At 44.5% G+C, this 67,468-nt stretch overlaps 1 protein-coding gene across 1 annotated transcript; it reads right to left on the bottom strand.

The window, feature by feature from the left end:
- Positions 1-14,728: 14,728 nt before the first annotated feature.
- LOC134944087 (polycystin-1-like protein 3) lies at positions 14,729-57,152 on the bottom strand. Its single transcript, XM_063932655.1, has 4 exons — positions 56,843-57,152; positions 16,603-16,671; positions 16,315-16,527; positions 14,729-15,400 (listed from the first exon to the last, which is right to left on the bottom strand). Exons 1-4 carry the CDS (start codon positions 57,150-57,152, stop codon positions 14,982-14,984), a joined length of 1,011 nt encoding a protein of 336 aa, XP_063788725.1. The 3' UTR covers positions 14,729-14,981.
- Positions 57,153-67,468: the final 10,316 nt, after the last annotated feature.

Genomic DNA, 67,468 nt, shown 5'->3' on the forward strand with positions numbered 1-67,468 from the left:
TTGTGTCGGCCACTTGGATCGCTTAGCTTAGCTATCCAGCGACCTTGGTGCACCTCTTTTTTTCTTTGCATCATGTGCTGTTTGGGGACTATTTTTTAAATCTGCCATCATGTCTGACACTGCAGTGCCACTCCTAGATGGGCCAAGTGTTTGTGTCGGCCACTTGGGTCATTTAGCTTAGTCACACAGCTACCTCATTGCACCTCTTTTTTACTTTGCATCATGTGCTGTTTGGGGACTATTTTTTAAATCTGCCATCCTGTCAGATACTGCAGTGCCACTCCTAGATGGGCCAGGTGTTTGTGTCGGCCACTTGGGTCGCTTAGCTTAGTCACACAGATACCTTGGTGCACCTCTTTTTTTCTTTGCATCATGTGCTGTTTGTGGACTATTTTTTAAAACTGCCATCCTGTCTGACACTGCAGTGCCGCTCCTAGATGGGCCAGGTGTTTGTGTCGGCCACTTGGGTCGCTTAGCTTAGCCATCCAGTGACCTTGGTGCACCTCTTTTTTTCTTTGCATCATGTGCTGTTTGGGGACTATTTTTTAAATCTGCCATCCTGTCTGACACTGCAGTGCCACTCCTAGATGGGCCAGGTGTTTGTGTCGGCCACTTGAGTCGCTTAGCTTAGCCATCCAGTGACCTTGGTGCACCTCTTTTTTCTTTGCATCATGTGCTGTTTGGGGACTATTTTTTAAATCTGCCATCCTGTCTGACACTGCAGTGCCACTCCTTGATGGGCCAGGTGTTTGTGTCGGCCACTTGGGTCGCTTAGCTTAGCCATCCAGTGACCTTGGTGCACCTCTTTTTTTCTTTGCATCATGTGCTGTTTGGGGACTATTTTTAAAATCGTCCATCCTGTCTGACACTGCAGTGCCACTCCTAGATGGGCCAGGTGTTTGTGTCGGCCACTTGGGTTGCTTAGCTTAGACACACAGCTACCTCACTGCACCTCTTTTTTTCTTTGCATCATGTGCTGTCTGGGGACTATATTTTAAATATGCCATCCTGTCTGACACTGCAGTGCCACTCCTAGATGGGCCAGGTGTTTGTGTCGGCCACTTGGGTTGCTTAGCTTAGACACACAGCTACCTCATTGCACCTCTTTTTTTCTTTGCATCATGTGCTGTCTGGGGACTATTTTTTAAATCTGCCATCCTGTCTGACACTGCAGTGCCACTCCTAGATGGGCCAGGTGTTTGTGTCGGCCACTTGGGTCGCTTAGCTTAGTCACACAGCTACCTAATTGCACCTCTTTTTTTCTTTGTATCATGTGCTGTTTGGGGACTATTTTTTAAATCTGCCATCCTGTCTGACACTGCAGTGCCACTCCTAGATGGGCCAAGTGTTTGTGTCGGCCACTTGGATCGCTTAGCTTAGCTATCCAGCGACCTTGGTGCACCTCTTTTTTTCTTTGCATCATGTGCTGTTTGGGGACTATTTTTTAAATCTGCCATCCTGTCTGACACTGCAGTGCCACTCCTAGATGGGCCAGGTGTTTGTGTCGGCCACTTGGGTCACTTAGCTTAGCCATCCAGTGACCTTGGTGCACCTCTTTTTTTCTTTGCATCATGTGCTGTTTGGGGACTATTTTTAAAATCTTCCATCCTGTCTGACACTGCAGTGCCACTCCTAGATGGGCCAGGTGTTTGTGTCGGCCACTTGGGTTGCTTAGCTTAGACACACAGCTACCTCATTGCACCTCTTTTTTTCTTTGCATCATGTGCTGTCTGGGGACTATTTTTTAAATCTGCCATCCTGTCTGACACTGCAGTGCCACTCCTAGATGGGCCAGGTGTTTGTGTCGGCCACTTGGGTCGCTTAGCTTAGTCACACAGCTACCTAATTGCACCTCTTTTTTTCTTTGTATCATGTGCTGTTTGGGGACTATTTTTTAAATCTGCCATCCTGTCTGACACTGCAGTGCCACTCCTAGATGGGCCAGGTGTTTGTGTCGGCCACTTGAGTCGCTTAGCTTAGCCATCCAGTGACCTTGGTGCACCTCTTTTTTTCTTTGCATCATGTGCTGTTTGGGGACTATTTTTTAAATCTGCCATCCTGTCTGACACTGCAGTGCCACTCCTAGATGGGCCAGGTGTTTGTTTCGGCCACTTGGGTCACTTAGCTTAGCCATCCAGTGACCTTGGTGCACCTCTTTTTTTCTTTGCATCATGTGCTGTTTGGGGACTATTTTTAAAATCTTCCATCCTGTCTGACACTGCAGTGCCACTCCTAGATGGGCCAGGTGTTTGTGTCGGCCACTTGGGTTGCTTAGCTTAGACTCACAGCTACCTCATTGCACCTCTTTTTTTCTTTGCATCATGTGCTGTCTGGGGACTATTTTTTAAATCTGCCATCCTGTCTGACACTGCAGTGCCACTTCTAGATGGGCCAGGTGTTTGTGTCGGCCACTTGGGTCGCTTAGCTTAGTCACACAGCTACCTAATTGCACCTCTTTTTTTCTTTGCATCATGTGCTGTTTGGGGACTATTTTTTAAATCTGCCATCCTGTCTGACACTGCAGTGCCACTCCTAGATGGGCCAAGTGTTTGTGTCGGCCACTTGGATCGCTTAGCTTAGCTATCCAGCGACCTTGGTGCACCTCTTTTTTTCTTTGCATCATGTGCTGTTTGGGGACTATTTTTTAAATCTGCCATCATGTCTGACACTGCAGTGCCACTCCTAGATGGGCCAAGTGTTTGTGTCGGCCACTTGGGTCATTTAGCTTAGTCACACAGCTACCTCATTGCACCTCTTTTTTACTTTGCATCATGTGCTGTTTGGGGACTATTTTTTAAATCTGCCATCCTGTCAGATACTGCAGTGCCACTCCTAGATGGGCCAGGTGTTTGTGTCGGCCACTTGGGTCGCTTAGCTTAGTCACACAGCTACCTTGGTGCACCTCTTTTTTTCTTTGCATCATGTGCTGTTTGTGGACTATTTTTTAAAACTGCCATCCTGTCTGACACTGCAGTGCCACTCCTAGAGGGGCCAGGTGTTTGTGTCGGACACTTGGGTTGCTTAGCTTAGTCACACAGCTACCTCATTGCACCTCTTTTTTTCTTTGCATCATGTGCTGTTTGGGGACTATTTTTTAAATCTGCCATCATGTCTGACACTGCAGTGCCACTTCTAGATGGGCCAGGTGTTTGTGTCGGCCACTTGGGTTGCTTAGCTTTGTCACACAGCTACCTCATTGCACCTCTTTTTTTCTTTGCATCATGTGCTGTTTGGGGACTATTTTTTAAATCTGCCATCCTGTCTGACACTGCAGTGCCATTCCTAGATGGGCCAGGTGTTTGTGTCGGCCACTTGGGTCGCTTAGCTTAGCCATCCAGTAACCTTGGTGCACCTCTTTTTTTCTTTGCATCATGTGCTGTTTGGGGACTATTTTTGAAATCTGCCATCCTGTCTGACACTGCAGTAACACTCCTAGATGGGCCAGGTGTTTGTGTCGGCCACTTGGGTCGCTTAGCTTAGCCATCCAGTGACCTTGGTGCACCTCTTTTTTTCTTTGCATCATGTGCTGTTTGGGGACTATTTAAAAATCTGCCATCCTGTCTGACACTGCAGTGCCACTCCTAGATGGGCCAGGTGTTTGTGTCGGCCACTTGGGTCGCTTAGCTTAGCCATCCAGCGACCTCAGTGCAAATTTTAGGACTAAAAATAATATTGAGAGGTGTGAGGTGTTCAGAATAGACTGGAAATTAGTGGAAATTATGATTATTGAGGTCAATAACTCTATGGGATCAAAATGACCCCCAAATTCTATGATTTAAGCTGTTTTTGAGGGTTTTTTGTAAAAAAAAACATCCGAATCCGACAAAAAAATTTCAGGGAGATTTTGCCAAAACACGTCCGAATCCAAAACACGGCAGCGGAACCGAATCCAAAACCAAAACACAAAACCCGAAAAATTTCCGGTGCACATCACTAATTCCAATATATTTAAAGGACGTAATGCATGGTGGCAACAAAAAACAGCCGTAATCAGTCAAATCCAGTTAGGATATGGTGCGCTCTGTACCTGTCTCCTTCTGTGTACCAGTCTATGGGTGCATCTCCTAGTGTTAGACTCCTAGTGCTAGGAGTCACTCGGAAGTGGAGTCCTATGATGTAAGTTACTGTTCCTCCATGTCAGAGAGTGAAGAGAGTGTGACACAGAGAGACTGAAAGACAGAGTCCCGGTGTACAAGTGTGCAGAGCTGAGACTGGGAGCAGATCTCAGCTACAGAGATTCACAGTGTTCCACTGCATGCATCGTCTTCTCTGCAGTGGAAGTCAGACTGCACGGCTGTGCAGTCCCCCATGCTTTACCACCACAAACATCTCCTGATAAGTACCACTATCTAATGCTGTTACTTGTGTGATATATAAACTCCTGATTACCGCTATCAGTGTTACTGTACATCTGAGTCACCTGTGAAAACTAAATAAACCTTACGTTACTGTTTAAGTTACTGAGTGTGTGGACTGATGACACTGCACCAGATAGACCAAGAACACTCTGCCAACAGGTTATGGGCCCAGTCCTGCACCCAGTCCCTCACCCAGTCCTGTGCCCAGACTTACGTGTATTTGAAGACTATCTCCCTGAGTGCTGTTGAATAATAACAGTGACTCAGTTTAAAGTGACAGTTTATACAAGTGCAGAAAGGATGTATAGTACAGGAAAGGTTCAGAGAACTATGCTACATGGAAGTTTGCCATGGAGATTAAGTTTAAGCGGGAAAAGTTGTGGAAGGTTACTATAGACCCAGGAACTGGTCCAAACCCAGATGATGTAGACAGAGCCATCGGGATGATAGGTTTAGCTGTGGAGCAGCATGTCTACTTAATAGTCAGTGTGAAAGTGTCAGGTGAGGACATGTGGACAGACCTGCAAAATGCATATGAAGATAGATGGCATCTGTGGGGGCACAGGTGGATGAGGAAGAAGTGGCAATGGCTATGTTACAGAATCTGTCACCAGAATTTGATTTTTTTGGTGTTTGTGTTAGAGTCAAACTAAACTAAACTGACAACGGAGATTGCAAGAGCCAAGTTGAAGCAGTTCCAAGAACGTATTCCTGTTGAGACCATAGCTGAGTGTTTTGCCTTGATCACAAAGGGCACAAAGTCCAGAAAGTACAAATTCAAGTGTTTTGTATGACACAAGATAGGACATAAAGCTTCAGATTGCAAGATGAGAAATTCCAGTGGTGCACAGAAGCATCGTGACAAGCCAAAAGAGTCAGCACTAAGTGTACCAGACAGTCACAGGAAGGATTGCTAGACATTTCAGTTGTCTGAGTGAGCAGGCAAACAGCACAATTGTTGAAAGAGCACAAACTATGTTAAGTGATGCTGGCCTAGAAAATAAGTTTTGGGCAGAAGCAGTATCTACTGCAGTATACTCTACCTAAAGAATCATGCACCTACAGTGGCCATCAAACGTAAAACATCACTGGAGACGTGGTCCAGGAAAAGGACAAGTATCAGTCATCTTCGTGGCTTTGGGAGCAAAGCTTTTGCACATATACCAAAGGAGAAAAGGAGAAAACTAGATCCAAAATCCATAGAATGTATAATGCTTGGATACTGTGATGAAAAGGATACAGACGTTCGGATGTTACAAGTAAACATCTTCTTAAATCCAGAGATGTGGTATTCTATGAGACAGTGCCGCTAACTGGAGCAGTGGAGCAACAACAAAATGTATTATTGGATGTACAGGCAGCAGAAAGCATGTCTGAATCTGAGTGTCAAAGCAGACAATAAGTAAGAGAACAGAATTTTTACGAGGAGCAACAAAGGTATTCCAACCAAGAAATACAGTGAGGAGTATGCAAACGTAGCTTACTGTGAACCTCAAACCATACAGGAAGCAAAGTCAAGCAGTGAGTCGACAAAGTTGAAGTCAGCAATTGATACAGAGCTGTCAGAGCTAGACTTTGATTCCACATTCCTGAATGGAGAATTGATTGAGGAAATTTATATGGAACCACCTGAACATTATGATATGGACATATTCCAAACTGGGAAAGTTTGTATCTTAAAAAAGTCGCTATATGGCCTCAAGCAAAGTGATCATTGCAGGTATGTAAAATTGGATGCAGCATTACTAGAAATGAACTTTGTTAGGTCAGAGACTGATCACTGCCTATACCATAAAACCATCAAAGAAAAGTTGTTCATCATAGCTGTCTATGTGGATGATTTACTTTTGGCAGGTCAAGAAGATCACATCACTAATGTCAGGTACCAGCGTAAACAAAGATTCAAGTTGAAAGATCTAGGCCCTGCAAATCATCTATTAGGTATGAAAATTGTACAAAACCTGCAAGAGGGAACTGTCACAATTGACCAACAAACATACATTGAGGCAATAATTTCCAAGTAAGGAATAACAGATGCAAAACTCCCATTGATAAAAGTACAAAGATGGTCAAGGCCATGTCACCAAGCAGCAAAAGGGAGATAGAGGAGATAGAGGATGTACAGTATGCAAGCATTGGGACACGTCCAGACATCACACATGCAGTGAGTCGGGCAAGCCAGTTCACAAATAATCCTGGGAGACAACACTGGATTGCAATAAAGGAAATACTAAGGTATCTTAAAGGTATAAGTTTACTAATGGTGAAATTTACAAGATCATCAGATACCAGTTCTTATACTGGATACCCGTTTGCACTAGCAGGCACAGCCATAAGCTGGACAAGTAGGAAACAACCCACAGTTACTCTTTCTACAACCGAGGCAGAGTACATGGCTCTCACAGAAAACTTAAAAAAAAGTGCTTTGGATAAGAAAGACTTTATGGGAATTAGGTCTTCCTTGCCACAGTGAGATCATCAACATAAAGGTGGAATTCAAATGTTTGAAAAGTCGGTTGGCTGTTTATTAGATAGGAAAAAACAGACACCCAACTGACTTTTCAAACAATTGAATACCCTCCAAAGTGTGATAACAAGGGAGCAACTGATTTTTCTTGAAGCACAAAGCATCATGGACGGTCTAAGCACATTGCTATAAGTCATCATTTAATTTGTGAGCTGGTGGAAAACAAATCCATCAATGTGGAATATGTTGCAAGTGAATAAAATATTGCTGACATGTTGACAAAAGGACTGTCATCACACTTGCTACTTGCATTTCTGATGGAATGTGTACTAGAATATGGTTAGTGTTGAAGTATTCTTACTATTTTTGCTTCATGTTATGTTTTCGGTTACAGGAGTGACTTTATTGATTTGTTTGATAAAATGTCATGTTCTTTAAACTTGTGACCGGAGACAGTCTTGAGCGAGGGGTGATGTTAGGATATGGTGCGCTCTGTGTCTCCTTCTGTGTACCAGTCTATGGGTGCACCCCTAGTGTTATACCTCTAGTGCCAGGAGTCACTTGGAGGCGGAGTCATATGATGTAAGCTCCTGTTCCTCCATCTCAGAGAGAGAGAGAGTGAGGACAGTGGGACACAGAAAGACTGAGAGATAGAGTCCTGGTGTACAAGTGTGCAGAGATGAAACTGGGAGCAGATCTCAGCTACAGAGACTCACAGTGTTCCAGTGCATGCATCATCTTTTCTACTGTGGGAGTCAGACTGCACGGCTGTGCAGTTCCCCATGCTTTACCACCACAGACACCTCCTGATAAGTACCACTATCTAATGCTGTTACCTTGTGTGATATATTGGCTCCTGATTACCGCTATCAGTGTTACATCTGAGTCACCTGTGTACACTAAATAAACTTACGTTACTGTTCAAGTCACTAAGTGTGTGGACTGACGTCACTGCACCAGATAGCCCAGAACCCTCTGCCAACAAATCCAACAATGCACTAAACAACTAACAACATGCATTGTAGGCAGACACCGCTAAAGTTGCACACGTGCCACAAGATTAACAGCTCTACCTTCCAACATGAATACCTAACCGGTGGGGTGATGATGTTGCCCCATCAGGACAACTAACCAGGATTAGCTCTCCTTAAAAATGTGTCTTCCCTCTCAAAATATAGAGTGACCAATTGAAGTAACTCTTGAAACTCTCCATGTGTAGGTAGTTCCGCAAATCATCAGGCTTGTTATCTCTAATTTCCTGTAATAGAGACATTTACGACGTGTGTTCTCTCATTAATAACCAGTCATTGGTCCTGCATCTTCTAATGTGAGTCCACCTTTCTCTTCTGGGACGGGGTGTACTAACAGGAAAATGTGGTAAAAAAAACAGCTTTCAGGTTTCTACCGCATTTCTTGTATGTACTAAGCCCTGGACGCTGTGTTTCCGGTGTGTTGGGTAACGCCAGTAAAGGCAGGCATTACTCCATAGAAGCCTATAGGCTTCTTTCTGCATCGGTGCTGTCTCAGGGATACGATCAGATCCCTCCAAGCATCTCCCGTGGCCACCACGTTACGCTGCACGTGCGCAGATGGACTCCCGGATCATAAACCTGAAAGTCCAGGGACCGGCCATTGCAAAGGCCAACTCTTATCGGGAGAGCCTCCCTTTGCGATTCTAATCGCATATGTTAGTACATATGCGATTAGTATTGGCGTGATAAATGGCGGAATGTACCGCAAGAAGATAAATTGTAGCATGCCGCTGATGCTTGTACAGGTACCAAGCTTCACACTACACAGTGCAGATCAAGGGTGAGGATGCTATTTCCTCTTCCTGTGTGCTCTTCCAGCCCAGCCTATTATTTACATTTCTGGTACATATGGTACTGTTCTTCACAATGTTCTGGCAGTTATACAAAGACACAATACTCTGAACAGACATAATATGATGTAAGAACTTACAGTGATAAGTGCAAGGTGATAACGCACCAGCCAATCATTACGGATTTGAAAAATGACAGGAGCTGACTGGCTGGTGCGTTATCACCTTGCACTTACTACTGCTTTATCACTTTATCCCTTCTCCAGGCTTAATAGATCTGCCCCAATGAGTGTTAGAGTGTACTGTATGTGTATATTATGTGTTCTCAATAGTTATGAAAAATGTCAGGTCAGCCGAGAGTGTAATCATACAAGTGTGTAACTCACATAAGTCAGTTGCAGCTCCGTATAATGATGCAAATAATCAGTTTTAGTAAACTGCGCATGTTTATGAGTTTCTCCAAATGATTCTGAGTTGGACGGTTGTTGGCTGTATACCCTCCTTGCATGATAAGGGTGGTAATGTTTTGCTGACACACAAGAGATCTATCTCATGTTTTCTGGGCATGTAGCTAGAGTTCTGTGCTATACTGTGCTGTCTTCTTTCTGACGGATCTCTTGCTCCCAGCATAGGTTTAGTTGCAAGTGCCCATACTAATGATGTTGGTGGCGGCTGTGACCTGGAAAACAATGGACGGTGCGGATACCTGCTTTAAGCTGTACAGATACTTGCAGTAGCATAACATAGCAATCTGGCTTCCACAGCTTACTGCAATTACAGCCACATAATTACATATATTTAACTTGCCGGACTCCTATTTAGCGTTTTGGGCCAGCATCTGGTCAACCAGATGCAGTGGCGTAAGTTCTTCCCAGGCGCCCAGAGGCAAGATAAATGTTGGTGCCCCCCCTCAGAAAGATAGAGACACACACACACACACACACACACACACACACACACACACACACACACACACAGTAACACCCAGCCTGTATTTTGGGGTCTGGGTGTCTGTGATAGGAGCAGTCAAGGTGTCTTCGATGGGCAGGGTGTGAGGAGGGACAGGCGGCAACAGAACACATAGTGGAGACTTAGGAGCCAGAAACCACCGGCAGAGATCCCCATCCTCCCTGCACAGCGGCAGCCACCGGACAGCAGTAGAGGACTGTAGTACTTGCCGGGGGAAAGGGAGCGGATGTGCACAGAAGAGTGAGACAGCTTGCACCACTAAGGTGTGTCAGTGGCACTATCTCTCCATGGCTACAAATGCCTGCTGGGACTCCAGTCCCCAACATCCCTGATAAGTGGTGCCCCCTTCAGGACAGGAGCATGGCGGCAGCTGACTACATCGCCTCCCAGAGTTACCCCTCTGACCAGATGTGTTTACATAAGTCAGTTGCAGCTCCGTATAATGATGCAAATAATCAGTTTTAGTAAACTGCACATGTTTATGAGTTTCTCCAGATGATTCTGAGTTGGACGGTTGTTGGCTGTATACCCTCCTTGCATGATAAGGGTGGTAATGTTTTGCTGACACACAAGAGATTTATCTCATGTTTTCTGGGCATGTAGCTAGAGTTCTGTGCTATACTGTGCTGTCTTCTTTCTGACGGATCTCTTGCTCCCAGCATAGGTTTAGTTGCAAGTAGTGATGTGCACCGGACATTTTTCAGGTTTTGTATTTTGGTTTTGGGTTCGGTTCCGCGGCCGTGTTTTGAATTCGGATGCGTTTTGGCAAAACCTCACCGAAATTTTTTTGTCGGATTCGGGTGTGTTTTGGATTCGGGTGTTTTTTTTAAAAAAACCCTAAAAAACAGCTTAAATCATAGAATTTGGGGGTCATTTTGATCCCATAGTATTATTAACCTCAATTACAATAATTTCCACTCATTTCCAGTCTATTCTGAACACCTCACACCTCACAATATTATTTTTAGTCCTACAATTTGCACCGAGGTCGCTGGATGGCTAAGCTAAGCGACACAAGTGGCCGACACAAACACCTGGCCCATCTAGGAGTGGCACTGCAGTGTCAGGCAGGATGGCACTTCAAACAAATTGTCCCCAAACAGCACATGATGCAAAGAAAAAAAGAGGCGCACCAAGGTCGCTGTGTGACTAAGCTAAGCGACACAAGTGGCCGACACAAACACCTGGCCCATCTAGGAGTGGCACTGAAGTGTCAGGCAGGATGGCACTTCAAAAAAATAGTCCCCAAACAGCACATGATGCAAAGAAAAAAAGAGGCACACCAAGGTCGCTGTGTGACTAAGCTAAGCGACACAAGTGGCCGACACAAACACCTGGCCCATCTAGGAGTGGCACTGCAGTGTCAGGCAGGATAGCACTTCAAAAAAATAGTCCCCAAACAGCACATGATGCAAAGAAAAAAAGAGGCGCACCAAGGTCGCTGTGTGACTAAGCTAAGCGACACAAGTGGCCGACACAAACACCTGCCCCATCTAGGAGTGGCACTGCAGTGTCAGGCAGGATGGCACTTCAAAAAAATTGTCCCCTTAACAGCACATGATGCAAAGAAAAAAAGAGGCGCACCAAGGTCGCTGTGTGACTAAGCTAAGCGACACAAGTGGCCGACACAAACACCTGGCCCATCTAGGAGTGGCACTGCAGTGTCAGGCAGGATGGCACTTCAAAAAAATTGTCCCCAAACAGCACATGATGCAAAGAAAAAAAGAGGCGCACCAAGGTCGCTGTATATATACTGGTGGTCACTGTGTCAGCAAACTGCAAAACTAAAATGCACCACAGGTATAGAATGTAGATGGATAGTATACTTAATGACGACACAGAGGTAGGCACAGCAGTGGCCTTCCGTATCGTACTGCTATATATAGTATACTGGTGGTCACTGTGTCAGCAAACTGCAAAACTAAAATGCACCACAGGTATAGAATGTAGATGGATAGTATACTTAATGACGACACAGAGGTAGGCACAGCAGTGGCCTTCTGTATCGTACTGCTATATATAGTATACTGGTGGTCACTGTGTCAGCAAACTGCAAAACTAAAATGCACCACAGGTATAGAATGTAGATGGATAGTATACTTAATGACGACACAGAGGTAGGCACAGCAGTGGCCTTCCATATCGTACTGCTATATATAGTATACTGGTGGTCACTGTGTCAGCAAACTGCAAAACTAAAATGCACCACAGGTAAAGAATGTAGATGGTTAGTATACTTAATGACGACACAGAGGTAGGCACAGCAGTGGCCTTCCGTATCGAACTGCTATATATAGTATACTGGTGGTCACTGTGTCAGCAAACTGCAAAACTAAAATGCACCACAGGTATAGAATGTAGATGGATAGTATACTTAATGACGACACAGAGGTAGGCACAGCAGAGGCCTTCCGTATCGTACTGCTATATATAGTATACTGGTGGTCACTGTGTCAGCAAACTGCAAAACTAAAATGCACCACAGGTATAGAATGTAGATGGATAGTATACTTAATGATGACACAGAGGTAGGCACAGCAGTGGCCTTCCGTATCGTACTGCTATATATAGTATACTGGTGGTCACTGTGTCAGCAAACTGCAAAACTAAAATGCACCACAGGTATAGAATGTAGATGGATAGTATACTTAATGACGACACAGAGGTAGGCACAGCAGTGGCCTTCCGTATCGTACTGCTATATATAGTATACTGGTGGTCACTGTGTCAGCAAACTGCAAAACTAAAATGCACCACGGGTATAGAATGTAGATGGATAGTATACTTAATGACGACACAGAGGTAGGCACAGCAGTGGCCTTCCGTATCGTACTGCTATATATAGTATACTGGTGGTCACTGTGTCAGCAAACTGCAAAACTAAAATGCACCACAAGTATAGAATGTAGATGGATAGTATACTTAATGATGACACAGAGGTAGGCATTGCAGTGGCCTTCCGTATCGTACTGCTATATATAGTATACTGGTGGTCACTGTGTCAGCAAACTGCAAAACTAAAATGCACCACAGGTATAGAATGTAGATGGATAGCATACTTAATGACGACACAGAGGTAGGCACAGCAGTGGCCTTCCGTATCGTACTGCTATATATAGTATACTGGTGGTCACTGGTCAGCAAAACTCTGCATTGTACTCCTCCTATATAATATTAATTATACTGGTGGTCCCCAGTCCCCACAATAAAGCAGCACACTGAGCACAGATATGGAGTGTTTTTCAGGCAGACAACGTATACTGGTGGTCACTGTCAGCAAAACTCTGCACTGTACTCCTGCTATATAATACAGCTGCTCCCCAGTCCCCACAATTAAGCAGTGTGAGCACAGATATATTATGCAGCACACTGAGCACAGATATGGAGCGTTTTTTTCAGGCAGAGAACGGATAAAACTGGTGGTCACTGATCAGCAAAACTCAGCACTGTACTCCTCCTAACAGCTGCTCCCCAGTCCTCCCCACAATTAAGCAATAAAGCAATCAAGTTCAACAATAAACGGAGAGGACGCCAGCCACGTCCTCTCCCTATCATCTCCAATGCACGAGTGAAAATGGTGGCGACGCGCGGCTGCTTATATAGAATCCGAATCTCGCGAGAATCCGACAGCGGGATGATGACGTTCGGGCGCGCTCGGGTTAGCCGAGCAAAGGCGGGAAGGTTCGAACCTGCCTCGGACCCGTGTAAAATGGGTGAAGTTCGGGGGGGTTCGGTTTCCGAGAAACTGAACCTGCTCATCACTAGTTGCAAGTGCCCATACTAATGATGTTGGTGGCGGCTGTGACCTGGAAAACAATGGACAGTTAAGGTTAAGGTTAAGGTTAAGTGCTTATCTCATACCTGTAAATCTATTCACATATTGTAAATCTGCCCCCTCTGGCGTGCAATATGGTTCGGAAAGGTACAAAATAATCAATAGGTAAATAACATAATACCAAAAATGGAATATCAACAACAATGTAAAGGTGGCCTTACTGTACATTAGAACGACTCACAAACGAGCGATGTCGCTAACAATTTCCCTTGAACTCCCCGGCAGCTCCCCTGCAGTCCTGGGGGTATATTTACTAAGCTCCCGATTTTGACCGAGATACTGTTTTTTCTTCAAAGTGTCATCTCGGGAATTTACTAAACTCAAATCTCGGCAGTGATGAGGGCATTCGTATTTTTTTACGGCTGTGTTTTAGGAATACGAATGAATACACCATCGGTCAAACGTGGCTGTTTAGGTATAGAACTCGGTCATTTACTATGCATTCGTATTTGAAATCTCTACCGTGAAAATGCATGTGCGGTCGTGAAAAAATGCAAATCGTAAAAACAGCCTAAAAATAAGTAGACCTGCTTTTGAGAAGCTTGTTTACATGTGTTTCCAATTCTACATTACTCACACCTGAATTTTTGGACCTTTAAAAGGGACCCAAGCACATTTGTAACATCTCTCACTCTGAAATAGCTGCTACCGTGTGTAGTACTGATTTCTTGTTTGCAGGGGGATACCTGAGACTGCTCCATGAGGCAACAATAAACCAAGGCCAGGAAACTGAACATGGTCAGCAGGTTGTACAGGTTCTGCGTAGGCTGGCCAGGCCTGGTTTTTTAGGGGGCGTTTAAACTTGAACAAATTGCCCGATGTCCAGGTTATACAGATGGTCCGGCTAAATAGATAAAACATTTTCCGTCTGTATGACCTTGTCACACTGAACCTAGACCCTGAGACAGCATGCTCTCGCTCTGTCTCAGGCCTGCACAAACTCCTGGCTGTGTTGCACTTTATGGCTACTGGCAGCTTCCAGCCTGTGACTGGCGATGTAATTAGTATCTCACAGGCCACCTTTTCTAAATATTTAATTCAGGTAGGTGCCATAGATTGCACACATGTTGAGCTGAGACCACCTAGGGGCAGGCAATATATTTATACCAATAGACATCTGGGCCAATTCAGTAATGTGCAGGTGGTTTGTGTTGCAAATTAAACAAAACACATATTCCGTGTGAATAAGTTATTACCTTAAACACAGGCATTTTTTGTGTAACAAATAAAAAAACATTATTTGTAACAAACTATTTGCTGCAGCCGTCATTATTTTTTATTTTTTGTGTGTGCTGGGTGCAGAGGCTTGCCCTGGTTCGTTGATCCGGGTTCTGCTGGAGCGTCTAACTGGGGAGGTAACTGGGGTCTGGCTTGGTGTAGTTGTTCCCGAGCTAGAGCTTAGATGGTGTGATGCCAACACATTAAGGCTTTGGCTCAGGTTATTTAGGCTTGCAGTGAGTTGGCTATTAGCGGCAGTGTTGCTTGCAATAATTCTGGACAGGTTTTTGTTAATCATTTGGTTGTGTTGAATCAGTTGAATGAGGGTTGTTGCTGCCGCTGTTCCATGATGCGTTGCAGATTGGCTTGCATTTGGGTGTTGTCTGCCCCCATCTGCTCCATTGAATTGGCAATTCTGCCAACCTGAACTATCAGTCTGCCTGAGTTACGACTGAGTCGCGGCAGATGATGGGGCAGACTGGCGTGGTATTGGGTGTGGGTGTTCAGGCACGCATAGTGTTGCGCCTGTTGTGTGGCCCAACTGCTCCAAAACTCGGGGGCCATTTGCTGGGGTGGTGTTGGGCTCAATTGGGGGCTGTGGGATGTTTGGGGTGGTTGGGGTATGTCCTGCGGCGTGGTTGTCTCGGTAGGATCTATGGCTTGCAGGTGTAGTGTGTAGGTATCCTGCTGGTCACTTTCCTGCTGGGAATCCTCGGCCATGAGGGGTGGTTCTGTATGGGGTTGAAGACAGCCAGTATTTAGTCATTATTTAGCATTGGTCTAATTATAGCTTTACGTCAACATGCATTACTTCTTAATATTCATGTTGGTATTGATAAATAGATTGTTGGCTAAACATCACAATTTAGCTCACCTTTTTGTATAAATATGTTGCTTTTAACGTTCACTACTCAGTTGAAAAATGTTTAAGGGAATTGTTGGACTCTGAGCCATAATTAATGTGCGAACACGAAGAACTCTAACAAATACAAATTACTACATTTAAATATTGTGTATGAAGCTTCCTTTTGAAGAACACACACAATACAATAAATGTGTTGAGCCATACACTCATACATTGTTCAAGGCAGTCAGTGGTCTGGCCAAAACTTAAACAAATATAGTGGTAAAAAATGTAAACATTAACAATGGTGGAAAAAGTCTTAAGGTGGCCTATGTTTCGAACTGGTGATGTTGGGCATGCAAAACAATTGGATGTGACTTAACATTTATGTAGCTGTTTCTAGCAAACATTAAAAAAAAAAAAATTGTTGCTATGCCCAACATCACCTCTGAAAATTATGCACAAGAAAAAACCCTAAACCCCCATGTGCTTGCTGTTGATGATTATTACAAGGATGAATGTTTATTTGTGACACATTTTTTGGCTGTGCACAAACAGTGGGGCAGATGAATTAACCTGGAGAAGACATAAGGAAGTGATAAACCAGTGATATGTGCAAGGTGATAAAGGCACAAGCCAATCAGCTCCAATATGTAAATTAACAGTTAGGATTTGTTTGGCTGCTGCCTTTATCACCTTGCACATAGCACTGGTTTATCAGTTCCTTATGCCTTCTCCAGGTTAATACATCTACCCCACTGTTTTTTAAATTCTTTACAAGTAATTGTTATGTTTACTCACCAGACAGCTGAGGGGATTGAGGATCCTCGCTTTGTGGGCTGGCCAAAATGCCTTGTGGTGGCAGGGCCGACACTATGGAGATGCGCCGTTGGGGTGGTGAGGATGCTGCTGGTGATTTAGCCTCAAGACGGCGTCTCTTGGTTTGCCTCCTATGTTGAGGATCCGAGCCCTGTGATGGGCACCTTAGTGGAGGGGGATTTGCCGAAGAAGAACCTATGTGATAAGATAAACATTAACATGTTGTGTTTCTATGTGTTTGCAGAATATGTGTTTACAGTAAAATCTTACCTGCATTGGCACCATCTGCATCTCTTGGCAGTGTGGGATGTGGCCTGGCTGTGCTGCTTCTCTTTCGTACTGTAAAAATATGAAGAATGTACTAATGAACATACTATTATGTTTATCTGTTTATGCAAATTCTTTATTGTGATGTAAACATATGTGTAAACTGATGAGAAGTAAACTCAACTATGCTTATGCTTTTCTGCCTGACTTCATTGGGTGTATATAGTTGAATTAAGAAACAATTTCACCAACCAATCCCATACACAAAGGTGCATAATGCACAATATTATACTACTTAAAACCCAAACTTGGGGGTAAATTTACTAAGATGGGAGTTCTATTTGAGATGGGATGTTGCCCATAGCAACCAATCAGATCCAGGTATTATCTTCTAGAAGGTGCTAGATAAATGTGAAGTAGAATCTGATTGGTTGCTATGGGCATCATCCCGTCTTAAATAGAACTCCCATCTTAGTAAATTTATCCCTTATTAGCTTGACACAACTAGAATATAGCACGATATGTTACTAAATTTTGCTACTAACAACAAACCACTACCCACAAATATCTACAACAAATTGTAAGCATCAAAAAAAAAATATGCTTGAAAAATCACATCAACCACACAAAAGAAAACCCAGATCAGAACACAATAACCATAAGTCCATTGAAATTTTTTTTTAAATAAAACTTTTCACAAAACACATGAATCACACTTCATTAAAATACACCTACAACAATTTACTTTTGAATTAAAACACCAGAAAAAGGCAAAGACAACCTGCTAAATTGACAATACAAAGGAAAAAAACAAAACTAATTGTGATTAAAACTACATCACCAACACATTATAAGAATGAACCAACTTACAATCACAATTAGCTAGAAGACATTTCAGACAACTAAGGACAAAGCACAGATGTTAAAATTATAAATAAAAAACAATAATAAACTCACCATCCTGCCTTGGCCGATCCGAATCCCGGACATGAGTCGCACCAACCACTTTTGGCGGAATCAGAGTACGCACAGGCTCCTCCCAATCCCGATAGGACGCTCGGAAGGGGTGGCCACCCCCTGTTTGGCGTGCAGATTTAGCCTCCTTCGACATCTTAGCCTTGACACGGCGCTTGATGTCGTAGAATCGCTTACGACACGTGTCCTCGGTCCGCCTCACCACACCCTCACTATTCACAGCCACAACAACCTTCCCCCACAGAACAGTCTTCCTGCGTGACGAAACCTTTGCAGCATCATGGCCAAACAGCTGTCGATGATGCCTCATCAGCTCCCGCACCAAAGCCATATTCTCAGCGTAGATTAATTTAACATTGCGGCACTCTTTGTAGTGGTGCGTGGCTGCGGAACCACAGCACCATCACTGTCACTATTACTGGAGGCTGCAGCAGCAACCTGCCCCTCCTCCTCACTAACCCCCCCCCCCCACCTCACCTCCTCCCTCTCACTCACCTCCTCCACCTCACTCACCTCCTCCCTCTCACTCACCTCCTCCACGACACTCACCTCTGACTGGGACATAATCAGGACAAACAACAAATAACACTGATAAAAAAAGCACTAAACACATTCCTCCACTACCACTACACACCACACACCAAACACACACACACACACACACACACACACACACACACACACACACACTCACTCACTCACAAACAATGACAATAGACGTTAAAAAAAAACAAAGACAAAAAACTAGACAGACTTTTAAATAACTACACAAGTATGACAAGACTACTTACACACACAGTACAGCACTCAACAATCGCAAATAACCTCCTCAAAACCGCCAAAAACTCCAAACAACTCACCAACTCCTAACACAACTTCCTCTCACCTCTCCACTAGCTAAACCTACGAGGTGCGGACGGTTTGGGGCGGTTTTATAGTAATAAGCACAGACACTCCTCCATCACGAATCAAACCAATCACGGAGGGTGACAAAAACTAAACTTTAAAAAAAACGCGGCCGGGAACGGATAAACACTGCTGTAAATGAAAAATGACGCAGTCGTGAATAAACCTCATAACACGGCCGCAAATCATCAAAATCGGCCGCATTCTACCTTTGAAAAACACGAATGACATCGACATCGGAAAACACGAATATGAAAAATACGACAGCTTAGTAAATGAGTCGTAAAAAATTCAAAAAGTTGCAACTTTACACATTCGATGTAATTCGTGTTGGAACTTTAATCTCATTCTGAAAAATACGAATTTTAGTAAATATACCCCCTGGACTCATAATAAAGTACATACACATAATGCACTCTACACACTGGGCGATGGCAGCAATTTGGACAATGATCGATCTCAATATCATCCAAATTGACTTGTATTGCAAAACGACGGAAAACCAACGATGAATGACCGCGGGGCCACGCATCGTTCATCGTTGGTGCATACACACTGAGCGATATGAACGAGAACATTCATATCGGCCTGCAACATCGCCCAGTGTGTAGGGCACATTAGACAGATCTTTAAAGGACCATACACACTAGAAGACTTCAAAGATGTGAAAGACTGGGCCTGGGACGATCACCTCCACACACTTGTTGTCACATACCAGCTTGTATTCATTCAACAGTATCCAGTGTGCTTGCAATACGGCTAACCACCAGCGGAGGGAGCCTGAACACTGTGAATGATTCCAGCTACAACATACGGAACTCCAGATAGTCTGCACTTTGGGTCAAGTACCAGCAGAGGGAGCCGGATCATGGGATCAATATAAGCAATATATTATTTGGAGGCGAAGCAATGGAAAACTTCGTATGGTAATTACCAGTTTATTTTATCAGATGTGTGCACACATTTTAAACAGGAACTAAACTAAGTTTGGGACTTGTGAAGAACGTTTTAAAACGGCACCCAGTTGTTCTTTATTATAGTCCAGTGGATAACACAAGTAACAGCCAATTGATTGGATCCAAATAAGGTCAGCCTCTAATTATTTGAGTATAATTAAATAAGTCTCTTATGGACTTTTTGATTGATGGCATATGTTGGCTATACATAAAGTCTAAACACGTGATATATGAATTATAAGTTTTTGTATGAATTAAAATCATGTTCATTATGTATTGATTGAATTTAGTATACTGTATGCTGCAGCATTATATGAATTTCTTTTTTAATAAAAACTTTTTTTAGTGTGTAAATATCTGAAGTTTCTTAAATTTTAATATTGAATTGTCTCCTTTAATTGGTGCAGGTAGCTCTCCGTTTTTTTGCAGGGGGTTATTCCCCTGCAATTAGAGTTTTTTGTCGATTCACACTCAGGCTGGGCTGGCTCACACTGCTTCCAGTACTTGCGGTTCATTGGAACGCAATCCGGAAGTTAGGCTGGCGGGCACTTCCAGGTCGGAGCCGGGTTCACTACACCCGTGCGACCCCAGCTCCCCTACTCTCACTGAACTGGCCAGAGCTGCAACTGAGCACTGAAGGGAACCCGGCAGAGAGGTTATTTTTTAATTACAGTATATGCATTATCATGATGGTGTAAGGGTTAGGGCGTCCCCAGTCACAGTGTATGGTTTGGGGACTGGACAAGAGCAGGATGTACCTTGTTCTCAGGATGCCAGCCCAGGGACAATCTCTAATGCAAAGTCCTTTAGCCCTATAGCTGCCCAATGTCTGTCCATGATGATGGGCCTATTTATGTAATGTGGTGGCTACGTATGTAATGTGGTGCTATTTGTGTAATGAGGTGCTATACATGTAATGTGTTGCTAGTCGTATCATGCGGTGTTATACGTGTAGTGCGGTGCTATACCTGTAATGTTGTGCTATTCGTGTTATGTGGTGCTATTTGTGTAGTGCAGTGCTATACATGTAATGCAGTGCTATACGTGTAATGTGGTGCTATTCATGTAATAATGTAGTGGCTATGTATGTAATCATGGGCGGATTGGCCACTGGGACAAATTCCGCTGCGCTGGTCCTGTGTCTGTGTTTCACTACTTGTATGTGCTCCTTCCCTGTACTGTGCTGTATGTAGTGTGTGCTCCCTCCCTGTACTGTGCTGTATGTATTGTGTGCTCCCTCCCTGTACTGTGCTGTATGTAGTGTGTGCTCCCTCCCTGTACTGTGCTGTATGTAGTGTGTGCTCTCTCCCTGTACTGTGCTGTATGTAGTGTGTGCTCCCTCCCTTTACTGTGCTGTATGTAGTGTGTGCTCCCCCTCACTGTACTGTGCTATATGTAGTGTGTGCTCCCTCCCTGTACTGTGCTGTATGTAGTGTGTGCTCCCCCTCACTGTACTGTGCTGTATGTAGTGTGTGCTCCCTCCCTGTACTGTGCTGTATGTAGTGTGTGCTCCCTCCCTGTACTGTGCTGTATGTAGTGTGTGCTCCCTCCCTGTACTGTGCTGTATGTAGTGTGTGCTCCCCCTCCCTGTACTGTGCTGTATGTAGTGTGTGCTCCCCCTCCCTGTACTGTGCTGTATGTAGTGTGTGCTCCCTCCCTGTACTGTGCTTTATGTAGTGTGTGCTCCCTCCCTGTACTGTATGTAGTGTGTGCTTCCTCCCTGTACTGTGCTGTATGTTGTGTGTGCTCCCTCCCTGTACTGTGCTGTATGTAGTGTGTGCTCCCTCCCTGTACTGTGCTGTATGTAGTGTGTGCTCCCCCTCCCTGTACTGTGCTGTATGTAGTGTGTGCTCCCTCCCTGTACTGTGCTGTATGTAGTGTGTGCTCTCTCCCTGTACTGTGCTGTATGCAGTGTGTGCTCCCTCCCTGTACTGTGCTGTATGTAGTGTGTGCTCCCTCCCTGTACTGTGCTGTATGTAGTGTGTGCTCCCTCCCTGTACTGTGCTGTATGTAGTGTGTGCTCTCTCCCTGTACTGTACTGTACTGTATGTAGTGTGTGCTATACCTCCCTGTACTGTGCTGTATGTAGTGTGTGCTCCCTCCCTGTACTGTGCTGTATGTAGTGTGTGCTCCCTCCCTGTACTGTGCTGTATGCAGTGTGTGCTCCCTCCCTGTACTGTGCTGTATGTAGTGTGTGCTCCCTCCCTGTACTGTGCTGTATGTAGTGTGTTCTCCCTCCCTGTACTATGCTGTATGTAGTGTGTGCTCTTCCTCCCTATACTGTGCTGTATGTAGTGTGTGCTCCCTCCCTGTACTGTGCTGTATGTAGTGTGTGCTCCCTCCCTGTACTGTGCTGTATGTAGTGTGTGCTTCCTCCCTGTACTGTGCTGTATGTAGTGTGTGCTCCCCCTCCCTGTACTGTGCTGTATGTAGTGTGTGCTCCCTCCCTGCACTGTGCTGTATGTATTGTGTGCTCCCTCCCTGTACTGTGCTGTATGTAGTGTGTGCTTCCTCCCTGTACTGTGCTGTATGTAGTGTGTGCTTCCTCCCTATACTGTGCTGTATGTAGTGTGTGCTCCCTCCCTGTACTGTGCTGTATGTAGTGTGTGCTCCCTCCCTGTACTGTGCTGTATGTAGTGTGTGCTCCCTCCTTGTACTGTGCTGTATGTAGTGTGTGCTCCCTCCCTGTACTGTGCTGTATGTAGTGTGTGCTCACTCCCTGTACTGTGCTGTATGTAGTGTGTGCTCCCTCCTTGTACTGTGCTGTATGTAGTGTGTGCTCCCTCCCTGTACTGTGCTGTATGTAGTGTGTGCTCCCCCTCCCTGTACTGTACTGTGCTGTATGGAGTGTGTGCTCCCTCCCTGTATTGTGCTGTATGTAGTGTGCGCTCCCTTCCTGTGCTGTATGTAGTGTGTGCTCCCTCCCTGTACTATGCTGTATGTAGTGTGTGCTCCCTCCTTGTACTGTGCTGTATGTAGTGTGTGCTCCATCCCTGTACTGTGCTGTATGCATACCTCCCAACTGTCCCGATTTTCACGGGACAGTCCCGTTTTTTTGGGACTGTCCCGCTGTCCCACCCGCGGGCAGCAGTGTCCCGCGGTGGGGGGGGCAGTTGGGAGGCTCCTGTCACTGTGGTGAATAGACGGTGTGTTCATGCGCACAGCGTCTATTTATAGGTGACAGAGGGAGAGGAGGCATGCCAGCAGCTCACAGAGCACTCAGGGCCGTCTTTTCGTATGGGCTCAATGGGCTCTTGCCCAAGGGCCCCAGGAGTATAAGGGCCCTAGGCTGATAGCTGAGGGTCCCCTCTTTCCAGGGGTACTAGATTTTTGAAAATCGGCCCTGGGGAACTGGAGATATCTGACTTGAAAGCAGAGGTCCCCATCCAAGCCTGTTAATTGCTCTTCCCAGTCAGATATCTCAGGTTCTGTCTGACTTAGAGTTTTTCTGAGAGTATAATCCAAAAGCTGTGACTCTCCCCTTTCAGTGGACACTGGCAGCTTGTCTCTACTATACCCAGAACCAGAGATATCAGCCTTCAAGCAACTGGTCCCTGCTCCAGCTCCACACGCCTAATATGCACTTTTAGATTTTCGTTGGCGAATTGCTCTGGCTCCTGAACTCTGATCCTCAAGTCCCCAGTACCTCCTGAAAGATGGAACTCACTAGTTTTTTTTATCCCATTCAAATCTAAGAAATATATTTTCAGGAACTTGAGATATCTGTAGTAAAGCAAGCTGCCTTCCTACCGGAAAACAATAAATATTAAGCCCACTCCACTATCCACCCCTCCCCTACGAATTAAACACCCCCTAACACCCTGGAAGTCATGTACCAGGGCTTCTTCATTGAGCCCAATGTCCCCCTTCTACAGATTAGCCCCATCTGTGCAGTAAAGGAGTAATTAGCAGAAATTACTGCTCCAGGTCCTACATGCTGATCTGAAGATAGAACACCCCCTACCGCCCGTAGGACATCAAAGCTGCTGCTGATAGCACCCCCCCACCCCTACCGCTGGAGGATAGGTAGGGGGCCCAGTGCATTGCTGTGCCCAGGGGCCTACACTGCTGTTAAGACGGCCCTGAGAGCACTGGGTATGCCCCCCTCAGTGATGAAAATGGGGGCGTGGCTCGCGATCGCAGGCCCTCCCGCGAAGCCATGCCCCTTTTCGGTAGGCTACACACCCTTTTTGGGTGCGCGCTCTGCGCGCGCGTAAAGATATCTCCCTCCCTGTACCGTGCTGTATGTAGTGTGTGCTCCCCCTCCCTGTACCGTGCTGTATGTAGTGTGTGCTCCCCCTCCCTGTACTGTGCTGTATGTAGTGTGTGCTCCTCCCTGTACTGTGCTGTATGTAGTGTGTGCTCCCCCTCCCTGTACCGTGCTGTATGTAGTGTGTGCTGCCACCAGGGACATATTGGGATCGAACACCAGCCCGGGAAATTTATGGATGCAGCCCTAATGGGGTCGGGGTCTGTTGAGGGGGAGGGGTCTGTGCAGAGGGTGGGGTCATTCCTCAGAGGTCCTCATCATGAGATAGACACAGTTGGGGCCTCCTTTGTTTTATGCTATGCTAATGTTTACCTGCGACTTTATGCATATGCTGCTACAATGCCCTTCCCTGATGTACATCTGTACGTCTGAATATACAAAGACTGACATGCCCACTTTCAGTGTCTACTGACACTGCTGTCATGTCTTTAATCTACTTCTGATTTTATTGATTTCTCGTACGTCCTAGAGGATGCTGGGGTCACATCAAGAACCATGGGGGGTATAGACGGGATCCACAGGAGACATGGGCACTTTAAGACTTTCAAAGGGGTGTGAACTGGCTCCTCCCTCTATGCCCCTCCTCCAGATTCCAGTTTAGAATCTGTGTCCAGGAAGACTGGATGCACTCTGAAGAGCTCTACTGAGTTTCTCTGAAAAGACTTTATGTTAGGTTTTTTTTCTTTTTCAGGGAGAACTGCTGGCAACGGTCTCCCTGCTTCGTGGGACTTAGGGGAGAGAAGTCAGACCTACTTCTGTGAGTTTCAAGGCCCTGCTTCTTTGACCACAGGACACCATTAGCTCCTGAGGGTTTGATCACTAGGTACGCCTAGGGGCTCATTCCCAGAGCCGGCCGTCACCCCCCTTGCAGAGCCAGAAGTCAGACGACAGGTGAGTAGAAGAAGAAAAGAAGACTTCAGTGACAGCTTATGAGGTACCGCACAGCGATCGCGCTACGCGCCATGCTCCCACACACAGCGGCACTGCAGGGTGCAGGTCACGGGGGGGGGGGCACCCTGGCCAGCATATATAACCTCTATAACTAGCTGGCAAGGGCAGACATAGTGCCAGGGCACTGTCCGGACCCCCACCAGTGTAAAATTTTATTTGAAAAGAGCGGGTCTGAAGCGCGCCATTACGGGGGCGGAGCTTAGCCCTCACAGCACACAGCCCAGCGCCATTTTCTCTACAGAAGGCTGCAGATACGCTGGTCCTTCCTCTCACTTCTGCTAAGTATCAGGGTGAAAAACAGTTATTTTGGTGCATTATATGTAAATTATAAAAGCGCTGCAGGTCTGGGGCATTATCTGTGGGGTTTCAGACCAGGATTGAGCGCTGGGGTGTGAGCTGGCAATAACTCCCTCTGTGTCTCTCTGACAGGCTTTACTGTGGGTCTGTCCCCTATAGGCCCAGTTTGTGCACGTGTGTCGGCATGTCTGAGGCGGAGTGCTCTTCCCAGGAGGAGACTATGTTAGGGACACAAATGGCTGTGGGAGTGACCCTGTTGGCATCGCCGACACCTGATTGGGTGAATGTTTTGAGTGCTTTGAATGTTAATGTGGCTCTGATAAATAAGAGATTGGATAAATCTGAGTCTCAGAACCAGGCATGGAAGAAATCAGTAGAGGATGTATTGTTTCAAGTCCAGACCCCCTCGGGTCACAAAAACGTTCATTTGCCCAACTGGCAGACACAGACACCGACACGGACACTGACTCAAGTGTCGACTATAGTGATGCCAGATTAGATACAAAACTGGCAAAGAGCATTCAGTACATGATTGTGGCAATAAAAGACGTATTACATATCGCTGAGGACCCTACTGTTCCTGATACTAGGGTCTGTATGTATAAAGGAAAGAAACCTGAGGTAACGTTTTCTCCCTCTCATGAACTGAACATGCTTTGTGAAAAGGTTTGGCAAAATCCTGGCAAAAAGTTTCAGATTCCCAAAAGGATTCCAGTGGCGTATCCGTTTCCCTCTGGGGATAGGGAAAAATGGGAGTCACCCCCCGTTGTGGACAAAGCTCTATCACAGCTGTCCAAAAAGGTAGCTCTTCTGTCCCCTGACATGGCAGCCCTAAAGGATCCTGCGGATCGTAGGCATGAAAATACATTGAAATCCATTTATGTCACCACGGGTACGCTACTCAGACCAGCCATTGCATCTGCGTGGGTGAGTAGTGCTATTGAAAAATGGGCAGATAACTTGTCATCTGAAATAGATACCCTGGATAGGGATTGCATTCTTTTGACACTAGGTTATATCAGTGACGCGGCAGTCTACCTAAAGAAAGCTGCGAGGGACATTGGCCTCTTGGGATCAAGGGCCAATGCCATGGCAGTCTCAGCTAGGAGAGCATTGTGGATTCATCAATGGAATGCTGATGCTGACTCTAAGAAAACTATGGAGTCTCTACCGTATAAAGGTGGTGTATTGTTTGGTGACAGCCTCGCTGATTTGGTATCTACAGCTACCGTGGGTAAGTCATCAATTTTACCTTATGTGCCTGCACCACAAAAGAAAACACACCACTATCAGATGCAGTCCTTTTGGCCCAATATGTACAGAAAAGGCCGAGGGTCTTCCTTCCTTGCTACTAGAGGAAAGGGAAAAGGTAAACGATCACCGGCCGTGGACGGTTCCCAGGAGCAGAAGTCCTCTCCGACTTCTGCCAAATCCACCGCATGACGCTGGGGCTCCTCTGCGGGAGTCCGCACCGGTGGGGGCACGTCTCAAGCTCTTCAGTCGTTCGGCCCTGGACCCATGGGTTTTAGAATAGTGTCCCAGTGGTAAAAACTGGAGTTTCAAGACGTTCCCCTTCACTGATTTTTCAAATTGGCCTTACCAGCTTCTCTTCCGGACAGGGAGGTGGTATGCGCCGCAATACAAAAATTGTGCCACAATCAAGTCATTGTCAGGGTTCCCCGTCGCAACTGGGAGAGGGCTTTTATTCGAGCCTGTTCGTGGCCCCGATGCCAGGCGGCTCAGTCAGACCAATCCTGAACCTCAAATCCTTCAAATTCTACCTAAAAAAATTCAAATTCAGGATGGAATCGCTCCGGCAGTGATCTCCAGTCTGGAGGAGGGGGATTTTATGGTGTCGGAAGACATAAAGGATGCCTACTTACATGTTCCCATTTATCCTCCACATCAGGCTTACCTGAGGTTTGCAGTTCAGGATTGTCATTACCAATTTCAGATGTTGCCGTTTGGCCTGTCCATGGCTCCGAGTGTTTTCACAAAAGTAATGGCCGAAATGATGGTTCTCCTGCGCAAGAAAGGAGTCACAATTATCCCGTACTTGGACGATCTCCTGATAAAGGCGAGATCCAGGGACCTATTAATGCAGAACGTTACGCTCTCCCTGACAATTCTGCAGCAACATGGTTGGCTCCTAAACTTGCCAAAATCACAGTTGGTTCCGACGAGACGGCTGTCGTTTTTGGGAATGATTCTGGACATAGAATTACAGAGAGTTTTTCTTCCGGTGGAAAAGGCTCTGGAAATTCAGAACCTGGTCAAACAAATTCTGAAACCAGCAAGTGTATCGATCCATTAATGCACTCGGTTGCTGGGGAAGATGGTGGCAGCGTACGAGGCCATTCAGTTTGGCAGATTCCATGCCAGAGTGTTTCAGTGGGACCTGTTGGACAAGTGGTCCGGGTCCCATCCGCACATGCACCGAAGGATAATCCTGTCTTCCAAGACCAGAATCTCACTCCTGTGGTGGCTGCACAGCTCTCACCTCCTCGAAGGACGCAGGTTCGGGATCCAGGACTGGATCTTAGTGACCACGGATGCGAGTCTCCGAGGCTGGGGAGCAGTCACACAGGGGGAAAACTTCCAGGGAAGATGGTCAAGCCAGGAAAGTTGTCTACACATAAACGTTCTGGAGTTAAGGGCCATTTACAACGGCTTTCTCCAAGCGGAACATCTTCTTCGCAATCGGCCCATCTTGATTCAGTCGGACAACATAACAGCAGTAGCGTACATAAACCGCCAGGGCGGAACAAAGAGCAGAGCGGCAATGGCCGAGGCCACAAAGGTTCTCCGCTGGGCGGAAAGGCATACAAGCGCTCTGTCAGCGATCTTCATTCCAGGAGTGGACAACTGGGAAGCAGACTTCCTCAGCAGACAGGATCTCCATCCAGGAGAGTGGGGTCTTCATCAAGAGGTCTTTGCAGAAGTGACAAGTCTTTGGGGAATTCCTCAAATAGACATGATGGCATCTCGCCTCAACAAGAAACTTCAGAAATATTGTTCCAGGTCGAGAGACCCTCAAGCAATAGCAGTGGACGCCCTACTGACACCATGGGTGTTTCAGTCGGTGTACGTGTTACCTCCGCTTCCACTCGTTCCAAAAGTGATAAAAATCATAAGATAAACAAAGGTTCAAGCGATCCTCATTGTTCCAGACTGGCCAATGAGGTCTTAGTATCCAGATCTTCAGGAATTACTCATAGGAGATCCCTGGCCTCTTCCTCTGAGGGAGGATCTGTTACAGCAGGGGCCGTGTGTGTTTCAAGACTTACCGCGACTTCGTTTGACGGCTTGGAGGTTGAACGCCAGATCCTAGCCCGAAAGGGTATTCCCAAGGAAGTCATCCACACTCTTATTCAGGACAGGAAAGGAGTAGCGTCTAAGCATTACCACCGTATCTGGAGAAAATACGTGTCTTGGTGTGAATCCAGGAAGGCTCCTACGGAATAATTTCAGTTAGGACGTTTTCTCAATTTTCTACAAGCCGGTGTGGATGCGGGCCTAAAGTTGGGCTCAATTAAAGTACAAATTTCAGCCTTATCGGTTTTCTTCCAAAAACAATTGGCCTCCCTTCCAGAAGTTCAGACTTTCGTGAAAGGCGTGTTGCACATCCAACCTCCCTTTGTGCCCCCAGTGGCACCGTGGGATCTTAACATGGTGTTGCAATTCCTTCAATCTCATTGGTTTGAACCTTTACAAAAGGTGGAGTTGAAATTCCTCACTTGGAAAGTGGTCATGCTGTTTGCCTTGGCATCCGCAAGGCACTTGTCTGAATTAGCGGCCTTGCCTCACAAGAGCCCTTATTTGATCTTCCATGAAGATAGAGCAGAGTTGAGGACTCGACAGCAATTTCTGCCGAAAGTGGTTTCGTCGTTCCACTTGAACTAACCTATTGTGGTGCCAGTGGCTACTGACGCCTTGCTGGAATCAAAGTTTCTCGATGTAGTCAGAGCTTTGAAAATTTATGTCGCCAGAACGGCTCAGTTTAGGAAAACGGAGGCTCTGTTTGTCCTGTATGCTCACAACAAGATTGGGGCTTCTGCTTCCAAGCAGACTATTGCGCGCTGGATCTGTCATACGATTCAGCATGCTCATTCTTCGGTTGGTTTGCCGTTACCGAAGTCGGTGAAGGCCCATTCTACCAGAAAGGTGGGCTCGTCCTGGGCGGCTGCCCGGGGAATCTCGGCATTACAACTTTGCCGAGTGGCTACTTGGTCGGGTTCAAACACCTTTGCGAAGTTCTACAAGTTTGATACCCTGGCTGATGAGGACCTCATGTTTGGTCAATAGGTGCTGCAGAGTCATCCGCACTCTCCTGCCCGTTCTAGAGCTTTGGTATAACCCCATGGTTCTTGATGTGACCCCAGCATCCTCTAGAACGTATGAGAAAATAGGATTTTAATACCTACCGGTAAATCCTTTTCTCTTAGTCCGTAGAGGATGCTGGGCGCCCGTCCCAGTGCGTACTGTATCTGCAGTTTTTTGTTACGTTTTCAACACAGGTTGTGTTACGTTTTAGTCAGCCTGTTGCTGATGTTGTTCATGCTGTTGACTTGCGTTATGTTGAATGCCATGTTGTACGGCGTGCTTGAGTTGGTAGCTGGTATGTATCTCACCTTAGTTTAACAATAAATCCTTTTCCCTCGAAATGTCCGTCTCCCTGGGGACAGTTCCTATAACTGGAGTCTGGAGGAGGGTCATAGAGGGAGGAGCCAGTTCACACCCCTTTGAAAGTCTTAAAGTGCCCATGTCTCCTGCGGATCCCGTCTATACCCCCCATCGTTCTTGATGTGACCCCAGCATCCTCTACGGACTAAGAGAAAAGGATATACCGGTAGGTATTAAAATCCTATTTTTTTCATTCTACAAACCCCTTTTTTTGTAGTATTTGTCAGGAAGTATTAAAAGTTCCATGCACCAGGGGGTTGGTGTCCCCGTCCTCCTCTAGGCTGGAGAATAGGCAGCTGGTAGAACACAATCATTATTGATCATTTCGATGCAGAGGAATGGCCCAGTCTTGGTAGCTTTGGATAACCAGTTTCAGTATACAGCAGGATTAGTTATTATTCATGCATATTAGCATTCCCCTATTTACTTTCAAAACAATTCATAAAAATAATAATGAGTTTTATGGTAAGAACTTACCTTTGTTAAAACTCTTTCTGCGAGGTACACTGGGCTCCACAAGGATAGACATTGGGGTGTAGAGTAGGATCTTGATCCGAGGCACCAACAGGCTCAAAAGCTTTGACTGTTCCCAAGATGCATAGCGCCGCCTCCTCTATAACCCCGCCTCCCTGCACAGGAGCTCAGTTTTTAGTTAACCAGCCCAATGCAGTAGCAGGAAAAGAGACGACAACAGTTAGTAGCCACAGACACCACATTCTCACGACAGGAGAAGTGTCAGCGGCTAATGCCATACCAACCTAAAGAAGCTAAGTGCGTCAGGGTGGGCGCCTTGTGGAGCCCAGTGTACCTCGCAGAAAGAGTTTTAACAAAGGTAAGTTCTTACCATAAAACTCGTTTTCTGCTGCGGGGTACACTGGGCTCCACAAGGATAGACATTGGGGATGTCCTAAAGCAGTTCCTTATGGGAGGGGACGCACTGTAGTGGAAACAAGAACCCGGCGTCCAAAGGAAGCATTCTGGGAAGCGGCAGTATCGAAGGCATAGAACCTTATGAACGTGTTCACTGAGGACCACGTAGCCGCCTTGCACAATTGTTCAAGGGTCGCACCACGGCGGACCTCCCAAGAAGGTCCAACAGACCGAGTAGAATGGGCCGTAATGTGAGCAGGAGCTGACAGACCAGCCTTCACATGTGTAATCACCATTCTAATCCATCTGGCCAAAGTCTGCTTGTGAGCAGGCAAGCCACGTTTGTGAAATCCAAACAGAACAAAGAGAGAATCAGATTTCCTAGTAGAAGCAGTTCCCTTCACATAGATACAGAGAGCCCGTACCACATCCAAAGACCGCTCTTTGGGAGACATATCAGGAGAAACAAGTGCCGGAACCACAATCTCCTGATTAAGGTGGAACGAAGAAACCACCTTAGGTAAATATCCGGGAGGAGTTCGAAGAACCGCCCGGTCACGGTGAAATATCAGATATGGGGAACTGCAAGACAAGGCACCCAAATCCGACACTCTTCTAGCTGATGCAATAGCTAGCAGAAACACCACCTTAATGGAAAGCCACTTAAGATCAGCTGAACCAAGAGGTTCAAACGGAGGCTCTTGTAACGCCTCCAGAACCACCGACAAGTCCCAAGGAGCCACAGGCGGGACATAGGGAGGTTGGATACGCAACACACCCTGAGTAAAGGTATGCACATCAGGTAAGGTCGCTATTTTTCTCTGAAACCACACCGACAAGGCAGAAATGTGAACCTTGTGGGAGGCCAGATGCAGGCCTAAGTCCAGGCCCTGCTGAAGAAAAGCCAACAACTTGGCTGTACTAAACTTGGAAGCGTCATAATTGTTAGATGCGCACCAAACAAAATAAGAATGCCAGACCCTATGGTAAATCCGAGCCGAAGCCGGTTTCCGGGCCCGCAACATAGTTTGAATGACCGCCTCAGAAAACCCTTAAGCCCTCAAGACAGAAGCTTCAAGAGCCACGCCATCAAAGACAGCCGGGCCAGGTACTGAACGAGGAGGTCTGGGCATTGTGGAAGTAGAATTGGACGCTCTGACGACAGGCCTTGCAGGTCTGAGAACCAGTGCCGTCTGGGCCACGCTGGAGCTATGAGAAGCAGGATTCCTATTTCCTGCTTGAACTTCCGAATTACCCTGGGCAGGAGTGACACCAGAGGGAACACGTACGGCAGCCGAAACCTCCACGGCACCGCCAGCGCATCTACGAATGCTGCTTGAGGATCCCTTATCCTTGCTCCGAAGACAGGAACCTTGTGGTTGTGTCGAGACGCCATCAGATCCACGTCTGGAAGGCCCCACCTTTCCACTAGGAGTTGAAACACTTCTGGATGGAGGCCCCACTCTCCGGCGTGTATGTCCTGACGACTGAGAAAGTCCGCTTCCCAATTCAGGACTCCCGGAATGAATATTGCCGATATGGCCGGTAGATGGCATTCCACCCATTGAAGAATCCGTGAGACGTCCTTCATTGCCAAGCGGTTTCGAGTGCCGCCATGATGATTTATGTAAGCCACTGTGGTGGCATTGTCCGACTGTACTTGAGCAGGATGGTTCTGAATTAAATGCTGGGCCAGGTTCAATGAGTTGAAGACCGCCCGCAATTTCAGAATGTTGATCGGGAGGAGAGACTCCTCCTTGGTCCACCAACCCTGAGTGTTGCTCCAGCACTGCGCCCCAACCCCTTAGACTGGCATCTGTCGTCAACAGGACCCAGTCGGATATCCAGAAGGGACGGCCCCTGAACAATCGTTGGTCCTGGAGCCACCAGTACAGCGACAGACGTACCTCCAGAGTCAATGAGATCATGTGAAACCTGATCTGGTGAGGCAGGCCATCCCACTTGGACAGAATCAGCCTCTGGAGGGGGCGAGAATGGAATTGAGCATACTCCACCATATCAAATGCTGACACCATGAGGCCTAGCACCTGTATTGCCGAATGTATCGACACTTGTGGACGAGAGGAAGCAACGAATCCTGTCCTGAAGCTTCAGGACTTTCTCCTGAGACAAGAACAACCGCTGGTTGTGTGTGTCCAATAGAGCTCCCAGGTGCACCATGCTCTGAGCAGGGACCAGGGAGGACTTCTTCCAGTTGATGATCCACCCGTGGGCTTGCAGAAACCGGACCGTCAGATTTAGGTGACGTAGGAGAAATTCTGGGGAATTTGCCAGGATCAACAAGTCGTCCAGATACGGTAGGACCCTGACCCCTTGACGGCGGAGTACCACCGTCATCACCGCCATAACTTTGGTGAAGACTCGCGGAGCCGTGGTTAAACCAAAAGGTAATGCCCGAAACTGGTAATGGAGGTTGCCAATCGCAAACCTCAGGTATTGCTGATGCGACACTGCTATAGGAATATGCAGGTAAGCATCCTGTATATCCAGGGAGACCATATAATCCCCAGGTTCCAAGGCCAGAACGATAGAGCGAAGAGTTTCCATATGGAACTTGGAGACTCTCACAAACTTGTTCAATGCCTTAAGGTTGAGAATGGGCCGGGTGGACCCATTCGGTTTTCGGGACTAGAAATAGCGGAGAATAGTACCCCTGGCCTATCTGAGCAAGAGGCACCTGTACTACCACTCCTGTGTCCAGGAGGGTCTGTACCACCGAATGTAGAGTTTTTGCCATTGTCTGGTCCAAAGGGACTGTCTGTCAGGCAAAATCGATGAGGGGGACGGTTTTTGAAGGCTATGGCATAACCTCGAGTGACGACTTCCCGTACCCAGGCATCTGAAGTGGACTTCAACCAATTCTGGGCATACCCTAGAAGCCGGCCCCCCCACCCTGTGATCCCCCAGGGGGAGGCCCGCCCCATCATGTGGCAGGCTTATCGGTCTTTGCAGCTGGCTGACGGGCAGCCCAGGCTCTTTTGGGCTTTGGCTTACCAGGTTTGGAAGTGCGGGCCTGCTTGTGGTACGCCTGACCTTTTGCTTTACCTGAAGGACGAAAGGGGCGAAAGGAAGTACCATTAGCCTTCACACAGAAGGAGCGGTACTTGGCAGACAGGCAGTTTTGGCAGTAGCCAAATCAGCCACTATCTTATTTAAGTCCTCCCCAAACAGAATATCTCCCTTGAAAGGGAGTACCTCCAGGGTTTTTTAAGAATCCAGATCCACGGACCAGGATCTCAGCCACAATATCCGGTGAGCCAGGACTGACGTAGTAGAGGCCTTGGCTGCTAGAATACCAGCCGCCTCTTTAAAACAGTGAGAAGCTGTGACAATATATGACAAGCACTGTCTAGCATGGTCAGATGATATTTCAGCTTCCAACTCTAGGGCCCACGCTTCAATAGCCTCTGCAGCCCATGTCGCTGCAATAGTGGGCCTTTGTGCAGCACCCGTGAGGGTGTAAATCGCTTTCAGACAACCCTTCACATGTTTATCCGTAGGCTCTTTCAGAGACGTGACGGTAGTGACAGGTAGAGCTGAGGAAACCACCATCCTAGCCACATGCGAGTCCACTGGAGGAGGCGTTTCCCAATTTTTAGACAGCTCTGGCACAAGGGGAGGTAAGAGCTTGCTTAGAGGACCCCTTGGTCTTAGGCGAGTGAGGGTCAGACTTTTTAGTAGTCAAAGACTGGTTCAATTTCTTCAATTGAGCAGACATGTTATCTGCCCATGGCGGGTTAGCCGCGGAGACCACATAGGAGGTCCCATAGGGGGCGTTAGTTTAGTAACTAGCGTATTCAGAAGTGTGGATAAAGTAGCCCACGGTGGGTCATTATGGACCCCCATTGCCACAGTCCCACTGGCGGGCAAGGAGACCCCAGAACCAGAGCCTGTAGCTGCTATATTCTCCTCGTAGGGATCTGTGATGTCAGCAACACCGGCAGTGTGTTCAGCCCCAGAACCGTTACCCTCAGAAGCAGACATGATATAACTTGCAATATCAGGTAACACAGTACAATTGTCAACAGCACAATACCTCTTGCCCAAACCCCTGCGCAGTGTAGTCAGCACAAGCAGGGATACAGGAGAGATATGGTGACTAAAATCACAGAGAAAAATACACTTAGAGTATGTCTTGTGAATATCCTATATTACAGTATTATAAACCTGACGTACCAAGCCCCTTCAGGTTATAGAAAATAGGGATAGCAGGTTGAGTGAGAGACACGAAATGAAAATCACCCAGCAAGCTAATGCACACACATATAGTCACAGTTGTACAATGCAGAGATTATTACCAACAATAATACTGCACTGGACAAGCTTATATATATAGCTATGTAGTCAATAGATATAACACTGCACAGTAAAGACTGAATGTATATCACAGGGTACTTGTACCAGAGAACCCTGTCTAAATGCACTTTTTCTTAACTATCACTGTCTAAATGACATGTAGATTACTTAAGTGTCTTGCAAAGTCACAGCGCTGACTACCAGGCGGCTTTACAAAGGAGGATTTGCCCAAGCAGTCCCAGGAACAGTGTAGCTGAGAGAAATGGCGCCCAAACACTGACTGGGAGTGAGGTAGATACAGATATGCAGCTCCAGGGCGGGAACATTTACTGTAAATGGCGCCCTGGGGCTGGGGGAGGGGCTCCAGGTCTAAGCCTTATCCCCTCTGCTGGCAAAACCACCGGGTACTGCAGGCTCTAATAAAATGGTTTATAGAGAAAACCTGACCTGTCCCATGCCCTGGTGATCTAGTGGGATCGCCTGTACGTCCACAGTGTCCACCGCCAGCGCGCGAGGCCCGCCTCCCACCGGCCGCGCCGGATCGCGATACAGCACGGGTCCCGCGAGCGTGACCCTCTCACCACCTCCCGAAGCACTGCCACGCGTTCCCGGAGAGCCCCAGTCGTGTGTGCCTGACAGGAAGAAACCTGGAGCCTCCCGCTGTAGTTACCCGGCAACCAGGGCGCGGGAGTGTACAGCGCCGCTAGGGAGAGATGGAGCTGCAGCAGTGAATGTCTCCTGACATCTAAACACTGCTGCAGCCCTTGAAGTCTTCACTTTTCTTCATAAAAAGCTCTTCTTAGCGCTGCCTGGAGCAGCCCCTCTGTTACGTGCCTGCTATCTGCGGCACCAACTACAAAACTGAGCTCCTGTGCAGGGAGGTGGGGTTATAGAGGAGGCGGCGCTATGCATCTTGGGAACAGTCTAAGCTTTTGAGCCTGTTGGTGCCTCGGATCAAGATCCTACTATACACCCCAATGTCTATCCTTGTGGAGCCCAGTGTACCCCGCAGCAGAAATACAATTAGGTGTAAAACATAGTTGCCTACCCTGCCTCATTCTGCAGGAGACTACCTGAAATAGTAGGATTGGGGTGGGGAAAAAGACAAGGAGAAGTCTGTACTGTTGACGCACTTGAGACAGAGATGATTATATACTAAAAAGTAACCTTTATTAGATATGTATTAAAATGAAATGTACATTTATATTTTTTATCCCAAACTCGCAGTGAAACATAAGGTTTAAAATCACAAAACAGACATATAAGTGAATAGAGAAAATAAAGAAATGTGAATGAAAGATTAAAAGGCGTGTCCACGTGTGATTCCTTATTATGCCACCTTCATGAAATTATCCTGTATATGACCAGGTTGTTGATGCAAACAATTCTGTAATGTGGTATTGTTAGTGACACAGTTATGAAACTGACCAATTACTGATGTAAATAATTCTATAATATGGTATTATTAGTGACACAGTTATGAAACTGACCAATCATCAGGGATCACTATATCTCTATGTCCCTTAAAGCTATATTCCCGATTATATTTCCACAGACGGATAGATTCAATATATATATAGTGTAAGGAATAGATCTCCAAAATTGGGATGTTTTATATTTATTGTTATCCCAAGATGGGAAAATTGCTCCAATTCAATTATAGGGTCTATTTATTTGATAGAGTACTTGCAAGTAAGATTACTGTAAAGAATATGGCAATTCCAATGGTCAAATATAGCCCTCTTCCTTTGTAATACTGGTCAGACCCTTTTCGGTCTGATTTCAATAGGATCGATGTTGCTTTCCCTAGAGATATAGCAATCTCAAGTCTATTGGGAAGCACATGTAATTACTGAGACAAATTGCTTTGTCTAATTTCGTGTCAGCTATTATTAACAGGTAGAGTTGCTTAAAGGAATGTAGCAATTCCAGTTATCTTATATAGCACTCTTCCTTTATATTAGTATAAACAGTACTGCTTTCTTAAGAGGTATGGCAACCTCTAATATCCTAGAAAGCAAACAGTATAATGCGTCCTACCTCATGTCAGTTAATACTGACGACTACTATATTGCATATGTTTGAGATTTTATAAACTTCTCACTGCACTGTTAAAGGAATATTCCTTATTATTTTACAGCGCAATTCTATCAGTGTGAACTATAGTAGTTCCGTTTGTTATATATATGATGGTCCTAATAGGTCCTCAGGATAGATATTGACCTGTTATATAGCAAGAAAAAAAGGGGCCCAAAGGGGGGCTCGTATCTTAATATATAATGAATAGACCCTGGCTGAATGGGAGCAAGTTTAACTATCTTTGATCAATTCATAATATTAATTTTACCATCTGTGGAAAAAAGTCTATCATTTATTCCTCCAGTGTTAGCATTTATTAATGTAAATTATATGCTTAAGTATAGTGTATATTCGGGAATATGGCAGTAATCAACTTCAAATAATTGTACCTTAACTATTTCCTAAATACAATTGATTCATTTCAACACTGTGTCAGAGAAAGTAGGCCAGTCAAATATACTGCTGCTACTTAATTCATTATCTATTGCTCATGAATTGTTACAAAATATAGACTATTATGTGCTGCTGGGACATCCAACTGCTTGATTCACTTGAAAAAATGTGTCTGTTTTTAACAGTCTTAAATAAGAATACTGTTGCAAATGCAGCTACTGATAAGGATACTGTTGCAAATGCAACTACTAGTGAGACATGCAGCTGCTTCTCAGCCTTTCAATGTTACCAGAAAATATTTTATTACACTGTGTTTTTTATATACATATCCTGCTGAGACATAGGGCTGCCTGGCTAACCCTTGAGGTGTATTAATAAGCCACAGATACTTCCTAACTATATTGTGGTTAGCACAGTGATACAACTAGTAGTGCATAAAAATAATGCAATCCATATAATGCTTAGTAGGTCTTTACAGCAGTTAAATTTGGCATTTATCTCTATTATATTTATCCTGAACTGAATCAGATTAACTTGCCACTAATCTATTCCTATCTATCTAACTCAATATCAGTTTTCTATTGGTGGAGATTACTAAATAACGTGTTGCAGTCATGTGTGATCATTTTCAACATTTCATAAAGTAAAGCACACGTGGACACGCCGTGCCCTACACGCGTGTTTCACTGCGTCTATGGCAGCTTCGTCAGGGAGCACTTTCATAGTGTAGGGGTGCTATATTATCATACTGCCACAGCAAAAGCCCAGTATTATTACTAAATGCAAATATTAAGGGAAATTTGATAGTCCCTTTACACTGTATATCCTTTGATAACAATTGTAAGAAAAGTTTACTATTTCCAGCTGGAGAACATGGATTTATCACAAGGGCATCGCTACCATAGATGCAGATAGTGCAGCTGCTATGGGCCCAGAGCTAAGAGGGGGCCACATTGGGTGATATGCAAGGACCCTTACAAACCTTTGCCTTCAGGCCTTCAATATATGTAGTTATGCTTCTTGACTTGCTCATTGTAATGTGGTATAAAATTAATTGGTGGGAATTATAATGTTTCATAATCTGAACTGGGAATCTGTAATGTGGCACAATATGAAGTGGAGGCACTATAGTGTGGCATAATATACACTGGGCACACTGCATATCATAATGTGATTTGAGGACACAGTGTTGGATAATGTGTACTGGTGGCCCTACAATGAACTAGGGCACTACTGTGGTTCATAAAATAGACTAAGGCACTACTATGGGGCATAACATTTACTATGGCACCAGTATGGTTCAGAATATATTATTACGGGGCTTAAAATTAACAAATGCTTTGAATAGGTGTCTCTACACGCATTAGGACAGGGCCCTTCAAAATTTTGCTATGGCTCCCACAAAGTTATGGCTACGCCCCTGATTTATCATCTATAAATTACAGTAGATGTAGATATACAAATAATCATGAATCAATAACTGTCAATTAATGTGCTATAAATAATATTAGCCATTCATATGTGCATATCCACGGGGAAACACATTAAACTCTATTTAACCACTATTGCAAATGACAGGAATCGTTACAGCAATGTTGTTTCTGATGACACTCAGTGGGATGCAGTATGAGCAGTGGCACCGAGAGCAGAGAATGGCGAGGGTACTAATTACCCGGGTCCACGTCTGTTGGTACTCAGTGGGACGAAGTGTGAGCACCTTTTTTCTTGGAGTAATTATTAATTCTTATAACTAGTTCTGGATACAGGACGAGATCCATGAAATAATTTAATAAATTAAGGAAATAAGCATTTTGAGCCTTGTCCAGAGCGGAAACAACTGTAAATTTAGCACCAACTTGTAGCCTTTGGTTATCAGAATACTCGGACCTTATTTCTAAGCACTGTATGCTGAAACTGGATATCCAAAGCTACCAAGACTGGGCCATTCCTCTGCATCGAAATGATCAATAATGATCGCGTTCTACCAGCTGCCAATTCTCCAGCCTAGAGGAGGATGGGGACACCAACCCCCTGGGGCATGGAACTGTTAATTCTACCTGACAAATACTACCCCTTTTTCCCTTCTTCCTTTTTCTAATGTACCTTCCTGACAAATGCATAGTGGTGCATTTATCAATATATAAAACTGAATATTATTATTATTAGCATCGGCATGCAGACCAAAAGCAGTACCCCTCCTTATCCAAACCGAGAATATGGCTGCTGCGGTGTGCATTAAAAAACACCAAGTTTGCAAGAAAAAGTGCACTTTTTTGTGTTGCAATGCCATGTGTTTTACCAACTGTAGATGTGTAAACTAAAACATGTTTTTCTTTTTTCTCTGTGCAGAATTTTGCTTTATTTCTGACACTATGAATAATTTTCTGATGCATGTTCTTTTATTATTTTTATTGCCATCAGTACCAGTAAATGTTTTGCTTCAATTTAAAACCAAATACATTATGTTTCTACATATGTTTGCAAAAAATAACGCGCAAGAATGTTAAAAGTACAGCTTGTTTTGCACATATATACAGTATGTATACATATATGAATCATGTCTGGACATGCCCCCATTTGTTTTTACAGTGACAAAGCATAAGCCAATGCAAAGACAATAAAAATCCAGGGTCTGTTCTAAAAATATTCACTATTTGAATTTTTTAAATGATGTTTAATTTGTAATAAAAAAAAGAAAAAGGCAATGTAGTATTGTTGTTAAATATACCGCATGGGCTTGAAAAACTTATGAATGTTTGATTTCAATATGCGGCCAAGATACGAGTTAACATCTGTTTTTAGACAAATAAGATGTGGTTATTGTGAAATGTTCACCATTGCAGTACTTGTGTTGCCTCACATGTTAATAGTACATCCATTCATTCTAATAGCCTGCCATGTACTTTAACAACTGGGCATTTATAAGAGTCATATTTCTGTCTGTGTAGCCTACTATGATAATACTGTAGCTATTTACACTTTTATTGCTTCCCAACCACCATCACCCGTGAAACCACTTTCATTCATACTGCGCTCTGTAACATACTGGGACTTTTCAAACAAAGTATAAAATGCTGGTACACAGAAAAGGTTCTGCATGCAGCTGGCTATTTTTGTACTACTATTTACATTGTTTCATTGTTAATATTACATTCCCTACCTGTTGTAACCATTTTTTAATTCCCCTTTATTTGCCTTATAATATTTATCAACAACACAATAACCGTTGGTGTTTACCACATTTCTAACGCGCTGTTCTAATACAGATTTCACATGCACTGCTATGTCTAGTCACAGGAAATAATATAGCTAACCATTTTCAGTTAGCCGCCTGTCGTAACATGCCAGATATTTTGTTCGCAGGCATATCAGAGTGCTAGATAAAGATTTATTTACTTTTATATATAAAATGCTTTAATTAAATAACAATATTCACATCTATCTTGTTATACATCATCCATATGTAACAAAACATTATTGTGTAATAACATTTACCTGCTGAGTCATCGAGTAAAGATGAACAACGTTCATTATACACAGATGTATGCAATTTCATGACTGACAACATGTCAATTACAAACATGAATTCTCATAGCCCTAGTGACAGATCTTAATTAACCTGCACCTGGCGTGTCTGTTTGCAATAATAGTTCAACTATCTGTAATAATAAGGATCACATAGGTCTCAATGTCAAATCTTAATTAACGTACCTGTATTGTCTGTTTGCAATAATAGTTCAACTATCGGTCACAATAAAGATAACAGATCTAGTGCTAGATCTTAATTAACGACCCTGTATTGTCTATTTGCAATATTAGTTCAACTATCTGTAAAAATAATAATAAAGATAACAGGTCTAGTGCTAGATCTTAATTAACACAACTGGCTTGTCTGTGTGCACGGGTCATTAATATTTCACCTATCTGTTACAAACTGATTCCCATCTTGTGTGAGATCACTATGTGTGCAAAAATAATGCTAAATAAGTTTAATCCCCAGCATTAGTAGCATCCTTATACGTAATGCCCCCCAGCAGTAATAGCATACTTACATGTAATGGCCCCCCCAGTAATAGTAGCTGAATGTAATTCCTCCTCATGGGGTGGAAGCCAAACTAAGTGTTAACGTTGGCCGGAGGGTGTAAAGAAAAGGAGAACTTCATAGGAAGATAACTGTAGTTTTAATGAATAATCAGGCTGTACACAAATATTGGAGCAATTGAAGAAACTGGAAGAATTAGAGTCTATGGTTAAATGACTTGAAGAGTGAAGCTGAAGAACTCCGGTAAAGAAGAACTGAAGACTGTGTTTTATGATTAGAAGACGAGGTTGAAGAACTAGGACTTTGGAGAAATGAGGACTGTGGTTTGTGATTGAAAGACGAGGCTGAAGAACTTGGACTTTGAAGAAATGAGGACTGTGGTTTGTGATTGAAAGACAAGGCTGAAGAACTTGGACTTTGAAGAAATGAAGACATCTGCGGGAACCGCCGTTAGCACCTGGAGCTCCTCTACGACCTGGGACCCCATGAGCGCTTCCACGAGTGGCAACAGACTTAGACAGCAGGACTGCAGCAGCATTTAGGTAACCCATGGATGAGAGCAACCAGGACCAGGGAACTAGAAGTAACCTGGGAGCACAGAGCTGGAGAACCTTTCACAAGGAGGTAACATGAAGCACTGGCACTCTTTCTCTGAGCCAGCCCCCTTTTGTAAGGGGAGAACACGCAGGATTGGCTGGACACAGATTGGGAACTTCATTGGTAATACTCTGGTCTCCAACATGGCTGCCCCCAGCACAGGAGACATACTTAGCTGTTAGAACACAGCTTTCGCTAGCTTCTGTCTCTGACACACTATGCTGTGTCATGACTAGAGGACCTTATCGCAGCGATCCACACCGCACTACCCGGCTCTCCAGACCCTTGGCCCCCGGCCCTTGGCAGCTGCACATCCGTCCAGAAGGACCCGCTACCAGCAGCTCCCTGCCATCGCAGCCGCGCCAACCAGCGGGACGGCAACCCGCGGGGGCACCCACCGGAGGTAAGGCTCCAGAGCCTGACACAACGTCCTCAGTTTCCTAAAAAGGAGGCATGCCGCTGCTGTTTAAGGGGAGGGAGAGGCCAGGGATCTCCGCCATTAAACAGAGATTTCCTGTCCTCTGCGATGGGCGGCTTGCGCGTCCTTATGGGTGCCGCAAGCCTCCCACTGGGGAGCCAGTGATACGAAGATTGCATCCTAGAATGTAGGCCAGATCACTAATGTAGCAGGAGGTGTTTACTTGTAATAGACACCTCCTGCTGCATCACCACACAGCGCTATCACCATGGTCTGACTGGCAAGACGGGATGCCACATCACTTCCCACTTAGATGGCTCAGATGTGCCAACCTTCCCAACCCTTCTCTATGTCCTGGGGCTAGCCACCGGGCTGTATGAAAGCCAGCGCTGGCTTCATGTATCAAACTGGCCACGACAGCTGTAGTGAAGAAGGGGGCCATCCTGAGTTCAGTGTAGTGTGGCCGGTTCCCCAGATCACCCAACATGCTCACATGCCGCTGGCCTCCCGCTGCTATGCATGATAAGCTAGCAGTGTGCCTGGCTCTGCATTGAACCCACGTGCAGCCAGTGAAGCAGCAGTAGTAGCCATCTAGAGAGCCACCTCACTCCTGCACTGAGCCCTGTGAGCCGGAGGACTGGACACTGGTGGGAAGACAACCATTTCCACTTGGAAAAAGGCCATTCAGGTCAGTGGGACACAGAGTAACAGTGGGACATATATACATGGGGTGGGTGACAAAGAGACATATATATATGAGGAAACAGAGGGACATATATACATGGGGTGACAGTGGTTCATGCACATGGGGTGACAGTGGGACATGCACATGGGGAGACATTGGGACATGAACACGAGGTGACAGTGGGTTATGCACATAAGGAGCCAGTGGGACATGCACACGGGGTAGCAGTGGGACTTATATACACGGGGGTTACAGTGGAACATGCACATGGGGTGAAATTAGAACATGTACATTGGGTGACAGTGGGTCATGCACACAGATAACAGTGGGTCAATCACAGGGTCTGCCAGTACTGCCAGTCCACATATTACTGTGCTCTCACCCCTGCTGGCCCTCTCACCCCATTAGTCATTTTTTCGCTACTGTAATGATCGTGACTTGTAAAGAAATAGAGAAACTGTGCAAGTGACCCAGATGCCAGTTACCAAAGTGGAGGAAAACACATGCAATGATGTCAGGAGAGACAGACACTTTGAAAATTGTATTAATATATGCCATAACTTTGTACCAGAATCGTTTTATGATACCACACTCCGGTATACAGTGCATAAAGGAAGCAGAGTAGTGGTTACATTTTTGATAGGCCCCTGTTTCCTCGGCCACCCAATGTTTTCTTTGGGCTGGGGAAATATAGGCCCTATGAAGAAAACTAAGGTGAACTTCCTGTAGGTAGGCTGACTGTAAGCAACGAAAGGCCTTCTCAATATGGTTATGCACAGAAGTGAGTGAGGAGATAGTAGGGATTGTAGAATGTCTATCTAACTCTAGGGAGAGAAGTTGAGAACATAGATCTCTTGTACGATATAGTATAGTAAGCGATGATCTCAAAAGGGTGTTTATGAAATCTGTTGACCTAATAGAACATTGTGTGGAATCAAGGCACAATACATAATGGCGGGTTTGTAAATACTTAAAGAACTGCGTACAGGTTGAGTATCCCATATCCAAATATTCCGAAATATGGAATATTCCGAAATACAGACTTTTTTGAGTGAGACTGAGATAGTGAAACCCTTGTTTTTTGATGGCTCAATGGACACAAACTTTGTTTAATACTCAAAGTTATTAAAAATATTGTATTAAATAACCTTCAGGCCGTGTGCATAAGGTGTATATGTAACATAAATGAATTGTGTGAATGTACACACACTTTGTTTAATGCACAAAGTTATAAAAAATATTGGCTAAAATTACCTACAGGCTGGGTGTATAAGGTGTAGATGTGACATAAATGTATTCTGTGCTTAGATTTAGGTCCCATCACCATGATATCTCATTATGGTATGCAATTATTCCAAAATACGGAAAAATCCGATATCCAAAATTCCTCTGGTCCCAAGCATTTTGGATAAGGGATACTCAACCTAAGAAAAGCATACCGCTTGTTAAGGTCAGCGAAAGAGTAAAGAGTGCCCCCAGGGTCAAAGACTTTGGAATTATTGGACAAGCACTTTTCCCTCCAACAATAAAAGAGCATGTTAGTCAAAGAAGGGGGAAAGGCAGGGTTGCCCCCGAGTGGGATGTATGGAGAGCTGGAATGATTTCTCATAAGTTTTTTTTATTAATAGCATACCAAGCAAAGTTAGTATCGTAGAATAATACATTGTCAAGTATGGTTTTAGGGATATCAGTCGGTTTCGTGTGAAGTAAAGGGGCTGGGGAGAATGGATGAAATAATGCCTGATCTAAAGAAGGGGAAGTGTATGTGGACATGTCCAGAAGCCAGTCTCGTATATATCTAAAGAAAACTGTCAGGGTAAAATAGTGAAGATTGGGAGCCCTCATGCCACTGTGTTATCTGGGAAGTTGTAATTTGGTTAGTGAAATCCTAGGTTTCTTACCTTGCCAAAGGAACTGGATTATGGAGTTGTCAAAACAAAGTAAATCCGATTTGTTTAAGCCTATAGGCAGCATTTGTATAAAATAAAATATCTTTGGAAAGATTATACTTTTGATAACAGCCAGACGGCCCAATAATGAAAGAGGTAGGGACGACCAAGCATCGAGTTGCGTAGATATTTTTGTGAGAATAGAGGAAAAATTGGCTTTGTACAATGTGGTGAGGGAAGAAGTGATGTGTATACCTAAATATCTAATTTTATCCGAGACCAATTTGAAGGGAAAAAGAGAGGGATCTAAGATGGGAGAATCAGAATGGTGAGTGATGGAAAACAATTCAGATTTGTCCACATTTATTTTATATCCCAAGAATTGACCGAAGGAAGATATCAGGTTCATAATTTCAGGAATACTAGAAGATGGGTTGGAGATGAAAAGCAGCATGTCATCTGCAAATAGAGAGATTTTTAGTTCAATATCTCTGATTGAAATGCATGTAATAGTAGATGTGTTGCATATAGCTATTGCCAGAGGTTGTATTGCCACCGCAAATAGTAAAGGGGAAAGTGGGCATCCTTGTCTCGTACCCCTGGTGATAGGAAAGGCATAGTAAAGTGGCCATTACAAAAGACCTGAGAGTATGAATCATGATATAATGCCTTGAGCAAATTCAAAATTACTGGAGGAAAACCGAATTGTATTAAGGATTGGAAGAGGTGAGGCCACAATATCAAATCAAAAGCCTTTTTGGCATCCAAGGCTAATATAACATTATCAGAAATAGACGGGGAGTTTGAAAGGTGTTGGATAACTGAGAGGACTTGCCTAACATCAACTGGGGAATGGCAACCCATTATGAATCCGGTTTGATCAGTGTGTATGATGTAGGGGAGTATATATTTATGGCGATCGGCAAGGATTTTGGTCAAAATTTTATAGTCGAGATTCAACAGAGAAATAGGTCGATATGAGTTCGGGGAAGATAAGTCCCTGCCAGGTTTAGGAATGAGCTTGATTATGGCTGTGTTAAAGTGTAGGTGAAAAGAAGAGCTAGAAAGCATAGAATTGTAGGCTAAAACAAGGTGGTTCGAAATGTGGAGAAGAAGAATCTTATAAAATTCTGAAGTAAATCCATCGGGGCCTGGGGCTTTTAAAGGCTTGAGGTGACAAATAGTACTAGAGATTTCGTCATGAGAAACAGGGTTAGTTAAGGTTTCTAAAAGAGAAGAGGGGACTTGAGGAAGGTTGGTAAAAATTGGTGCTAACTGCAGCCTTAGCAGGGAGGGATAAGGCGGGAGTGGTAGCGGATGGATAGGAATATAGGGATTCATAGAAGGAGCTCATTCATTGAGCTATTTGGACATTATCATTGGTGAGAGAACGTCCTGACAATTTAAGAGGATGTACAATCATGGGCGGACGAGAACCCCTAAAAAGAGAGGTCAGCAATTTACCCATTTTATTTCCAAATTTGTGGAACCGATGTTCAATTACAAACAGATATTTGTCACTCATGGTCTGTAGCAAATTATCAAACTGATTTTTAGCTTTGATGAAAGAGGTTTTGTTATAGGTTGTGGGGTAGAGTTTAAAGGTTTGATATGAATCCGATAATAATTGCTGAAGGGATAAATATGATTGCGCGTACTTCTTCCGTGTCGCTGAGGCATAGGAAATTACTGACTTTGCCGTTTGCCAGAATAAGATGGGGTCAGATGTCACATGCTGCTAATTATTGAAATCATAATCATTCCAGGCTGTTTTTAGTTTATCACGAAAAAGTTGAGAATCTGAAAGGCCAGTAGGGAAGCGCCAAGGTTTGCTAGAGTGTGAAGGGGGTTTTAAAGAGAGCGAGTAACCAAGTGAGAGCATGTTCAGAGACTGCTATAGGTTCACTGGAAGCTTCAGAAATTTTAGGTAGAAAATGGGAGGAAATGAAGGTAAAATCAATTTGTGAAAGGGTGTCATGTGCAGCGGCTAGACATGTAAATTTACTTTCCATGGGGTGTAATGCTCTCCATACATCCACAATATGAAGCTTATTAGAAAAAGTTGAAATTCCTAATTTAGGAGTAGAGGAGGTATTACTGAAGGGATTAGATCTGTCCAAATAAAGCAAAGAGACTATATTAAAGTCACCACATATAATGAGATTATCACGTTGTATAGGGGTGAGCAACAACAATACAGAGGAGAAAAAGGACTTCTTGTAGGAATTGGAGGCATATACATTACACAATACAAAGGGTGTATCGGCCAGTAACACAGAGACAAGGACAAAACAACCTTCCAGGTCTGAATGAACATTGGTAGGGGACAAAGAGAGAGATTTCCTAGATAAGATTACCACTCCTCTGGATTTGAAATTGTAGGGGGACATTGCAAGAACCTCCCAACCCAACATAGCAAGCATAGCAGTTTCCAGGGTGAGTGAAAAAACACACTACATAATAATCAGATAATACAAAGATCTTGGTTGCATATATCTGCAGATATAGGGTTAAGCCCCTAGGCCGAACGGCAAGGCGTCTCTGTCACTGGGGGCCCCTAACACTAGATATGGGTCCAGGGTGGGGGACCCCATCATGCACAGGCCGGCCACCCCAGGGCAGCACACAGGTGAAAATTACTAAGGGTTAATAAGAAGCACATAAGTGCTATGTAAGTGAGAAGTGTGATTAAAATAATACAAAATATATATAAAAAGTGATAGGGAAAAACATAAGTGTTAATAAAGTGTTAGGGTGTGCCAACCTGAAATAGCCCAGCCATACCAGCAGAGGGGGTACTGCACCTCAAATCCACCATATAAAGAATTACCAATATGTCTGGGTCTAATAGCCCAGTGTAAGGCCACATGATAATGGCTCCTACAGCATCTGAGAGCCAGCTTACCTGGAGACACCCCTAGCTTCTCCAATGGCACTCTGGAGTCAGCAATCCCTCCTAATGCTGACCCATCCGTGCCTCTCTAACTACAATGCACATTTATTGGCAAGCTGCTGAGTCAGAAAAATAACACTACATAATAATCAGATATATTGGGTTAAGGCTACCATTCAGCCTGGGGGCTTAACCCTATATCTGCAGATATATGCAACCAAGATCTCTGTATTATCTGATTATTATGAAGTGTTATTTTTTACTCAGTGTGAATTAGGGATAGCAAAAAAAAAATATTCTTACTCAGAATTACCCCTCCCTTTTAGCACCTGAGTGACATCACAATCTGATTGAGCAGCTTGCCAATAAATGCGCATTGCAGTTTCCAGGGAAGTAAGGTGGGTTTCTTCTAAAAAGGCCAAATCTAAACATTGTTTGGAGAGGTCATGTATAATTTTGCGGCGTTTTACTGGTGAGTTGATACTGCCTACATTTTGTGAACCAATCTTCCTGTCTACGGGGGCGATAGTAAGTGAAGGGGAAAGTTCATGCCAATCAAATACCACGGTCCACTGTAACTAACACACAGAAAAGGGAAAAGAAAGACAGAGGGGGGAGGGGGGGTGGAGAGAGAGAGAATATCAAAATGAAGGAGAACACGTAAATGCAGCTGCCAGAAGCAGTATATGAAAGAGAAAAAGGCCTTCTGGTGAAGAACAGTGACAAATGCATAATGTAAAAATTAGTGATGATCGGGTTCGGATCCTCAGGATCCGAACCTGCCCGAACATCACCTTTTTTTTCACGGGTCCGAGTGACTCGGATCCTCCCGCCTTGCTCGGTTACCCCGAGTGCACCCGAACGTCATCATCCCGCTGTCGGATTCTCGCAAGATTTGGATTCTATATAAGGAGCCGCGCGTCGCCGCCATTTTTCACTCGTGCATTGGAAATGATAGTGAGAGGACGTGGCTGGCGTCCTCTCACTTTGTTTCAGGGGGCTGCAAATATCTTTATTCTGGGGACCAGCAGTATTATAGGAGGAGTACAGTGCAGAGTTTTGCTGACCAGTGACCACCAGTATTATACGTTCTCTGCCTGAAAAACGCTCCATATCTGTGCTCAGTGTGCTGCATATATCTGTGCTCACACTGCTTTATTGTGGGGACTGGGGACCACCAGTATTATATAGGAGGAGTACAGTGCAGAGTTTTGCTGACCAGTGACCAGTGAACACCAGTATTATACGTTCTCTGCCTGAAAAACGCTCCATATCTGTGCTCAGTATGCTGCATATATCTGTGCTCACACTGCTTTATTGTGGGGACTGGGGACCACCAGTATATTTTATAGGAGGAGTACAGTGCAGAGTTTTGCTGACCAGTGACCACCAGTATTATACGTTCTCTGCCTGAAAAACGCTCCATATCTGTGCTCAGTGTGCTGCATATATCTGTGCTCACACTGCTTTATTGTGGGGACTGGGGACCACCAGTATTATATAGGAGGAGTACAGTGCAGAGTTTTGCTGACTAGTGACCACCAGTATTATATGTTCTCTGCCTGAAAAACGCTCCATATCTGTGCTCAGTGTGCTGCATATATCTGTGCTCACACTGCTTTATTGTGGGGACTGGGGAACACCAGTATATTAAATAGGAGGAGTACAGTGCAGAGTTTTGCTGACCAGTGACCACCAGTATTATACGTTCTCTGCCTGAAAAACGCTCCATATCTGTGCTCAGTGTGCTGCATATATCTGTGCTCACACTGCTTTATTGTGGGGACTGGGGAACACCAGTATATTAAATAGGAGGAGTACAGTGCAGAGTTTTGCTGACCAGTGACCACCAGTATTATACGTTCTCTGCCTGAAAACGCTCCATATCTGTGCTCAGTGTGCTGCATATGTCTGTGCTCACACTGCTTTATTGTGGGGACTGGGGACCACCAGTATATTATATAGGAGAAGTACAGTGCAGAGTTTTGCTGACCAGTGACCACCAGTATTATACGTTCTCTGCCTGAAAAACGCTCCATATCTGTGCTCAGTGTGCTGCATATATCTGTGTTCACACTGCTTTATTGTGGGGACTGGGGACCACCAGTGTATTATATAGGAGGAGTACAGTGCAGAGTTTTGCTGACCAGTGACCACCAGTATTATACGTTCTATGCCTGAAAAACGCTCCATATCTGTGCTCAGTGTGCTGCATATATCTGTGCTCACACTGCTTTATTGTGGGGACTGGGGACCACCAGTATTATATAGGAGGAGTACAGTGCAGAGTTTTGCTGACCAGTGACCATCAGTATTATACATTCTCTGCTTGAAAAACGCTCCATATCTGTGCTCAGTGTGCTGCATATATCTGTGCTCACACTGCTTTATTGTGGGGACTGGGGACCACCAGTGTATTATATAGGAGGAGTACAGTGCAGAGTTTTGCTGACCAGTGACCACCAGTATTATACGTTCTATGCCTGAAAAACGCTCCATATCTGTGCTCAGTGTGCTGCATATATCTGTGCTCACACTGCTTTATTGTGGGGACTGGGGACCACCAGTATTACACGTTGATCTATTACTTGCATATAATTCCACACATTAAAAAATGGAGAACAAAAATGTGGAGGGTAAAATAGGGAAAGATCAAGATCCACTTCAATTTCGTGCTGAAGCTGCTGCCACTAGTCATGGCCGAGACGATGAAATACCATCAACGTCGTCTGCCAAGGCCGATGCACAATGTCATAGTAGAGAGCATGTAAAATCCAAAAAAATAAAGCTCAGTAAAATGACCCAAAAATCTAAATCAAAATCGTCTGAGGAGAAGCGTAAACTTGCCAATGTGCCATTTACGACACGGAGTGGCAAGGAACGGCTGAGGCCCTGGCCTATGTTCAAGGCTAGTGGTTCAGCTTCACCTGAGGATGGAAGCACTCATCCTCCTGCTAGAAAACTTAAAAGAGTTAAGATGGCAAAAGCACAGCAAAGAACTGTGCATTCTTCTAAATCACAAATCCCCAAGGAGAGTCCAATTGTGTCGGTTGCGATGCCTGACCTTCCCAACACTGGACGGGAAGAGGTTGCGCCTTCCACCATTTGCACGTCCCCTGCAAGTGCTGGAAGGAGCACCTGCAGTCCAGTTCCTGATAGTCAAATTGAAGATGTCACTGTGGAAGTACACCAGGATGAGGATATGGGTGTTGCTGGCGCTGGGGAGGAAATTGACAAGGAGACTTCTGATGGTGAGGTGGTTTGTTTAAGTCAGGCACCAGGGGAGACACCTGTTGTCCGTGGGACGAATATGGCCATTGACATGCCTGGTCAAAATACAAAAAAAATCACCTCTTCGGTGTGGAATTATTTCAACAGAAATGCGGACAATTGGTGTCAAGCCATGTGTTGCCTTTGTCAAGCTGTAATAAGTAGGGGTAGACGTTAACCACCTAGGAACATCCTCCCTTATACGTCACCTGGACCGCATTCATCAGAAGTCAGTGACAAGTTCAAAAACTTTGGATGACAGCGGAAGCAGTCCATTGACCACTAAATCCCTTCCTCTTGTAACCAAGCTCCTGCAAACCACACCACCAACTCCCTCAGTGTCAATTTCCTCCTTACACAGGAAAGCCAATAGTCCTGCAGGCCATGTCACTGGCAAGTCTGACGAGTCCTCTCCTGCCTGGGATTCCTCCGATGCATCCTTGAGTGTAAAGCCTACTGCTGCTGGCGCTGCTGTTGTTGCTGCTGGGAGTCGAGCGGCATCCCAGAGGGGAAGTCGGAAGACCACTTGTACTACTTCCAGTAAGCAATTGACTGTCCAACAGTCCTTTGCGAGGAAGATTAAATATCACAGCAGTCATCCTGCTGCAAAGCGGATAACTCAGGCCTTGGCAGCCTGGGCAGTGAGAAACGTGTGTCCGGTATCCACCGTTAATTCACAGGCAACTAGAGACTTGATTGAGGTACTGTGTCCCTGGTACCAAATACCATCTAGGTTCCATTTCTCTAGGCAGGCGATACCGAAAATGTACACAGACCTCAGAAAAAGACTCACCAGTGTCCTAAAAAATGCAGTTGTACCCAATGTCCACTTAACCACGGACATGTGGACAAGTGGAACAGGGCAGACTCAGGACTATATGACTGTGACAGCCCACTGGGTAGATGTATTGCCTCCCGCAGCAAGAACAGCAGCGGCGGCACCAGTAGCAGCATCTCGCAAACGCCAACTCGTTCCTAGGCAGGCTACGCTTTGTATCACCGCTTTCCATAAGAGGCACACAGCTGACAACCTCTTACGGAAACTGAGGAACATCATCGCAGAAGGGCTTACCCCAATTGGACTCTCCTGGGGATTTGTGACATCGGACAATGCCAGCAATATTGTGCGTGCATTACATCTGGGCAAATTCCAGCACGTCCCATGTTTTGCACATACATTGAATTTGGTGGTGCAGAATTATTTAGAAAACGACAGGGGCGTGCAAGAGATGCTGTCAGTGGCCCGAAGAATTGCGGGCCACTTTCGGCATTCAGCCACCGCGTGCCGAAGACTGGAGCACCAGCAAACAGTCCTGAACCTGCCCTGCCATCATCTGAAGCAAGAGGTGGTAATGAGGTGGAATTCAACCCTCTATATGCTTCAGAGGATGGAGGAGCAGCAAAAGGCCATTCAAGCCTATACATCTGCCTATGATATAGGCAAAGGAGGGGGAATGCACCTGACTCAAGCGCAGTGGAGAATGATTTCAACGTTGTGCAAGGTTCTGCAACCCTTTGAACTTGCCACATGTGAAGTCAGTTCAGACACTGCCAGCCTGAGTCAGGTCATTCCCCTCATCAGGCTTTTGCAGAAGATGCTGGAGACATTGAAGGAGGAACTAAAACAGAGCAATTCCGCTAGGCATGTGGGACTTGTGGATGGAGCCCTTAATTTGCTTAACCAGGATTCACGGGTGGTCAATCTGTTGAAATCAGAGCACTACATTTTGGCCACCGTGCTCGATCCTAGATTTAAAACCTACGTTGTATCTCTCTTTCCGGCAGACACAAGTCTGCAGAGGTTCAAAGACCTGCTGGTGAGAAAATTGTCAAGTCAAGCGGAACGTGACTCCTTCACATTCTCCCGCAACTGGGGGTGCGAGGAAAAGGCTAAGAATTCCGAGCCCACCCGCTACCGGTGATGCAGGGCAGTCTGGAGCGAGTGCTGACATCTGGTCCGGACTGAAGGACCTGCCAACGATTACTGACATGTCATCTACTGTCACTGCATATGATTCTGTCACCATTGAAAGAATGGTGGAGGATTATATGAGTGATCGCATCCAAGTAGGCACGTCAGACAGTCCGTACGTATACTGGCAGGAAAAAGAGGCAATTTGGAGGCCCTTGCAGAAACTGGCTATATTTTACCTAAGTTGCCCCCCCTCCAGTGTGTACTCCGAAAGAGTGTTTAGTGCAGCCGCTCACCTTGTCAGCAATCGGCGTACGAGGTTACTTCCAGAAAATGTGGAGAAGATGATGTTCATCAAAATGAATTATAATCAATTCCTCCGTGGAGACATTCACCAGCAATTGCCTCCAGAAAGTACACTGGGACCTGAGATAGTGGATTCCAGTGGGGACGAATTAATAATCTGTGAGGAGGGGGATGTACACAGTGAAAGGGGTGAGGAATCGGACGATGAGGAGGAGGTGGATATCTTGCCTCTGTAGAGCCAGTTTGTGCAAGGAGAGATTGATTGCTTCTTTTTTGGTGGGGGCCCAAACCAACCAGTCATTTCAGTCACAGTTGTGTGGCAGACCCTGTCGCTGAAATGATGGGTTTGTTAAAGTGTGCATGTCCTGTTTATACAACATAAGGGTGGGTGGGAGGGCCCAAGGACAATTCCATCTTGCACCTCTTTTTTCTTTCATTTTTCTTTGTATCATGTGCTGTTTGGGGACTATTTTTTGAAGTGCCATCCTGCCTGACACTGCAGTGCCACTACTAGATGGGCCAGGTGTTTGTGTCGACCACTTGGGTCGCTTAGCTTAGTCACACAGCTACCTCATTGCGCCTCTTTTTTTCTTTGCATCATGTGCTGTATGGGGACAATTTTTTTAATCTGCCATCCTGTCTGACACTGCACTGCCACTCCTAGATGGGCCAGGTGTTTCTGTCGGCCACTTGGGTCTCTTAGCTAAGTCACACAGCTACCTCATTGCGCCTCTTTTTTTTCTTTGCGTCATGTGCTGTTTGGGGACTATTTTTTTAATCTGCCATCCTGTCTGACACTGCAGTTCCACTCCTAGATGGGCCAGGTGTTTGTGTTGGCCACTTGGGTCGCTTAGCTTAGTCACACAGCTACCTCATTGCGCCTCTTTTTTTCTTTGCATCATGTGCTGTTTGGGGACTATTTTTTAAATCTGCCATACTGTCTGACACTGCAGTGCCACTCCTAGATGGGCCAGGTGTTTGTGTCGGCCACTTGATTCGCTTAGCTTAGTCACACAGCTACCTCATTGCGCCTCTTATTTTCTGTGCATCATATGCTGTATGGGGACAATTTTTTTAATTTGCCATCCTGTCTGACACTGCAATGCCACTCCTAGATGGGCCAGGTGTTTGTGTCGGCCACTTGGGTCACTTAGCTTAGTCACACAGCTACCTCATTGCGCCTCTTTTTTTCTTTGTATCATGTGCTGTATGGGGACAATTTTTTTAATCTACCATCCTGTCTGACACTGCAGTGCCACTCCTAGATGGGCCAGGTGTTTGTGTCGGCCACTTGGGTCGCTTAGCTTAGTCACACAGCTACCTCATTGCGCCTCTTATTTTCTGTGCATCATATGCTGTATGGGGACAATTTTTTTAATCTGCCATCCTGTCTGACACTGCAGTGCCACTCCTAGATGGGCCAGGTGTTTGTGTCGGCCACTTGTGTCGCTTAGCTTAGTCACACAGCGACCTTGGTGCGCCTCTTTTTTTCTCTGCATCATGTGCTGTTTGGGGACAATTTTTTTGAAGTGCCATCCTGCCTGACACTGCAGTGCCACTCCTAGATGGGCCAGGTGTTTGTGTCGGCCACTTGGGTCGCTTAGCTTAGTCATCCAGCGACCTTGGTGCAAATTTTAGGACTAAAATAATATTGTGAGGTGTGAGGTGTTCAGAATAGACTGGAAATGAGTGGAAATTAAGGTTATTGAGGTTAATAATACTGTGGGATCAAACTGACCCCCAAATTCTATGATTTAAGCTGTTTTTTAGGGTTTTTTTGTAAAAAACACCCGAATCCAAAACACACCCGAATCCGACAAAAAATTTCAGGGAGGTTTTGCTAAAATGCGTCCGAATCCAAAACACGGCCGCGGAACCGAATCCAAAACCAAAACACAAAACCCGAAAAATGTCCGGTGCACATCACTAGTAAAAACATTTAGAATCTAGATTCGGAAGAGCTCACTAGGAGAGCCTTTATGTAGAAAAATAACAAACAGCTCTGAAGTGGAGTATTCATAAGGGGGTTAGGGGTTAAACAGTTAAGTACTGTACATTATCATAAAATGTATCATTCAAGGTGATGCTTTTCCATAAAAAATGGGGTATCTATATAGATAGTTTACCTGTAGATAGACGGGACTGTATCTGGAAAATTTTCCGGGATGCAACGTGGTATTTGACTAGCCGTATGGCAGGAACCATCACTTGACTGGGTGTGACTCGACGGGTCAGTTGACTCTGTAGACCCTTCTCATGACATCGACTCCCCACTTCTTGACACCGCGTTCACTCCAGAGCCATGACTTACCTTTCCCCCCCAGAAAGTATACCCCCCCCCCCCCCCCCCCGGCAACATATTTCACCTATTTACAATATCTCTATACTACTTCTTTTTCTTTTCTTTCTATTTCTATTTCTTTCCTTTTCTATCTCTCTTTTCCTCTACTAGCCGTGCGACTTGGCTTATTTCTTTTTCTTTTCTTTTTTTTATGATTGTGAATTTTATTATTTGGGACAGAGGTGCACCTCGGTGACTTATGCCCCTTAACATCGTTGCTAGTCAGCTGTGCTTGCATTACTTGATGTGACTTACTTTTAACTCTCTTTCTTTTATTGTTGGAAAAAAAAAACCTGTACAGCCTTCATTATTCTGCATTTCATATATTGACACTTGATTGTCACCGCTGAAAGTCTAGTATGTTGATCTCTTGTACCTTATGTTGGGACCTTTTGGCTGTCTAATAAAGAGAATTATAAAAAAAAAATGTATCATTCAAGTTATGTAAAGAGCAATAATGATTGTAGAAAATACCTGAATGATAATATAAAACATAAGAACATTATGACTACAACAAACAGTAATATCAAAAAGCAGGCATTACACAAACTATTATACGAACAAGTGACAAGGAAATTATATGAGCAGAAGTCCATTTGCAGACTTGGTAGGAGAAAAAAAAGGGTGCATTCATATGAACAAGTATCAAATGAGTAAGCTGCAATGGTCAAGAAACTAAGGGCAAGGGTCAGCAATATCGTGGGCTTGGGATTGATCTTGCTCTCGAAAGATAAGCATCTGCATCAGAGACATTATTGAAATCAACAAACAAATCACCTGAGTAAAGACGTAGATGTGCTTGGTACAAAAGTGCAAACTTCTTCTTTTCCTGAAAAGGCGTGAACAAATAGCCCTTCCTGGTTCTGGTCAGTTCAATGGAGATGTCTTAAATCAAGAGTAATTTTGTATTCTCCCACTTAATGGTGTTGTTTTCTGGAAGCTGTCCAGAGCGCCAATTTATGCAAATAATTCAAGCATCTGAAAATCCCCACTCTGGGACATTGATCAGATGATTTATGGACAGGGCCTATATAGTGGATGCGTTTAATAACGAGATCTTTGCATTCTTAAAATGGACGGCAAGGTAACACTAGCAAATTTATGGAGATCTTAATGCTTAACAGATTCTGGAAGGCCTAAAATTCTAATGTTGTTCCGATGGGATCTATTTTTGAGGTCGCCCAGCTTATTACAAAGCTGGTAATTTTCCTTTTCAAGGCTGGCCGTAGCCATTTGAACAGAAGTCATATCATGGGAAAGTATGCCAATATTATTCTCAGCATCACTGACTCTGTGCGACAGATGTTGTAATTGTGAAGTTATTTCAGAGACCGCTTGTGTAAGGAGTGGACCAATTGTCGACTTAATTGCGTCAACCATGTCTGTATAAGTTATGGGTGATTTAGCGGTTCGACGTACCTTAGAAGATTCATAGTGGTCTGATGCAGGGGTAGCCTTTTTTGATACAGGAGATGACGGTGGTATGTTTTTGCCTGGCGCCATGTTGGAAGTAGTCTGACATGAATCCGGTCTCTGCACGGTAAAATTAGCAGCAGGCGCCGGAGATAAATTTCTTTTTATGTGGGAGTAGGTAATGCAGTGGAGGAAAATTACATATAAATTAGAATGAATACTGCGTACTATGCAGCAGATCTGTAAAGCTCTTTTAGCGTTACAGGAGAGATGTTGCCTGGTCTCAGCTTAAGCTCCAGCCAGAGCATCAGGAACCAGAGAGGCATTCGGCGGGAGCTGAGTGTACTCGGTACACAGAAGTACAGTCAGAGCACCTCCGTTACTGTCTCCCAGCCAGGTGGGGCTGTGTACAGGGCTGCAGTGAGCTGGCCAGAATCATGCTGGGCAGAAGGGCGCGGCAGTGGTGAGCTCCATCAGAGGGAACCGGCAGCTGGTGGATGGACGCTGCAGCGGTAAACACAAGAGGGAGACGGTATTCCACAGCACAGGGTGTTTGTTTGGAAGCCCAATTGGGCTTTGTAATAGATAGAATTGGAGGGCTCTCCAGGAGCTTCACTGCGGGGCTGCTTACCGCATGGAGCCGGAACCAGAAGTCTTCCATTGATATACTCAGTGCTGGGACAACAGGCCAAGCTCCGCCCGCTGTATGTTAAATATGTAAGGTTTGTAGGGATAGGCTGACCATTCCAAAGGCCCCTAGGTCTCCTTGCTTATCTTCTTGCTCTCCTTAAGGCACCTCCTTTGAGGTAAAAAGGTAAAGATCTTCGCACAACACTCAGGGTCATTGGGAGAGCTGTTTACACAGCAGATAAGCAGTTGCTGACTATCAAGCTTTCCTTTAATGCATTAAAGAGTCAAAATATATTTCTCTCCTTTCCTCCTATTCGTCTCTAAAAGGTTTGGCAAGGTTTAGTTTAAGTGACAGGTTAAACTCTGATAATTGAGACATTACCCTCCTCTGACTGGTTAAGTATTTATATATGAAATCTATATAGATAAAAGGCAAATACCACTGACTCATCACAAAATCTCCTGAACCATAAGGCTGGACTGCCTTGCCAGTGGCAGTTGCAGAGCAGTCCATTATACAGATAGAGGAGCCATACCCAGCGATGTTTCGGGGTGGCAGTTGACGTGCCTTCCCTATTTGAACAATGGACTGTTCTGCAACTGCCACTGGCAAGGAAGTCCAGGAATGAAGCATTGTGCCCCCCCCCCCTCCTCCGCAACTTGGTATCACCGGCACCATTCATTCTTTATAGCCCTGGCTGGGTGGGCTGTTGTAACTCTCCTCTGTGAGGGGGGAGTTCCCAATAATCATTACAATCCTTTTAACCCCTTTGCAGGTGTAAATTGGAAAAATCTTTTCTTAGTGGGTGCCTAAGTCACAAAAGCAAGCTACTGTCCAAATATCAAGTTCCTAGTCCTCATGGTTCAGGAGATTGTGTGATGAGTCAGTGGTATTTGCTTTTATATATATATATATATATATATATATATAGATACGGTCCACTCCCACGCGTGTGCACTCGAAAGTGCGGGAAAATATCCCGCACATGTGCACGGATGAGCCCAAATTAGCTGTGAATTTCCTATAAATAGTTTGATCATGCAGAGCCTACCTAATTACCCCTTAATGAAGTCCTAACAAATTATTAAGAGGACGAAACGCGTTGGACAGACGTTCCACTCCTCTGAAAGGATCAGAGATAAGCTTTTATAATCTTTTTTATTGTACGGGTCCAATCCTTATATGTTTTTTATGTGTTTTATACGTTTATGTTTGTATTAAAATCTTTAAAATTACTACACTATGGGCTCTATTTCCCGATTCTGGGAGACTCTAATTAATTTCTAAGGGTCCCCTGTATGAACCTCAGGAGAAGAATTCTCTAAAGATACTTCTACATGCAAGCATTACAAGTCCTGAGGGTACTTATTTTTATACTACCTTAGGCGGTGGGCACTTCACATGGTCTTTAATTGTGACACTGGGTGCACCATATAATTAAAGGCATAACCACTAATCACATTGGAAATTTTGATATATGCACACCTTTACATATGTTGGCAATACTATACTATTTTTTGTTACTTCTCTAATTTCCTTACGGTCCAACTATGGAGTCAGTGGGAAAGCTAGAAGACCGGCATCAGGAGACTACATGCCTGATATACACATGGGATGCGGTACGCATATTATTATTTAATTTTCACTTGGAATTCGTTTAACACAGAAGGCGCTGGGTTCTACCATTTTGTACATATAAATATATATATGTATATATATATATATATATATATATATATATATATATAGTAACATAGTTAATGAGGTTGAAAATAGACACGTTGTCCATTGAGTTTAACCTATATATATTACCCTACACTGGTGGCCATTCCGAGTTGTTCGCTCGTTGCCGATTTTCGCTATATTGCATTTAGTCACTTACTGCGCATGCGCAAGGTTCGCAGAGCGCATGCGCTTAGTTATTTTACACAAAAGTTAGGTATTTTACTCACGGCATAACGAGGATTTTTCATCGTTCTGGTGATCGGAGTGTGATTGACAGGAACTGGGTGTTTCTGGGCGGAAACTGGCCGTTTTCTGGGCGTGTGCGAAAAAACGCTGGCGTTTCTGGTAAAAACGCGGGAGTGTCTGAAGAAACGGGGGAGTGTCTGGGCGAACGCTGGGTGTGTTTGTGACGTCAAACCAGGAACGAAACTGACTGAACTGATCGCAATGGCTGAGTAAGTCTGGAGCTACTCAGAAACTGCTAAGAATTTTCTATTCGCAATTCTGCTAATCTTTCGTTCGCAAATCTGCTAAGCTAAGATACACTCCCAGAGGGCGGCGGCTTAGCGTGTGCAATGCTGCTAAAAGCAGCTAGCGAGCGAACAACTCAGAATGAGAATGTATGTAACCATGAGTTTAACCATACTGATTCAAGTGTTGACAACTATAATGCATATTTTTACTAAGTACATTCTTTTTAAATGCTATATCCTTGGATATCTTTTTCAGTTAGAAATGTATCTAATCCATTTTTAAATATATTAACTGAGTCCATCATTACTACCTTCTCTGGCAGAGAATTCCAAATCCTTACTGCCCTTACTGTGAAAAACCTCCTCTTTTGTTGGGTATGAAATTTTCTCTCCTCTAACCTCAGAGGGTGTCCGCGTGTCCTGTGAAGAAATCTCTAATTAAACAAATCACCTGATAGCTCCATGTATTGTTCCTTTATATATTTGTAAATATTAATAATGTCTCCTCTTAGATGCCTCTTTTTAAGTGAAAACATATGTAACCTACTAAGACTTTCCTCATAATCCAGTAACTCTAACCCCTTTTTTAGTTTGGTGGCTCGCCTCTGAACCCTTTCAAGCACTAAGATTTTTTTTTATAGTGAGGTGCCCAGAACTGTACACAATATTAAAAGTGTGACCATACCAATGATTTATATATACAGTGGCAGGATTACGCACTCATCTCTTTTTTGCATGCTAACACCTTATTATCCTTTGTTGCTGCAGTTTGACATTGGGTGCTGTTGGTAAGTCTATTATCAATGAGCACCCCTAAATATGTTTCTATTCCTGTTTCACTCACAATTTCCCCATTTAATTTGTAGGTCGCATGTTTATTTTTAGTTCCAAAATACATAACTTTTCATTTTTCTATATTAAACCGCATTCTCCATTTATCAGCCCAAACTTCTAGTTTAGAAAAGTCATTCTGAAGAGACTCAACATCCACATCTGAATTAATTACCCTACACAGTTTAGTATCATCTGCAAAAATTGACACTGTGCATTCTAGACCAACTCCTAGGTCATTAATAAATACTGTATATTGAACAGTAGTCTATCCTCACTCGTGTATTCAACTGTTTCTCTGCTATCTCTTCTTGGATGTCCCAGCACTTTCTTAACCTTAACATGTCTAATGGTGTGTACACACGGTGAGATCCTTGCTATGCCTGATTTTCACTTTGTGATTTCCCCTGAACTCCCCGGAGCCCAGCACCACCGATTTTGACTAACTTTTCTTGAGATATGGACTATGTGTGCTTACGATTTTGGCTTATGTGAGATTTTGGCTTATGTGAGATTTAATTGACATGTGAGATGAACTAGATAGTACACGATCTAGCAAGGATTGACTTGCCTGCGCAGTCTATCTTTACTTGTGATCCCTACCTGGTGGGACAGCGCATCGGGATCGCAAGTGGCATAACACCTTGCGATTTGCATTAACATTTCTTGCGATTTTGACTATATAGTCAAAATCGAAAGAAAAAATCTCACTGTATGTACACACCATAAGACTGAGCTGATCATCTTCCCACCATCCTGCACAACCTCACCTCCTACAATTTCATTAATTATAGATGGCACTACTATCTCCTCTAGACCCCAAGTGCGCTGTTTTAGAGTAAGCTTTGACTCCTCCCTCTCCTTCAACCCCACATTTAGCACCTATCACAAACCTGTCATTTTCATCTTAAAAATATTTCCAGGATCAGACCCTTTCTCACCCAGGATGCCATTAAGACCCTTATCCACTCACTGGTCATCTCCAGACTGGACTACTGTAATCTCCTCCTGACTGGCATCCCTAACACATACATCTTTCCACTTCAATCTATCCTCAGTGCTACTGCCCGGATCACCAAAAAAAGTTGTGTACTTTGTGGTGATGGCTTTTACATATAGTATTGGTTTTATTGTGATTGCTTTTTATGTACATTTTTAGGATTGATTGAGCACATACTTTATTTATTTAAAACGGACTCCTACGTCTGACCGGAATTAACCCTGCTGGTATTGAACGCAAGCCGGCGCCAACTTCCGCTGGCGTTACTTAGTTGTGGAATGCAAGTCGGAGCCGAACTTCCGGTAACGTCATTTCAGCTCCTCGAACAGGAACTAAAATGTCAGCCCCGGTGTACAGCGTTAGGAGAGATTAAAGGCTCCTTTATAAGGACAGGAGAGGACGTGCGTTAAGTGTGTGGTTCTGTCACATCCTATTTGGACATTCACGGACGCCGATTACGTTTCCTGGGTGCAGCTGCAGATTCCGGACCTGCTTTTGACTGCCACCACGCTGAACTCCAGTGGGACTCTGCGGTACTTATGAAGCAGAGCTGTGTTTGCCACCATAAGGATGTTGATATGCTATTTTTTCTGTTTGTCTTGTAAGTACAATCTGTATTAAAACAACATGTCTTTTAAAAGACTGCTGCACTATCATTATTATTTGTGCTTATCCCTCCATATTCTGTGCAAGCTTGTGTGAGGGCAGCACTTTTATTGTTTCAGGTTCCCCTTTAAAAGGCCAGTATATGCTTACTGCAAACCTTGGACAATCTGGAGAGAGATTTTATCGAAAGCTTGAAGCTCAGTATTTTTATAATTATTTCTGTGTGTTTCACGTGGTCCATTCACTTGTGACTTTATCACTGTTGTGTAATTTATTTTATACATGTGTAAACTGGAGGGCACATGGATTACGGATCATCTTCCGCACCAATGCACTACATCCACCTCCCCTCTCTTACTAGCCCTTCACTGGCTCCCCTTTCCCTTCAGAATTTCAAGCTTCTCACACTCACTTACAAAGCCCTTACCCACTCCTCTCCTAGTTACATCTCTGACCTTATCTCGCTTTACCGTCCTCTTCGCTCTGCTAATGCACGCTGCCTCTCCTGCCTTCTGATTACCTCCTTCCACCTACCTCCAAGATTTTGCAAGTGCTGCTCCCTTTTTCTGGAATTCTCTACCTCTCCCCCTCAGACTTTCCACCGCTCTAAAAAACTTCAAACTCTCTCCCAAGACCCACTTCTTCACCAAACCCAGCCGTCTCTCATCCTAAGCCTTCTGTGGCCCACGCTCACTCTCTACCCCATCTGTGTCACCCTTGTTTGTGTGCCCCTCCCCTTTAGAATGTAAGCTCTCACGAGAATGGGCCTCTTCCATTATGTGCTTTTACGTCTCTTACTTAATCTATCTTCTTTTTAATACTCTCTTTGATGGCGCCAAATCCTTTGGTTTTCTGCCACCCTATTACTTATTTCAGTGCTGTTTACTGATGCAGCTATGTTTATATAGCCACTACGTGTCCTATATTTTATTGAACTGTAAGTCACTGTCTTCACGATTTGCTTATTTGTTAACTCTGTAATTGGGCGCTGCGGATCCCATGTGGCGCCATATAAATAAATTATAATAATAATAGTAGTGGCCCGAGTACTGACCCTTTGCGGTATTCCACTGAATACAGTGGCCCAGTTGGAAAACATCCCATTAACCACCAATCGCTGTTCCCTGTTATCCAGCCAATTACCTACCCAAGTACAAATAGTGTTTCCTAGCCCAAGCTCTCTTAGTTTGAAAATCAGTCTCCTGTGAGGCACTGTGTCGAAGGCTTTAACAAAATCTAAATAGACCACATCCACTGCATTTCCCTGGTCAAGATTATTGCTCACTTTCTAATAGAAGCTAATTAAGTTATTTTGGCATGACCTGTCCCTCACAAAACTATGCTGGTTCCTATTAATATCTTTGAAGGTGTCCAAGTACTCCTGTATGCTATCCCTTAATATGGCTTCCAGTATTTTCCCCACTATAGATGTCAAACTTACTGGTCTATAGTTACCAGGATGAGTTTTGATTCCCTCTTTAAATATTGGCACTACCTCTGCTATATGCCAGTCCTTTGGTATCATGCCTGTTTTAATTAAATCATAGAAAATCAAATATAAGGGCCTTGCTAGTTCTGAATTAAGCTCCATAAGAACCCTTGGGTGAAGTCCATCCGGACCGGGAGATTTATTCATCTTAATGTTATTTAGTGGCTCACGGACTACTTCCTCACTAAAATAAGTACTAAGCAACGGTATATTATCAGTACTTATGTTATTCGCTACTTCCAGCATCTGATCCTCTCTAGTAAACACTGATGAAAAAAATTCATTTAATATTTCTGCTTTTTCTTTGTCATCGTTAATCAAGGCACCCAACTCGCCTTTTAATGGTCTTATATTCTCTTTTTTTAATCTTTTACCATTTATATACGTAAAAACTTTATTAGGGTTTGTTTTACTCTACTTAGCTATTTGCTTTTCGTGTTCTATTGTAAGCTCTGATTTCTTTTTTGCAGTTCTTGTTACATTCCTTGTAGTAGTAGAATGACCCCGCCTTCCCATCTGATTTAAATGCTTTGAAAGTGCACCTCTTTTTATCCATTTACTTCCTTAACCTTCTTATTAAGCCACATCGGTTTGTATTTAGAACTCCTGTGTTTACTGCCCACAGGAATTAATTTATGAGTATATTTATCTAGCAAAAAATTTAAAAGCATCCCACATTTCAGCAGTGTTCTTACCATGAAACAAAGCTTCCCAATCAATGTCCTTATTTCAGCATGTTGAGATTAGCTTTTCTAAAGTTAAAAGTCTTAGTTGAACCGTTATAGTGATGCTTTTGAAAACAAATATCGAATGTGACCATATTATGATCACTGTTTCCCAAGGTCTCCCCTACTTTAGTATTTGATATTATCTCCACGTTATTAGTTAGTACTAGGTCCAGTATAGTCCTAATTCTAGTAGGCTCTTTGATTACTTGAGACAAGTAGTGATCTTAAACTATATTTAAGAACCTGTTTCCCCTAGTTGTGTGTGTATATATATATATATATATACATACATATATAGACTTGCCATAAAATCCCTTGAATCTGGGACACCTACAGTATGATTTACACTAGAAATCAGTAATGTAGTCCACTCCCAATGGTTCCACCTCTCAAGAGACACCACCCCCATTAGGGCTGCTTCCAGAGATTTTCCAGGCTGGTTTTCCATTCCAATCTGTCCCTGGCTATCACTGCTGCTTCTAAGGAGGTAACAGCCACTCCAACTACATCTGAATTAAGCCCATTGTTTTCCATGTTTTATAACAGTCACTAGAATAGTTGCTGTTTGTCAGACAGGGCTGGTAGGCAATGTATTTGATTATTGACATAATGGTTTTTTAGATATTTCACTACACATTTAAACTGCATCCCCATTAGATAAACCACACCTGCAGTTTTTCTGCCACATCCATTTTGCCTTTGCCGTGCGCTGGTAGATAAGCCGGGGCCACTTGATTGCATTTGCCCCCCCAGGCTAAAAGGTGCCAACCAGCCCCTGGAATTGTCTCATGCTGGGCATTTGTGCTATTGCGCTATGCTTACTATTATGTACATATTTAATCACTGTAAACTAAATGCACTGAAACTCTGCATGTATTGCAGCTGGTAAATGCCTAATTCTTCCAGGGCCATCTTAACAGCAGTGTGGGCCCCTGGGCACAGCAACGCACTGGGGCCCTTACCCATCCTCCAGCGGTAGGGGAGGGAGGTGCTATCAGCGGCAGCTTTGATGTCCCGCCGGCGGTAGTGGGTGTTCTATCTTACGCTCAGCATGTAGGACCTGGAGCAGTAATTTCTGCTAATTACTCCTTTACTGCACAGATGGTGGGAGATGGGGCGGGAGGGAGAACACTAAACTGTAGAAGGGGACACTGGGCTTAATGAAGGAGCCTCGGTACATGACTTCCAGGGTGGTAGGGGGTGTTTAATACGTAGGGGAGGGGTCGATAGTGTAGTGTGCTTAGTATGCATCACTTTCCATAAGGAGGGCAGCTTGCTTGACTGCAGATACAGTATCTCCAGTTCCTGGAAAAAGATTTCTTAGCTTTGAATGGGATAAAAAAAAATGAGAGCGTTTCACCTTTCAGGAGGTAATGGGGACTTGGGGATCCAGTGCCAAACGCAGGATTTAGCGAGGGGGGTTTCCGTGGGTGGGTGGGTATGTATGTATATGCGCAGGTATGTATAATAAATATATATATAGATATATACACACACACACAAACATACATACATATATATGTACGGAGGCAGGACGGCACTCATTGAGACTGGTAAACCATAGAAAATCAGCACAGGACGCTGAAGCTGTTTGTCAACGTTTCAGAGTTAGACTCCTTTAAAAGAGTCTAACTCTGAAACGTTGACATACAGCTACAGCGTTCTGTGCTGATTTTCTATGGTTTACTAGTCTCTATGAGTGCCATCCTGCTTCCGTACATTTTATCTGATTCTGACGTGCCATTCATCATTTGCAGATATATATATATATATATATATTTGTGTGGTCGTCTGGCACTCTGGATGATAAAAAGCAAAGATGCCAGGGTGGCCTCCTGAAATTAATATATCTGGTAATCCTCCTTGGGTCCTGTGATAGGACCTCTATTGAAGAAAAATAGGTGGCACTCCAAGGACTTAAATAAAGTCAAACTGTATTAAAAAATAATAATAATAATAATAATTTTATTTATATAGCGCTCTTTCTCCAATAGGACTCAAGGCGCTTAACAGATACATAGCATAATATAGTACAGAAAATAATGAAGTACATTTTCATAAAATACAGAAGCATGAAGATACTAAAAGGGACACTATGGAAATGCTTTAGTAAACAGAAAAGTCTTGAGTCTACTTTTGAAGGATTCTATAGTTGGGGCCTCTCGCACTGTGCGGGGAAGTGAGTTCCATAGAGTCGGAGCCGCATGACTAAAAGCTCGACCCCCAGATGAATTACGGTAGATTCTAGGTACTGCTAAAAGTCCTTCATCTACAGATCGCAGTAATCGAGTGGGGCAGTATGGGGTCAGAAGCTGTTTCAGGTACCTTGGGCCTTGGTCATGTAATGCTTTGAAACTCAGTAAGCCAATCTTGAAGATGATTCGCCATCTTACAGGCAGCCAGTGAAGGGAGTAGAGGATGGGTGTTATGTGGCTAGAACGGGGCTGGTTGGTTAATAGCCTGGCAGCTGTGTTTTGAACCAGCTGTAAGCGTTGCAATTCTTTTGCTGGTAGACCAAGGTAGAGGGCATTACAGTAGTCTAAACGAGATGATACAAATGCATGTATGACTTTTGGCATGTCATCTGAGGGAATTAAGTGCTTGATTCTGGCTATGTTCCTCAGGTGAAAGAATGAGGATTTGATTGTGGCTGATATCTGATGTTTAAGTGTCAAGCCACCATCCAGGACAACGCCAAGATTCCGCACACGATCACTGGTCTGTAATTCTGAATCCCCCAGTGTAAGTCCAGTTGGTTGGCTATGGCTATAATTTCATGGATCAAAAAACAACGTTTCAAGGCTCTACAGCCTTTCAATCAGGTTATGCATTATAGGTGAGGTGAAAAAAAACAGAGATATTTTGTTTATTGATCTCACCTATAATGCATAACCAGATGAAAAGGCCGTAGAGCCTTGAAACG

This window comes from Pseudophryne corroboree, chromosome 7 (assembly GCF_028390025.1).
Source record: "Pseudophryne corroboree isolate aPseCor3 chromosome 7, aPseCor3.hap2, whole genome shotgun sequence".
Lineage (NCBI taxonomy): Eukaryota > Metazoa > Chordata > Amphibia > Anura > Myobatrachidae > Pseudophryne > Pseudophryne corroboree.

What these genes read in the sequence shown, in the direction of transcription:
- LOC134944087 (XM_063932655.1), bottom strand. Translation starts at nt 57,152, where the DNA reads ATGGCGCCAGGCAAAAACATACCACCGTCATCTCCTGTATCAAAAAAG. An exon ending in TGCAGATGGTGCCAATGCAG is followed by an intron (nt 16,528 to 16,602) that starts GTAAGATTTTAC and finishes CTTATCACATAG; the next exon opens with GTTCTTCTTCGGCAAATCCC. An exon ending in TCAATCCCCTCAGCTGTCTG is followed by an intron (nt 15,401 to 16,314) that starts GTGAGTAAACAT and finishes AACCCCATACAG; the next exon opens with AACCACCCCTCATGGCCGAG.